This window comes from Puntigrus tetrazona, chromosome 22 (genome assembly GCF_018831695.1).
Source record: "Puntigrus tetrazona isolate hp1 chromosome 22, ASM1883169v1, whole genome shotgun sequence".
NCBI lineage: Eukaryota > Metazoa > Chordata > Actinopteri > Cypriniformes > Cyprinidae > Puntigrus > Puntigrus tetrazona.
In genome coordinates, this window is record NC_056720.1 from 4,628,267 (window position 1) to 4,682,401 (window position 54,135).

Here is a 54,135-nt window from a genome sequence, read left to right on the forward strand (position 1 = left end):
ATCCATTCAGCTCTTTAATAGACCCCCACCTACTGCATTAGTAGGCCAGTTTTAATAGGATTTAATACCTGACATGATTTGAATGTTATACAAAAAAGAAGGGCCTAGGTTTGCCTATATTCATCCAGAAAAAACAGTGTTCATCCAAAAATATCTGATTCATTCAGATGTTAAAGATGAATCATTAATGCAGAATGTAGAGATGATCACTCTAAACTCTTCAGTGCAGCTTAGTTCAGTTATTTCTCATTTTATGAGAATGTCTAATAATATATTTTCCAAAAGACTCAAAACTCAAGAAGTAGTTGTGCGATTTAAATCTGTTTTAATTGCATTTTTATACACATACAGAAAGCTTTCATATTTCATCTGCATAAATGTTTAAAGCACTTTTTAATTTTGTAATGGAAAGTTAAAGAAAGAGAATTAGAAACGGTCTATAAAAAAAACAAATATTGGAAAAAATAGGAAAGTAATCTAAAACTGGTCCAACCATCAAAAAAAGGCAAATAATAAAAGTGATAATGTAACAATGGGTTAATATACTTTACAGAGAATAACAACATATTACATTTGTAGTATAAATATATAACTTTTTAAAAAGTATATTTATGTACAATAAAAACATCCACAGGATGAAAAATTGTAGCAAAAAGCTTATTCAGCTGTCAGAAACCATGTTCATGAAATGTATGCAAAACATCCTTAGATGCATATTTTCAGTAAAAAGCCGTTTTGAAACGTCTCCAGATGTTTTTAACCCTATAAAGCCTGTATCGTGTTTAATGCATACATTTCAATGCATATTCATATATTTCTTAAGTACAGAAAATGAAGCATTTAAATCTCACAAAAACATTATTGATAGATAGAGTGAAAACTGATATTTCATTACTTCATTTTCATTAAATGCCATAAAAATCTCACATCTCAAAATCAACATCTGCAATATGCACCAAATTCAGAGTTTGGGTCTCTGACTGAAACATTTTTAATAAGCTATTTTTCACTATTTATTTATTTATTGTGAGCATTACATACATAATGTATCAAATGTGATACTTATTCTGACTTATTTCACGTGGCAGGCTTTATGGGGTTAAAGTTACAGTCTTGACTGTAGATATAATTTCATGTCGAGATTTTCTGGATCATTCCTTGTAGAATTTGAACCTTCTGCTGTTCTTCAACCTCAAAGTTTCCGCAAAGTAGTGTTGTTTAGGTTAAGTATTTACAGTATCAAATATACAAAAGTGAATGTATTAATTAAAATAATTCATGGCTCACAATACCGAGGTTTCAGTAGTGGTACAATTAATTAATTGATTGATTGATTGATGGACTGGAAACCTCTGTGTTAATACGTGTCTCATTGTAACTCATTGTTTTCAGCTGCAGCTCTCTGTAAGAAACACAGATAGAAAGTACAAGAAATGAACAAGGTTTATGTTTGAATTAAAGTAAAAAAAACCCCAACAAACTAGACTTAAAGTTGCCCCTTTGTTTCTGATTCATTAGCAGCTGTTACTAAAAGAACAAGTTAGTGTGTTAATAATTGTGATGATACATTTAAATACGAAATACAAGTTTGCAATATCAAAAATATAAGGACTCTTCTAACTTACTTAAAAGTCAATAAAACCAGAAGCACCGGAAAATAATACTTGATCTTACCTGATAAACGCTTGGGCAGCTTCTGAAACCTGATTTAACAATAAGAAAGTTGGTTACACACTGCTGACTGGGATTTTTTTCCCTTCATACAACAATTCTCTTATTTTCAACTTAAATCAACTGTATAATACTCACTTTCCATTATTGCTCGTCTCTTACAGAAAGCCACAGCAGCAATGATCAGAGAAAGAAGAACGACGACAACAACAACAGCAACAACTAAAGATGATCCTGAATCTGAAACATTAGAAAGGCAGACAGAATCTTTTAATGATATTCACACATTTCTACTTGGATCATTAGAGTTAGAATTGATAAATGGTGCCACCTGACGTTGTTTTTTAAAGATAAATGCATGTTGGCATTTAGTGAACATTGAACTGTATTAAAGCATGCAAGGAAACATGCAGAATGACAGAATGATACTCGCCGGTGACAGTAACGGTGTAGCTTCTAATGATGCTGAAGCTGCTGTTGCTGATCTGTAGTTTATATTCTCCAGAGTCTGTGGTTCTGATGTTCATGATGGTCAGAGATCCAGTCTGATTAACCTTCAGTCTGTCTCTGAATCTCTCTTTACACTCAACCTCCGTACAGATCTGACTCTGATCTCCAACGATTTCAGCGACGAGAGTCTCATTAAAATACCACTTCATCAAATCACGAGGGTTTTTTATTTCTCCAGTGTATAAAGTGACAGATTCTCCCTCCTTCACTGCCTTTCTCTGTATTTTATCTCGAACACCTGAAACACAAACCAACAGGCGAACCAACATCAAAGAAAAGAACAAAGTAAAGGGAAAAAGCTACACAATATTGCCATTGCAGATTTTTTATGTGCATTTCAAGACTGAAAATCCACTAAACAGGTGTGATTTAAACCTAGACACCCTGGCTTTACGTTTTTAAAACTCACCATGTACAGTAACGTTAAAGATCTTTTCAATTTTGCGGCTGGTGATCTTTAGCTTATAAACTCCAGAGTCGGCGTTTCTGACGTTTGTGATGGTCAGAGATCCGGCCTGATTCACATTCAGTCTGTCTATGAATCTTTCTTTGCACTCGTCGTCTGCACAGACCTTATGGCCTTCCCCATTAATTAAAGCTAAGCGATTTTCTTCAAAAAACCACGTCATCCTGTCTTGTAGGATCCTCTCAACATCGGTGTGTAACGTGACTGAATCTCCCTCCGTCGCCAACACTGACTGTACAACTGCAGAAGCACCTGAAGAAGGAAAAAACTGTTAATTACGTATCATTTCGGTAATGGTGGGATAAAAAATAAATCTCTCCATTCGACTGAGATGCATGTAAAACCACTGCAGTCTGATATCGTCACAACCTAAATAAGATTGATTATTAATTTATGCATTCAGTGATTAGTGTATTTAGGTTCAACAAGTATTACATTTTTAATAGTAGTTTGACCATAGTCTTAATACATTTTTTAGAGGAGATCTGCCTCGCTGTATATCAAAAAGTAGTATGAAAACAATATCTAACTAATATAATAATTCATACGTACTGCATATATTTATTCATCCAAGTAGTGATCTTTGAATAATTTAATTTCCTGCATGCCTTGCTTTAATGAAAACAAACTACATAAGAGGATTTCAAATAACCTACTGGCATTTTCCACCTAATAAAACATCCTGTACTACTTGGTTATCAAAAATGTGACGCACACGTTTAAAGTAACAAATAAAACAGTAAATAAAGGTCTTACCAGACACGAATAATAGCCATACACATATGCCAAAAAAGCTAGTTTTTGCATCGCTTCTCGGTTGAAAACGAACGCAGATTTGACAGAAATAAAATGTCGAAGGCAAAAGTGAAAGTAGTGCGGTTAGGCTATTTTGCTTGAAAAAGCAACACATTTCAAATTCAAGCACCGTGTCTAAACCCTCGATCGTGTTTTACCAAACGTCTGATATTTATCGAAACAGTTTGGTGGTTCTTGGTGAGGGCTAGATACAAAAGATTAACCGAGCCGCCGGAGCTGTGAGCCACGGGAGCCACCTTCCGCCGACTTCCGCATCTCGGGTCCTACTTAACGAAAGGTACTCTCTTTAGCGCCTGATTACAATTCCTACAAAAACACGTTATGATAAATGTCGTTTTAACTACGTTATACTGACCGTTATCGTCTGCATTAGTTAGCTTATGTATTTTATGCTGTTCGGCTGTTCACGTAGGCCATTCGTTTTATTTATTAATTAATAGTAAGTGCATGAGATTACGTTTAATTTATTTAATTTTGCACTCATTTGTTCTGTTATGCACTATATAGCAAGCCATGCATTTTTACATTATTGTCGTTCATGTGTGTTTAGTAATAACTGATATTTGATGGACCAGACACGACCTGGATTTTGATGCATGTCTATTTGTAGAATTACGGTACGGATTCATGAAGCGGTCCAAAAGATGGCAAATACATGCAGATTCACGAGTACTTTAAGAAAAAATAAAAATAAAAAAAAACGTGGCACGGTAAGGTTAGCTGTTTTGGTACCATTCACAACTTCTGACTGAAACTGAAACTGTCACAAATCTTGCCCAAGAACTTTAGACTTATATACCTCAGGTTACATGGAGCTACTGGGCATGCGCACATCGATATAGATTCATACTTGCCACACTGTACAACAATTACTGTTTTTGCATTATTATATTGCCTTCTGGTCACAACAAACCCTCCTCAGTATTTTGAAATGGTTGCTCACATGTTTAATTATTATATCGTACCTTTTTCAGGTACAAAAGTGGTGGTAGTGATGATCTATAAAGCTGATCTCTGTTTTCGTCTTGAAAATAAGTGACATCTCAGTCTTATTTTTGTCCATCATAGTTCTGATTTCTGCTCCTGCCTGATCTCCGTTGATCGTAGCTACAGCCCTGATGTGAAAAACAGATCAGGAACGAATTATATACACTAACATTATACCTACAGCTAATGCATATGGATTGGATACATAAAGAATTGTACATAAGATTGCAAACTTAACACATCTATGATGATTTATGCTGTTCAAAGCTTATGGCTAGACACAGGAATTGGAGGACAAGAGGAACGATCCTCTTGGGGCATTATGGGTATTCCCTAGCCTCTGTAAAGATGCATTACATTACAAATTTTTTGCATTGTGTTTTATAGCAGAGAGAGTGCTCTGGGTGCCCGAAACCACTTTGAAGTTGCTTACTTATGCATATGTGCATCCAACAGAGATAATCTTTTAAGAGACAAACAATAAGGAAGCTTCAGATGAGTGCTAAGTGAAGACACACAAATTTAATCCTATGCAATTTATTTCATTTTTACTTTTGAGGTAAAAAAAACATCACATTTTAAAAGACAAATTTCTTAATCCCATTGGATTCATTTCACGAACAGGAATGAAATAAAAAGCTTAGTAGGGAAATAGGTAGCTGCTGTATCCCTTCTGGTGACGAAAAATGTCTCAAAGAAGCGACGATCACACCGTAACTGTAGAAAGCATGACCTTTTTTGTTTTCTCTTACGTTTTCGGCACACACACACACTCGTAAAATGTTTCACAGAAGTGGTTCACAGACAATCCCCCTGAAAACTCATTGCATATTAAACATCACAGTAATATTCTAGGACGTAAACATAGCAGCAAAAAAAATATTTTACAATGACACTGGACAAAAACCTGCAACAGGCTGAGATGTGAACTTATTTCGTATTTGACAAACATGAGTCAACGGTGAAACTGCTTGGAGTGAGAAAAACTCATCTGCTTCAAATCGAATGGCAAATATGAAATATAACAACTATACAATTTATTGTTTGCTCAGTTGCTTAAATATCACATTAACCCCTTTATAATTGAATACTTTACTCGCTCTATAAGCACAAATATTCTATAACAGCTCAAAAATACCTGCTTTAAGTAATAGTTTTGTTCACCGACCGAGAGAGACTTGCTGATTAAATTACTACCAAGTTATCAATGTTATAGAGATGTACAGTAATACTGTAAAAATGTAGCATTACATTACTGCTTCTTCAAAATGTCCATCCCCATGAGGTATACAGGTTTTCAAAAGATTGCAATTTAAACATCTGACGAATCAAACGGACCACTTCTTCTACTGTAGTGTTACACTACTGCTGACAGATGAAACATGCAAGATAGCATAAATACTTCAAATTAGCGGAGGTTAGTGTTTTTTTTTTTTCACTGGTACTGGTTAGAGGTGGTCCGATTTTACAGACAGCGACAAATAAGCTGGATCACGCTTATTGAAAGTAAACATACTGCTGTTTCCCCCCCTTCACTAAAGCAGCATTAAAAACTTAAAGCTATTTAAATAAATAGACCCACATGGCAAGTGTATTTTTCAAAGAACATGAAAAAAAAAAAAATTGCACTAAGAAGCAGCCGGTATGTACCTTTTTTTTGATACGCTCGATGTGCATGCGTTTATTAATTCGTGGGTCCCTGTCACGATGTTTTAAAACGAGCACGTGATGCGTGTTTACAGCACTTTACTGTAAAAGGAAGGAATGTTATTTTCATTTCTTTTAGCGGGACAGTGTTTGTAAGCTCCGAGCTTTGTCTACAGCCGTTGCCGTAGAAACCATTTCTCGTGCTTATTTTGCTCGTTGTCAAGACAAATAAATGAACGGATCAATAATAATCTACTGTAGAAGAACCGTTGTTATTGATTGGATGTCTACTGGAAGCATGCATGGCAGTGACGTTTCTTTATGTTGTTGTAGTATCATCTATATGCTAATTCTTGTCACGCGACGCTGTATTTCTTTGCGTTAAAAGCCCCTTTTTTGTACCAAAGGTGTTTCATCAGCTGTATCGGTAAAAATATTCCAAGCGGATATTGGATGGAAACCTGATTAATGACGCAATGACGGAAGTAATGCATTTTCTTAACTTTGTCTACAACGAAAGACGTCTTCTCTGAGGTAGATTAAATGTTTGGGATTATGATCAATAATTTTTGTATTCGTTCAATCTGATTTTAGCAAATAAAAAGCAAAGAGAACGGTTGGAGTATGCAGCTATTCGTCGTGTGAAGCTGTGAATACTGACAGGATATGACGCCAAGAGCCACGTTTCCCTTCAAACGCAACTTTAGATCAATCACATTTCAAGTAAAAATTCAAAACAAAAGTAAACAAACTACCATAACATTATTATCGTTCCTCGTGTCACCAGCAGTTGATGCTTCTCCTTTTAAATCGTGGAGGATTTCTTCACAGATCTGTCTGAATAGAGGTCTTCTAGAGGATATCCTGTAAGAAAACACACACAAGTGAAACTCATAAAATACTAAAGAATTGCAGTCGTGTTTTATCCTCACATTACATCTGATAACACACTTAAAGGCTGTGATATGAATAAATATCGATCAAAAACGATCATGATTGACTTTATTTAGGATATTTGTGACACCACCTCACCTGTTTACTTCCGTCTGCATGATTAAAAGAATACAAAAACAGCACACATTTCCATTAAACCACGTTACATAAGTTATAATTACATTAAAAATATTACATAAGTCAATCCATAAACAGTTTTCACTCCTCATGTCGACTTGATGTAACACCATTTGTAATATAAAACACAGTTTATAGAAACAATTATTATTATTACATAAATATAAACATATTCATATGCTGCAATTGCTGGTAAATTTTACAAATACTTTAACTTAAACTTTTTATTACTCCAATATTATCTGTGTTATCTACCACTTATAATTACTTTACTGTGTATCGGAGTTCAATATAACATATGTCTTGTTAAATCAATTGTAATACTTACATTACCGGTCTACTGGTTTATAGATGTTTTTGTGATTGAATCTCAGAAGAACAACACAGCAGCAGCAGCAGAAGCAACAACAAGCAGAACAGAAACAACTATTCCTGCTACAGCACCTGAAGATAAACCTGAGTCTGGAACAATACAGAGATGCAGACATTATTACTGTGTTACTGATCTGCATTTTAAAATTCCTCAATGGAAAGTGGAATTCTACTCACCGATGACCAAAACGCTAAAGTTTTTCTCACTCGTGATGCTGAGACGACGACGGTGCACGCTGGATATGCTGCTAGTGATCTTCAGTAGATATTCTCCAGAGTCTGTAGTCTTGATGTTCATGATGGTCAGAGATCCAGTCTGATGATCCAGCTCCAGTCTGTCTCTGAATCTCTCTTTACACTCATCATCTGAACAGATCTGACTCTGATCTCCAGTGGTTTCAACGAGGAGAATGTCTTTAAAATACCACGTCATCAAATCATCTCCTTTTGTCCCTAGACCAGGATCTAAAGTGACAGATTCTCCCTCCTTCACTGACTTTCTCTTCATTTGACCTCGTTCAGCAGCAGAAACACCTGAAACACAAACCAACAGCCGCTGGAGGACCTTTTAGCTGAAGAAAATATATTGCACCACATTTGAGATACATATATCTCCAGTTGAAAAGTTCTCTTTTTTTAAACGTACCACACAGAAACACAGAATTTTACACCGTGATACTATATTTCCTCAGCAAAAAATGGTTTGCACCAAAAAATGGTTTGCACCGACGCAAGCTGTTAATAAAGGGGAACTAAAATTCCCCTTTAAAGACGTAAAAAACGTTTAAATGACTCACCACAAAGAGAAACATTGAATATCTTTTCAGTGTTGCTGCCGATAATCTGCAGTAGATATTCTCCAGAGTCTGTGTTTCTGGTGTTCGTGATGGTCAGGGATGCAGTCAGACGATCCAGCTTCAGCCTGTCTCTGAAAATCTCTCTACACTCCTCATCTGCGCAGATCTTACTGTGATTTCCAATGATCTGAGCGATGCGAGTGCGATTATGAAACCATCTAATTCGGTCTTGTTGGTTTATTTTCACCTCAGCGTGCAGAGTGACCGTTTCTCTTCCCATCACGCACACAGGAACTCTAACAGAAGCACCTGAAGGAGAAACAAAGAGTGAAATCATAAAACCCCTCTGGCATAGTCAGACAGAAACATCAAATATGAATATATCATTATAAATGAGCATCACCGCCTTAAAGGGGAAGTCATTTACATACATTTTCCAGCATATAAGGCCACATTCATTCTGAATATTTCATTTCTTTTACAGTAGGACTGTATCGGCAATTGGCAGCATTTTGTGGATTTTAAAAAAAGGATTCGCACAAATCACTGTTACGGGTGTTCCTGGTAACAACATTTGTTAAGTTTCATTAACTAACATGTTAGTTACATTTAAGGAGAATCAAAGCTGGCAAATAACAGTAACACTGAAGATCTTTTCACTTTGTACATATTGCAATTCACAAAACATCATTAGCATAAAAAAATGAAATCTTAGCTGAGGTTTTTATTTTCATAAATCATGATTGACTTTATTTAGGATATTTGTGAAACCACCTCACCTGTTTACTTCCGTCTGCATGATTAAAAGAATACAAAAACAGCACGCATTTGCATTAAACCACGGTAAATAAATTACAGAAACAATCATAATTACATTAAAACATTACATAAATTAATTCATAAGCAATTTTCACTCCTACATTTTTTCCCCCAGATAATTCTTATAATCATTTTGCGATTATGTAGAATATAACCGACACCACCTTACCTTTGAATCATTTATTAATAAATTAAATTCATGTTTTTTGCATCAATATGTGTAAATACCCAACACTGTATTTCTGAGGGGAAAAGAAAAATCACAGGGCTACTGAAAAAAAAAAAAAAAAAAAAAAAAAAAAAAAAATATATATATATATATATATATATATATATATATATATATATATATATATATATATATACACTTTTTTTTTTTTTTTTTTTAACAAAATGTCAATATAGTATTCTAAAAAGTATCATTTTTATTAGATTGTTGTGCTGTGAAAAAAAAAAAAATGATGAAATGACCGCTGAGGCCCAAACGTTATCAGAAAATGGACCCCGACATCGTCGCAGCGTTTCCATTAAATAAAAGATGGCGACTGATAAATAAACACAACATTTAATAAACGGATAACAACTGCTTTTCTACTTGCACGCTTCTACTCATCTATTTTTTCATTCTTGCCTAAATCCAGGCCTGGACCGGATCGATGCGGTTTTCCGGGTTGTAAACACCTGCGGTTTTTGAAACGGAGTGTAAATTTCTTACCAGAAACGAAAAATCCACAGACGGCCAGACAAACCAAGATCATCATTTTCAGTGTTTTTCTACCAAAACAAACCATGCAGGTTGTGTGGGAATCAAAGACGCGACGCAACAACAACAACAAAAAAAAAACAATAACAAAAAAAAAAAAAAGCGAAAGCGAAAGTTGGGTTAGTAGGCTAAAGGTGTTTCTATGCTAAAAGCTAATATATTAAATGAGAAACAACGCGGTTTGGTCCGAAACTGGATGAGGTGGTATGTGTCTAGCAGCAATCCGGTGACGTTTAATAACCAGCTCCTGAAAAACGGAAAATTACTGTGGGACACGTCGCTCCGCCCACCCCACTCCACCCACAATTTCATAGGTTTACATCAGACATGTCAAACTCAGGCCCGCGAGATGATTCCAAATATGTATTACATCTGGCCCGTTATACAGCACGTACCGCTAAAGGTGCCTACACATTGAACGCGTCATTCATTGTGTATGTGCGTCGTCAGCGACAGAGCGTCGCGCAAGGGTGGCGTTTGACTCCCGATCTAAAACATTTTTAATTTGAGCGTCAAAACGCTGTGACGACATCTACGCGCGGCCAATAGGAGAGCAGCCGGTGCCGGGGGCGGGAGTTCCCGATGTGGAGCAGGAAGCTAAGATTAGCTGTGTCTTAAAAACACGAACGGAAGGGAAATGGAGCAGGCTCGATGTGTGCCAATCGTCCCGCAATTGCGGCAGCATTTTTCCACGAGTGCCGGAACTCTGTTTTGATTGACGAAAATGCCGCGGCATTGGATACTCGGAGCTCGAAGTGTCGGCATTTTATGTGGCCGTTTTTAATTTTTATTATTTAAAATGGATAAATATTATTTTATTTACTGATGGCATGGTCTGTTCAAAGTTGAAAGAGATATTGTTTTTAGGTGTTGGCCTTGATGGTCTGTGATGAAAAGATTTAGGTTACAATTAAAATGAATAAAGTTAAAGATATAGAAGTTTAAAGATATAGAAGACAATCACAGGCTCCGCTCCCTCGTACTTACACTCACTAATTGAATCATATGTTCCCTCCAGGTGCCTACGCTCTGCAAACGAAAGGCGTCTTGCAGTGCCTTCACAAAAAGGTGCAAAATCACTCTTGCGCACCTTCACCTGGTCTGTTCCTCGCTGGTGGAACGATCTGCCCATTGCCACTAGGGCAGCAGAGTCACTAGCAATCTTCAAAAACCAACTCAAAACTCATCTTTTTCGTTTGCACTTGACCCAACATTGATAGCACTCTCTTCTTCTTCTCCTGCTCCTTCCTATCCTTTTCTTGTTTAATAAAAAAAAAAAACAGTCATGTTCACAGCATGTCCTTCAATTTCTGGTGTGCTCATATGCAATTATTTTAGAACATTTTTTCTGTCTCATAATTGACATTACTGTCAGGCATCTTACACCTCAAGCAAATCAACAGTTTACTACACAATAGCTCAACTGCGTATATAACCAGTGTTTCTGTTTGCTACATATGGGGATTCGTTTCTTAAAGGCTATTAAAAATGTTAATAATTTATTAATTTTATATAAATTTTAATTGATTGCTAATACGGTGAATAAACCCAAAGCATTGTTCTGATGCAGTCGTCTTGGACCTAGGTCAGTAGCTAATATTAAGACTAGCTACTTCCAGAATATATAATGTTAAAATGGATTGGCTTTTGTGATGTTTTACTCATTATCATGTAAAACTTTCCCTGTCTTTTCAATGTGTACTTGTCATAGCTCCATTTAATAAATGCAACTAATATTTATGCGATCTAATATCTTTCTCGAGTAAAAGAGAATGATACAGAGAGTCAAGACCTCGGTTAAATGTCTCATCCAAAAGACTTTGAAGGTAAGTGTCCCTGTCACTATTAGGGGCTATTAGGACCCACACAGAGAACAAAATATCATCCTTAACATCAAGCCTACTGTTTACATTTACATTTACATTTAGTCATTTTGCAGACGCTTTTATCCAAAGCGACTTACAATTGAGAGTACAACAGCGATTCATTTTTTTGAGAGACAAACAGACGGAGTAAGTGCTTGTAACACCCAGTCACAGGGAGTGTTCAAATTAGTACAAGCCAGAAGGGAAGGAATAAACAAGGGGGAGGAGAAGTGAGAGAATTTTTTTTTTTTTTTTTTTATGATGAGGTCAGGTATTGCTGAAAGATATGAGTTTTCAGCTGTTTCTTAAAGATTGCCAGAGACCCAGCATTCCGGATATGTACGGGAAGATCGTTCCACCAGCCAGGAACAGAGAACGAGAAAGTTCTGGAGAGTAATTTCGAGCCTCTTTGAGATGGTACCACGAGGCGTCGCTCGCTAGCAGATCTCAGACTTCTAGAGGGCGTGTAGATTTGTAATAGTGAGTGGAAGTAGACCAGTGCAGAGTCTGTGGTTGTTCTATATGCAAGCATCAGTGCCTTAAACTTGATGCGAGCTGCAATCGGTAGCCAATGTAAGGAGATAAAGAGAGGTGTAACATGGGTTCTCTTGGGCTCATTGAATACCAGCCGTGCCGCTGCATTCTGAATAATTTGTAGAGGTTTTATTGTGTTTGATGGAAGTCCAGCCAGAAGAGCATTGCAGTAGTCCAGTCTAGAAATGACAAGGGCCTGGACAAGTAGCTGTGCAGCTTGCTCTGTTAGAAAGTGCCTGATCTTTCTGATGTTGTGTAATGCAAACCTGCAGGATCGAGCAGTCTTTGCAATGTGATCTTTAAAGGTTAGTTGGTCATCGAGGATTACACCAAGATTTCTGACTGAGGTTGATGGGGTAATTGTAGAAGAACCTAGCTGGATGGTGAAGTCATGCTGTGTAGTTGGAGTGGCAGGGAATACAAGCAGCTCAGTCTTTGTCAGGTCGAGCTGTAGGTGGTACTGTTGCATCCATGCCGATATGTCCGCCAGGCCACACGAGATCCGAGTAGCTACCGTTGGATCATCTGGATGAAAAGAGAGGTAGAGCTGTGTGTCATCGGCGTAGCAGTGGTAGGAGAAACCGTGAGCCTGTATGATGGGGCCTAGTAATGTAGTATAAATGGAGAAGAGGAGGGGTCCAAGAACCGATCCCTGAGGAACCCCAGTGACCAGTTGATGTGCTGTGGATACTTCTCCTCCCCAGGCCACCCTAAAAAACCTACTAGTGAGATAAGATTCGTACCAGCGAAGTGGAATCCCAGAGATGCCCAGTGATGAGAGGGTAGACAGCAGGATCTGATGATTCACAGTGTCAAATGCAGCGGATAGATCCAGCAGAATGAGAACTGATGATTTGGATTCAGCTCTTGCAGTCCGCAGGGCTTCAGTGACTGAGAGCAGCACAGTCTCAGTTGAATGGCCGCACCTGAAACCTGACTGGTTATGGTCCAGTTTGTTGTTTTGCGAAAGAAACAGTGATACCTGGTTGAAAACAACTCTTTCAAGTGTTTTTGCTATGAATGGAAGAAGAGAGACTGCCCTGTAGTTATCAATAAGGGAAGTGTTTAAAGTGGGCTTCTTGAGCAGTGGGGTTACCCGAGCCTGCTTAAATGCTGTGGGGAAGGTGCCTGTGAGGAGAGATGTGTTGATGATATGCGTGAGTGCTGGCAAGACTGTGGGGGAGATTGCTTGCAGAAGATGAGAGGGTATGGGGTCTAGCGGACATGTAGTTGGATGGCTGGAGAGGAGAAGTTTGGATACTGTTGAATATGATAACTAAGTGACATTGTTCCTGTAACTTCTCGTGTTTCTGTATTCATCCTAAGAAATCGTGTATAAAACGATGACTGTTCGGAACTGAACAGCGGACAGACAAACATAAAGAAAACCTAAATAAAAGAGCTTAAACATGGCCATGACTACACTCTACTACTTAAAAGAGCTTTAGCGAGTGATACAGCTATCAAAACTAACACAAATGTATAATCAGTCTACTTCATAGAACAATTTGTTTGTATCATTAAAATTAAATAATAGTATAACAAACAAATCTTACCATAGAGGAGGAATACACACACTCCAGGAAAATCATAGTCCTTCATTTTCTACCACTTTCAAACTAGAATTAATGTCAAATGTATGTGGAAAATAGCGTTTCCCAAAATAAAAGTGAAAGTCAGACATGTGGCAGAATGAACGAAATACGTGCTTTACTTTCGCCTTCGTTTACTGGCGGTTGGCAGACCAACTTATAGGTGCACTACTGCCACCAACTGGACTGGAGTTTGGATCAAGCGCATGTGCTTACAGGGCTAAAAAACTTGACATAACATTTTTACTACAAAAAATAAATCCCGAAATAGTATGCTAAATGCTATTATTTTGTCATAGATCCTAGTAGATGTTTTCTCTAATATACCAGATGAAGAAAAGTCAGGATGATTTATCATCTTAAGTGATTGAATTAAACGGAAGTCCTCCTGAATATCTCTGCACTGCTCAAATAATGCAAATGACTGCAAATAATGTTTGCGCTTCAAAGTCGCGTATTACCATAGAATGGTCATTTTAAGGCACAGTTGGCCTTGTCACAGACATACAGTGGTGTTCAGTATAAATCTGTTATTCAAAGCTTTATTTAGACCACTGCATTAAAGAAACTTTTGAAAAGTGTTTAACCAGACAAAAATTAAAATAAAATGTATCTTTTTTTTACAAATGCATGCAAATCATTAAATCAAGACAAACAACTGAAAACAATGGACGACCTTTACGTCAAAAAATTACTCTAAAGGGTTAACTTGTGTGTCAAAAAGTGGGCAATATGTGACGACTTGGTACTGAGACTGTGTTGCTCGGCCAGCTATAAAGCAACCCTCACAATGTTAAAACCTGATCATGCCTGAAAGTAAATAAGCAAACACTCAACTGGCCCTGGCATGCACTAATACGCTCGCTTTCGAAAAGGATGTGATATGCTTTTGGTCAAGGATCACACCTCAGTCGTGGTGGAAATGACGTGTTATTTAAACCCACAACATACAATGCCTGCTGGTACCAAGGCCCAAAGCCGTGACCTTCAAGTTACAAATTTGATTCTCTAACCATTAGACCATGACTGCCTTGTCATTGACATAAGACAAATACACGTCCAAAAATCCACCTCAGATGTCTCTCGCTCTCTCATCAGCATCCTTATACTAAAGTCATCATCTCCGAGGCCTGACGCCATACCCACTGTGTCTGTCGTTAGCTCCTCCCACCACGCTGTATGGTTGCAATCAAACATCAGCGATGTACACAGCAAAATAATACAGCATACTTCCGTAGATCCTTATACAAAATAAAATTATGCTATTGCACGTTTTTTTACAAAAATAAGAAATGTATTTTTTATTTACAGAACAATAGCAGCGTCTTTGGTTTTGCACGCTTTCTCTTTGTCTCACCACGTCTTTTTTCACATTACATTTAAAGAGTCCGTTCAAAGCAGTGGGACAGGAAGTAGCCTCTTTACCTACAAAACTGAACGCACATACTCTGACCTGCGAGATGTTTGTCCACCCAGCAGATCAAACCACATTTCTCAAAAACACTAACCGCAGCTGCTTTCAGTTTGACTCAGAAGATGAATGTTAATAAACTTGCACCACGAGTTTATACATGGTTTTAACTTTATTCATCTGGGTTGTTCTTACAATAAAATGGAGAACTGAATAAATGTAGACAATTTCAAAATCACTACAGTCTTGCTCTGTTTTATCAAGAAATACAATTCTTCCACAATTCACAATATCGTATACACTTTTAGTTATTTAACCCAGTCGGGCAATTAATTATCTTATAGAAACTATCACAAGTGATGAAAATAAAAAACAATGTTACTTCTTATGAATAGCTAAAGTCTTCTAAGGGCCAGATGAAATGTATTGAAAAATATTATATATGCAAATGCAAGGTAAAAACTAGGAGGGTCAAACTCTGTCAGGGGAGGACTCAAATATAGCGTTACTATTTTTATAATCTTAGACCAGACACTGAAAAACTGAAGAATGCCTCACATGTTTGTTTCGTTCTGTTTGTGCTTGTGCCGTTTTATTTGTAAGTAATGTATTTTTTATTAAACAATCTATTTTTATAACTTAATTTCTTCCATTGTAGAGTAGTACAGCTTCTACTGTTCAAATTATATTGTTTTTATTTGCCAAATAAATCCTTGATTGTTAAGTTTGCTCACTTTAGTTTGAGGTTTGGTTTTCCTTCTCTCCACCAATTTTATAAAGAAACACTTTAAAAAAAACAAATCAATTTAAAAGTACTGGACACCGCATGGCTAAATCGCACGGCATTTCTGCGTTTGTCGGCTCATATTGAGAATAGAGGCTGTTCTCTGTAGAAATTGAAAGAAATGTGCCTTTACAACTGTGATATGAACTAAAATACAACAATTTTGGGGCAGATTTTATAACTAATCTTTTATATCGAATGTAAATGTAATGTCAGTAACAGTATTTGTTCCTGTTTGCTCATCAGGTGTGTTCGGTGAGTCGGTGTCAGTGATGGAGGGAGATTCTGTCACTTTATACACCGATTTCACTGAAATACAGGAAGATGAAGACATACTGTGGAAGTTTGGAGCTGAAACGTCCTTTGTAGCTGACAGGAATAAAACTGCTGGAATCTTCTTCATACGCAACGGCTTTGATGATAGCTTCAGAGACAGACTTAAGATGGATCAGACTGGATCTCTGACCATCAGGAACATCACGACTCAACACGCTGGAGTTTATGAAGTAGAGAGAAGTGGAGTCAAGTGGACATCAAAAGAATTTAGTGTTTCAGTCTATGGTGAGATTAAAAGATTATTTGTTACTAATTTACATTATAATAAGAGTAAACATCTTTATAAAAGCATTTAAAGCCAAATACTGAACTGAAAATAAGATTGTTGATTATATTTAATCTCTTTTTCTTCCCAGTTCATCTACCTGTTCCTGTCATCATCAGTAACTCTTCACAATGTTCTTCATCTTCATCATCTTGTTCGTTGTTGTGTTCGTTGGTGAACGTGAGTCATGTGACTCTCTCCTGGTACAAAGGAAACAGTTTATTGTCCAGCATCAGTGTGTCTGATCTCAGCATCAGTCTCTCTCTACCTCTGGAGGTGGAATATCAGGATAAAAACACCTACAGCTGTGTGATCAACAACTCCATCAGAAACCAGACCACACATCTGGACATCAGTCAGCTCTGTCAGACGTGTTCAGGTACAGCAGAGCTGATATTAGTTTTTATGTTCACTCCACTTAATCAATATTTCTCTTAATAAATCACATCACCTCCCTCATGTCCTCCAGAAGGCTCATTGTCTCTGATAGTGTTAATCTCTGCTGCCGGAGCGATGGTGATTTTTGCTGCTGTCGTCTGCATCTACAGGAAACACAGAAATACAGAAGGCAAGTGCTTCCTAAAACTTTAAACTAGTGTCACAACAACTAATAAACTAAAATATTCTATATCACGATCAGTCTGATATTTGATCATGCAACAACTAACAAGCTTTTATCCTGACTAAATTACACCATGCAAAAAATTTCAATGTTTTTGCTAAACATCTTTTTTTTTTTTTTTTTTTTATTAACTGCGGCATTAAATAGGACTATTTAATTGTTTGTATTAATGGTCGAGCTGTGACAATACTAATCTCTCACATATTTGAAATGAAACAGTTCAGATCAGTGAAGATGAGATCACTTACGCTCAGCCGAAGTTCTACAAAAAGCAACACAATTTGGTAAGATGCTGTCTATGTGTCTATAGCGAGTCGTATTTACAGTAAATGGGTTTTTGGCCGTATAGTGAGCCATCACATACATTACATGCCACAGCACTTAACCATATTATAAATCAATTAAAAAAGCACTGCATATCATATAATAGCAAAAAAGCAAAGGCAAAATAGCAAAAGCATGTGTATTGCTATTTATTTATCTGATCCATGAAGTGGATTTAAAATGTTTTTGGATAAAGTCTTGCACAGGACAATTTTTTCCCACTGAATTTCTGGCTATTATTGACTGACCCTGTAAAAATGTTTGGTCCATGATTTTAGAGGCTAAAATATAGCGTGGTGATAAACATTTTGTTTCTGTGGTCATTTAACTTCGGGTAACATGAGTTTTATTAAAATTGTGCTATTTACAAACCAACAAACAATATTTGGCAGCTATATATTTTGCCTATTTAAGACTAATTTATATATCTGCTATAAATGACATTGAATCTCTTGTAGAATTGGTTACATATCCTGTGAGTTCTTCTTATTATTATATTTTGCATTTAATTACAGAAAAGTAAAGAGGAGGACGACGTGGTTTATGCACCTATTTCCACACGATGAACCAACTGGTAGAAAACGGGATCGTGGTTAATGGTATTTTCACCCGGTTCTCCCTCGTTCTACTCCTTCGGGAAAAAAAGTGACTTTATCTAACGTGCCATCTTTCATTCCGAATGAATGCTCTCTCGTTTTGGCAAATTAGTTTCATAATGTTACTTTTGCTACGACAAATAACATGAGATGTTTTGTTGATGTTGCGCGTGATGGAGAGGTGCAGAATGATGTCGCTGCTTTGCCTACTGTTGTTGAGGTGCCTGGTACAAGTTTAGCTCAGGGATAGGTAACAATATATGATGCTGAAAAAGTAACAAAAGTAGCACCGTCAGATACGCCTACGATAGCCCAGCTGTAGCGCTTGAGCAACCTTGTTTAACCCGTGTGGAGCAGAAAGAGAAGCTTGAGTCAAATTGACACAGAGAGTGAAAGTGAGGTCTAGGAAGGTAGTGCAAATAAAGTTTGAAGAAAGAAGAATATTTCCCACATGTGGTGCAACTTATTGAAAAAGCAAAGGCTTTTTAGGAGCGATGGAGTTTTTAACAACCAGGAAGTTTATTGTTTAAAGAAAATTCTCTACACGCTGAATGTTAGTAATGACGGTGTTAGTAATGGTACTCTTTTATAACCACAATATCTTTTCTGTCTTTACAACAGTGGTGGGATGTTGCAAAAGTGCAGATTAAACAATTCTGTCAACAATATACTTGCAACATCACAAGAGACATAATCTGTTTAATGTTAACTCATTTAGAAACTTTTAATAGGAATTAAAAGAGCACACCAAAGTATGGAGTGTGGCAAAGCACCTGGAGTAGTTGATCTGCCTGTTGACTTCTACAAGTCTTTCTTGTCAGAGATGGGTCCAGATCTACTGGAGGTACTTGGGGAAAGCCTGGCTAATGGCAGCTACCCGTAAGTTGCCGCAGAGCGGTTCTTACTTTGTTGCTTAAAAAGTCCTTAAATAATATTAAGGCTCTGGCGAAGAGATTGGGAGAAGTATTGGACCAGGTGACAACATACTGTTCAGAGATTTTTTGGACATTGGAAAGAGTTTTACTTTAGATTGTGGTTTGTAGTCTTTAGATCAAGAGAAAGCGTTTGATTGAGTTGAGCACAATTACTTATGGGAGGCTTTTGGCTTTAGTCCCAATTTTATTTTTATGGTATTTGTACAGTGATGAAAAAATAAGAGGTTGTCTTGAAAAATGGAAACTTTTGCTTCCTAAAATGTCTTATAAGGGCTGTAGGCTGATTATTAATAATTTGGTAGCTTCCTCTCTTTGGCATCGCTTCATTTGTGTTGATCCGTCACTAGATTTTTTTTGGGGGGATAAGCTGCACTGGGTGCCAAAAGCTGTTCTGTATTTACCCAAAGAAGGAGGAGGACATGGACTGATACATTTACAAAGCAGAATAGCAGCTTTTCAGCTTCAGATTATACAGAGACTTTTGACTGGACCAGCGGACTCAAATTGGAAATCTACAGCTTGTGCTAATCTTCAGACATAATTTACGGTGCAAAAAATCAATAGTGCAAGTTCCTTACAATGACTGTTGGCAAGAACCTTTAATTCATGGGTCACGCTTGGATAGATCTCATGAAACTCCCTCTCCAGCACTTGAAAGTCTTCTTCTCACTTCTGCAGTAACAACACTTGGACATTTATTCTGGTTGGCTGGAGCACACTTGACGAATGTTGATTTGGTTGTTGGACATTGGCCATTTATTCAACACGTATTGTGGCTAAACCTCTGGAAAGATGGAGGTCTTCCCTCACAGCGCAAGAAGTAAAACTGCTGGAGGACTATTCAGAGGGTTTAATTATCCCAAATTGTAAAGATCCTTTTCCTAAGTTGCTGTTATCACCTAATTTGAATGATTGTAAAGCTGTAAAGCTGAAAATTTGCAGTTAATTGGGTCTGAGCCGGCCTCTGAAAAACAAAAGTTGTGTTAAATATTTTAATAAAAGGTTTTTAGATGATAAGGTGGATACACCCTGGCTTAGCGTCCTCCAGATAGAGGATGGTACAAAACCAGAATAGAGAGCTCTCTATGAGTCACCAATAGCTAAGAAAGTAGGGGATTTACAATGGAGAATTTTACACGGTGTAATTGCAGTTAATACTTTTGTTTTGATTTTAAATCCTGGTGTCGGTAATCATTGCCCATTTTGTTTGCAGAGGTAAACTATTTTCCATGTTGATGCTCTGTGTCAGAATAAACTCTTTTGTATTAAAGTTTTTATATATTGCTTTAAATATGTTTAGAGACATCGATATAAATGTCAGCTAATGAGTTTTCTGTTAGGGCAAGCCAAAACAGCAATTTACTAGAATACTAGAAAACAGAACTAAACTAAATACAAGCTATAATTTAGAGGTTGTTTTTTTCAATTTAGTGAAATCCAGGATTTTAATTGATTTTCAATATTTTAAAGTTATGAATGATCTTTATTTTGAGTTGAATTGGCACTATAAGGGGCCTTTGTGTTAGGTTATTGAAGAAGATTTGGTTTTTGCACCCCTCTTAGGTTAATTTTGTTTCATCTATTGATTTTTGTTTAACTATGCGTAAATGACTATATCATTGTTTTAGACTTTGTAATAAAGCATATATGTAACTGTCTGTCTGTCTGTCTTTCTTTCTTTACAGACATACATATTTACAAACATACAAGAGCACCATCTAGTGCCCTACCGAGCAATTCTCCTTAAACATTTACTATTATTTCTACATTATACTGTACAGTGCTTTGATGCAACCTGTGTTGTTAAAAGCGCTATATAAATAAAAATGAATGATTGATTGATTGATATTACAGCTGATTAGTTACTGAATGTGTACAAGCTGGAGTTGAGAAACTAGTTCATTTGAGTAAAAGTCAAAAGATTGAATCTTAAAATATTACACAATAACATGCAAAAACATATACACACACATACATATATACACACACACACACACACACACACACACACACACACACATATACATTTTCCTGAAAAAGAAAAACTGATCATTGAAAGGTGCTGCTGTCAGAGTCAAAAGATAATGTCGTCATTACTTCACAAATGATAAACTAAGGGACAATTGTAATTCTTAACATTATTCTAAAATATCGGCATGCAGTACCTTTATTTTGACACTCTCCATGACAAACAAAATGTTTCTGCTAGCTTGTTGTAAATGCCTTTAAAAAAAAAAATTAAATCGTTCATTTGACATATTTTGGTTGCATTTGCAGGGTATTAAATGTAACCGCTTGTGTAAACTAGGCATGTGACATCAAAGTAGTCAAATAAATTATAGTCACAGACATTTTACACAAGAAAAATCAACATTAATTGTATTGTGATGAACCGTCTTGATTTACTCCATTACATTTGAATAGTTTTTCTTCAATAATGAGATTTAAGTTTAAGAATAGCCTATGTAGAAGTATTCTTAAATTTAACAGTCTACAATGAAAGATGTCTTCCCTCAAGGTAGCTGAAATAATTTTTGTATTCGTTCAATCTGATTTTAGCAAATAAAAAAGCGTCGGAGCGGTTTGAGTATGCAGCTATTCGTCGTGTGAAGCTGTGAATACTGACAGGATATGACGCCAAGAGCCATGTTTCCCTTCAAACGCAACTTGAGAACAATTACATTTGAAGTAAACTACAACTAAATAAAACAACTAGTAAACTAACAAACTAAAATAACATTATTATCGTTCCTCGTGTCACCAGCAGTTGATGGTTCTTTTAAATCGTGGAGGATTTCTTCACAGATCTGTCTGAATAGAGTTCTTCTAGAGGATATCCTGTAAGAAAACACACACAAGTGAAAGTTTCTCAAACTCATAAAATACTAAAGAATTGCAGTCGTGTTTTGTCCTCACGTAACGTCTGATAACACACTTAAAGGCTGTGACATGAATAAATATTGATTAAAAACAATCATGATTGACTTTATTTAGGATATTTGTGACACCACCTCACCTGTTTACTTCTGTTCACGTGATTAAAAGAATACAAAAACAGCACACATTTGCTTTAAACCACATTAAATAAGTTAAAGAAATAATTAAAATTACATTAAATATATTACATAAATCAAGTCATTAACAATTTTCAGATTTTTTTACAATTCTTATTATAAGAATTTTGAGATTACTTAAAATATACTTCACACCACCTTAACTTTGAATTTCTGTTTACATGATAAAAAGAAGGTGAAACATTTTACATGTCGACTTGATGTAACACCATTTGTAATAAAACTTACAAAATATATAGAAACAATTATATTACATAAATATAAACATACTCATATGCTGAAACTGCTGGTAAATTTTACAAATAACTAACTTTTTATTTAAAATAATATTCTAATATTATCTGTGTTATCTACCACTTATAATTACTTTACTGTGTATCAGAGTTCTTTTAAATCACGCTGCACAATATAACATATGTCTTGTTAAATCTACTGTAATACTTACATTCTGGTCTACTGGTTCACTGATCCTGATTGAATCTCAGAAGAACAACAGCAGCAGCAACAACAACAAGCAGAACAGAAACAACTATTCCTGCTACAGCACCTGAAGATAAACCTGAGTCTGGAACAATAAATACAGACAGTCATTATTACTGGAGTGAAAAATAGTGACTCGTGTTTTAAAATTCCTCAAGGGACAGTGCAATTATACTCACCAGTGACGGAAACATTGAATATTTTCTCACTCGTGATGCTGAGACGATGACTGCTGAATCTGCTGATCTTCAGTAGATATTCTCCAGAGTCTGTAGTCTTGATGTTCATGATGGTCAGAGATCCAGTCTGATGATCCAGCTCCAGTCTGTCTCTGAATCTCTCTTTACACTCATCATCTGAACAGACCTGACTCTGATCTCCAGTGGCTTCAATGAGGAGAATGTCTTTAAAATACCACATCATCAAATCATCTCCTTTTCTCCCTAGACCAGGATCTAAAGTGACAGATTCTCCCTCCTTCACTGACTTTCTCTTCATTTGACCTTGTTTAACAGCAGAAACACCTGAAACACAAAACTAACAGCTGCTGGAGGATATTTTTGACAAAGAAAAACACTACACAACACTTTTTTAAAATCAACAAAAAAAACATTGTTTTAAATGCAACCGCGCAACTTAATAAGTGCATCTATATAAAAAAAAAACAAAAACAGTCTGTCATTCTGGACTTTTCAATGAAAACTATTCAATGAAAAAATCACACAAGTAATTTTTAAAAAAGTAAAACAAAAACATTTTGGGACAGCCACATCCTAATTAATATGATTTTGTATATAATTAAATGATCAGCATCTCAATAATGCTTCTGTTCTTTTGAATTATCCAGCATCACTTTAATTCTTAATTGTTTTGGTCATTTTTATTGTGGGACTAAAAAAAACATGTGGTCAAAGGAGCACATGGTGAGAGAGTATTGTCACGGGTGTGATAGGCAGGCGAGCAAACAACGCGTATAAATGAAAATAAAGTATTTAATCCACATTCGGGGATGAAAGTAAACGATATACATACATACAGGCAGGCAGGCAGGCAGGCAGGCAGGCAGATATACGGGACAATATCACACGCACATACGGACGAGATCGGACAAACGGAACTGAAAACAACGGACTTAAATACACCGGGTGATGGACTAAATTAAACAGGACACAGCTGAAGACGATTACATAATTAACACGAACTAAAAGGGCAGGGCACAGAGCACATGGCACGAGACGAAAACATAAACAAAGAGTCCAGAGAACGTGACATTACCCCCCCCTCCCGGAAGGTGCGTCCTCGCACCTAAAGGGTAACATCAAAACAAACAAAACTAGGAAGTGGGGATACCGGATCTTGGGAGGAGGTTCTGGTGGAGGACGGCCCCCAGGAGGGAGTAAACAGACAGTCCAGGGAGGAACAGACGGAGGGAGGAGCCAGGGAGAAGACAGGAGGAGTCCGGAGCAGGAGGAGATCCAGAGCCCAGCTATGGTGGTCCACGGTGGAGCCGATGGAGGGAGGAGCCATGGAGGAGGAGCAGCCATCGACTCCATGGGGCCGACCGACGGCGGCGGAGCAGGTGGTGGAGGAGACTGAGGCGGAGACGGAGAGCCGAAGAGCCAGGGTGACGTCGAGGTGCTGGAGGTCAGGCGCGCGCCCGGCCGGCCGCGACTGACACGGAGACGGGGGACAGGAAGGACGTGGCGGAGCCAGAGCGACTGAGGACTGAGGTGAAGCCGGAGGGAAGGAGGAGCCTGACAGAGCCGGTGGGATGGAGGGACGAGGTGAAGCCGGAGAAGAGGAATCCCGAGGCGACGGATGGTCGACGACAGACCAAGGCGGAGCCGGAGGGACGATGGAGTCTGGTGGAGCTGGTGGACTGACGGACCACGGTGGAGAGGAGGGAGCTAGGAGCCCAGGGGGAGCCGACGGGTCTACGAGCCGAGGTGGAGTCTGGGTCTCGGAGGCAGGACGGTGAGGCGAGGGATCCTTCACCCTCGACGGCGATGGAGACCGGCAGACCCGTGGCGAGCTCTGGATGGTGAGCTGAGGGTGAGCGCAGGGGCTGCTGGGATCCATCGGTGGCGTATGACCAGGGGAAGCGGGAAGCGCACGCAGGCGCGGGCAGTGGAGGAGCGCCGCGTGGCGCGGGCAGTGGAGGGAGCGCCGCGTGGCGGGCACGGAACGGGACGGAGCGCACGGGCGCGGGCACGGAACGGGACGGCGCGACGGCGCGCGGGCATCGGACGGAGCGCACGGGGCGCGGGCACGGAACGGGACGGCTGGGCGGAACCAGCGGGCTAACGGGACGGCTGGGCGGAACCAGCGGCTAACGGGACGGCTGGGCGGAACCAGCGGGCTAACGGGACGGAGCGCACGCGGCGCGGGCAATGGGGGGAGTTTTTGGGGATCCAGCAGCCCTAGGTGGGAAATCAGCTCACCCTCAGCCGATGTGCAGTGGGCGGAGCTCCACTCCGCGCTCTCATTGCAGTCTGCTGGCTCCACCGCGGGGAGCTCCGTTGCTGGCTCGCGCACCTGGTCTGACGTATACGGCTCGGGTCCTGTTACGCTCCACGGCTCTGTCGCTCTCTCTGGCGATGGGTCCGTGGTCGCGCCGACTCGCCCCGTGTCAGCGGTGGGCTCAGGCTGGGGCTCGACCATGCGGTGAAGGGCTGAGCTGGGCTCTGGATCCTGAGTGGGGCTGGTGTCGGTGTCCTCCAGTGCAACAGTCATCGATGATTTGCACGACACCAGCACCCACTCAACGTAAGCGGCGATGCTCTCTCGAGGACCGCTCCCGGACAGCTGCGCCTGATTGGAAATGTTCAGTGCGCGGAAGTAGATTCCGCACAGAAAGCTGTCCGGTAACGAGTCGTTGGCCAGGTGGAGGAATAGCGCGTATATTCCTCGAGAGAGCAATCCCCCTGCTCCAGCAGGAGGATGAGGAAATTCGGGTCTTGATACGGGGAATACATGATAAACAAAAATAAAAGAAATAATCGCCGCTAAAACTTGTACTTGTGTACGGTCCGATCTTCTGTCACGGGTGTGATAGGCAGGCGAGCAAACAACGCGTATAAATGAAAATAAAGTATTTAATCCACATTCGGGGATGAAAGTAAACGATATACATACATACAGGCAGGCAGGTAGGCAGGCAGGCAGGCAGATATACGGGACAATATCACACGCACATACGGACGAGATCGGACAAACGGAACTGAAAACAACGGACTTAAATACACCGGGTGATGGACTAAATTAAACAGGACACAGCTGAAGACGATTACATAATTAACACGAACTAAAAGGGCCGGGCACAGAGCACATGGCACGAGACGAAAACATAAACAAAGAGTCCAGAGAACGTGACAAGTATAAGCATCTGTTTTAGTAATTTTATTTAAAATGACATGAACAAAATGTGTGTGTGTGTGTGTGTGTGTGTGTGTGTGTCTGTGTGTGTGTGTGTGTGTGTGTGAACGAATGTGTACAATGTGAGAAGATTTCTACATTATACGTACATGTAAGTACACATACTTAATTTTCTTTGGTTGCCCTCTATTTTAATCAATAAAACATTCCAAATAATTATGTGTAATAATTTCCTTTTTATTATGTACTCACCATAGACAGTAACACTGAAGATCTTATTAATGACGCTGCCGCTGCCGCTGCTGCTGATGATGATTTGTAACTTATATTGTCCAGCATGTGTGATGTTGATGTTTGTGAAGGTCAGAGATCCAGTCTGGTTGTCTAGTGTCAGTCTGTCTCTGAATCTCTCAGGACACTCACCTGTACAGACAGAACTCTTACCTCCAATTATCTGAGCGATGCGAGTGTTAACATAAAACCATCTAATTCTGTCACTTTGGTTTATTTTAACATCAGTGTGTAGAGTTACTGAGTCTCCCTCCATCACAGACACGTCTCCATCTGCATCAGATGTTCCTGAAAAAGAAAAACTGATCATACTACATGACATTTGGGATAGTGGAACTAAAAAGTACAAGAAATTGCTGTGAAAATGTTTCCATGAAGATTGACTCTTAGACCCTTAATGAATATTTGCCCATTGAATCTTTATAGTTAGAGACCCTGCACTTACATCGGTTTTTTCCTCCTCATTAGAACAGAACTGAATAAATGTGTGTGTGTGTGTGTGTGTGTTTAATTGGTTATACTGTATTAATGATGTTGTAACGTGGACAAATTTCGGGAGGAGCACGCACTGATAATTAACGCGGCTGGCTTCTCGTTTCCTAATCACGCAATTATCCAACCAGAGCAAGAGAAGCCTACTATAAATTCGCACAAGCCTCTTACCTCGATATCTCGTTCCGAGCATGGTATTCAGCATGTCCAAACAAGACCAATCGCCAGAAACCTACGAAATCAAGGACGCCGAGCCCTCCACGACTCCGCTGAGCAAGCACGCTAACGCCCCGCCCGGAACTTCAAACGAGTACGTGGCTTCGCCCAGAGGCTGAAAACTAACACGAGCGACTATCCATTCGCCAACGCGATTAAGATCACGTTCGCCTCCACCTCCCAGATGTCCTCAAGCTTCCCCAGCTTCTCCCTACCGTGCAGCTTTTTCTTCCGCTCCATCCGCAACAAAATGGACAATTTCGGCTTTGCGCCAAGCACTCGTAAACGCGAACATTCCATTCTCCCGCCGCACTAACAAAGCCGAGCCTCTCTCGCTGTACTCGACTTATCAAACAGGCGCAGCTTCGCCAAACATTTCACCTCCAGCCAAAAGAAAGGAAACAACTAGAAGAAGCCGTAATTCTCCCAGGGGAAGACCGAGAAGTCAGCATCTGCACCGTATTAAGCCTCCGCCCACAGGAGGCGGCAGAAGGCCCCCAGCTAGTGCTAGCAAAGCCCAGGACCCAAACACCAGCAGCTCTTCCTCCAGTTTCCAGCAAGCAACCCACGCAGCAGGCACCACGGCTCCAGCCCCCACAAGCCATCAGCCTAGCCCGTACCCACTCTGTTCATTGGATCAGTTGAACCCACACCAACAGTACTCTGCCCAAGTTTCTCCCGACCATGCCTGGCAACCAGCCCCCAATCCACTGTCCATTATTTACCAGCCTCAAGTTTCTCCTATTGCTCCAGGACTTAACTCGTCCATTTCTGTTCCCACAGCCCAGCCAGCCATAGGTGCCAGCACAGACACACAGATGCCTCCACTGATGATCCCAGCCGTAGCACCTCCTATTCCTCCTCCCCTCCCCTATTTTTCTGCTACCAGTCTGAACCCAGGTTCAAGACCCCCCCCCATCATCTTTACATACCTATTCTTCTTTCCCTCCCTATCTTTTCCACTCTTTTCCCCTAGATCCCCCTGCCATAGCCGCCGTGTGCTCCAACCCACCCCCACAAGTAGCTCCCATGAGTTACCCCCGCCATCTCTCCCCTTTCCCACCACCCTTTCTCAGTATCCACTGCTAACCCCCTTCCTATGCCCTCAAATGCCGCTGCGCTGGACCCCACCCCTGTCTCCAATTCCATCAGAGCACAGATCCTTGCAGAAATCCAGGATGCTGGCGCCAGAAGCGGAACCCTATGCAACCCTGGTTCTTCCCTTTTCACAACTAATATTCCAGCGAACCATCCTTTAAGGTCCCTCCTCGAAGCCTCCCTCGACTCAATCCTACAAGCAGTTTCTCACAGAACCCTGAAATCTTACCTGACCGCTTGGAAATGCTTTAAATCTTTCCAGGCAAGGTATAACCTCCAATTCCCTGATTTTTCCTTGCTATCCATCACTTCTTTCATCTCCTTTCTTAACACCTCAAAAAATCTGCAAGTCGGTTCTATTAAGGGCTACTTAAGTGGTATCCAATTTTTCCATAAACTCATCCATGGCATCGCCTCACTTCAAATAACCAATGCTCAGACTTCACTTTTAATCAAGGGCATCCAAAGAAGGCATCCTTCCCGATCCGACTCAAGGATGCCCATCACCCTTGAAATTCTCTCAAAATGCATATCCACCCTCCGCAGAGGCTACTCTTCTATCCATACTGCCCGCACTCTTGATGCAATGTTCATTCTGGCCTTTTTCGGTTTCCTCAGATGTTCAGAATTTACAGTCAACTCCAGATTCGACCCAAATATTCACCCCACTATTTCTGACCTATCTATCGTAGACCACGAAACCGTATCCTTTTTTCATCAAAGTAAAACGGACCAGACCAAAAATGGGCATTTCATATTGTGGCGGGAGGAGCCAACGACAGACACAGTGGGCGTGGCGTCAGGCCTCGGAGAGGCTTTTTTTATTTAACAATAAATACAAAATAAAGTGTCCAGGGGAAAAAGTGTCCAAATAAAAGGGGGGATCTGGTGTCCTCGTCGTGCCGCGGGGAAAGTGAAGGTTGAGGCCGTGTTCCAGGGGGAAGGGTCCAGGTAAGGGGCGGAGTCCGGCGGTCACACGCGCGCCCCTTCTTCTGGTCCGGGCGCGAGGGGCGGCGGCTTCTTCCGCAGCGCCTCCGTCGCCGCCGTTGTTCGGGCGGCAGAGTGGGATGAGCTCTGTGTTCACGGACGGCGGGTGAGGTCCATCGCGCACCCTTCCTGACCCACGAGGACACCAGCGTGCATGCACGGGAAGAGACCGGTCTCCCGAGGAGAGACGCGGTCAGGTATTTAACGGCGACGGCGATGGTGACAAGGCTAATCCCCTTCAGGTGCGCCTCACACACGCCGCCAGACCTGACCGATACCCACGCCTCCTCTCGAACACACCCACTCCCGCCGGGAGCCTGGTGAAGGGCGGCGAACAAAGGACGGGTGATGGTGACGATAAAGAGGAGGGGCAGCCGACTCGTCACAATATATATTTTTAACTTCCAAACTCCTACTTTTCCCCTTCAAACACTTCTAGCTTTCCTCCAATACAGGAAATCCTAAACTAAAACTCCACTCGACCCTCTGTTCACAGATGATTCCAACCACCCCGTATCTCGATTCTGGTTCCAAAAGCACCTCAAATCAGTCCTATTTTACTTCGGAATCCCATCAAAAAATTTCTCCACACAGACCGTAAAAGCCGGAGCTCTGCACCCACCGCCATGGGCAGCTCCCGCCAGAGACGGTCATTCACACAAGCTGCTATTACAGTGGACCGCTCTAAGCCGGAGCTCTGCACCCACCGCCGTGGACCACTCCCGCTAGAGACGCACACTCGCACCCACTGCTTCTAGCAGCAGACCGCAAAAGCCGGAGCTTTGCACCCACCACCGTGGACAGCTCCCGCCAGCGACGGTCGTTCACACATGCTGCTATTACAGTGGACTGCTCTGAGTCGGAGCTCTGCACTCACCGCCGTGGACCGCTCCCGCTAGAGACGCACACACTCGCACCCACTGCTTCTAGCAGCAGACCGCAAAAGCCAGAGCTCTGCACCCACCGCCGTGGACAGCTCCCGCCAGCGACGGTCATTCACACATGCTGCCATTACAGTGGACCACTCTAAGCCGGAGCACTGCACCCACCGCCGTGGATCGCTCCCGCAAGAGACGCTCACTTGCACCCACTGCTTCTAGCAGCAGACCGCAAAAGCCAGAGCTCTGCACCCACCGCCGTGGACAGCTCCCGCCAGCGAGGGTCATTCACACATGCTGCCATTACAGTGGACCATTCGAAGCCGGAGCTCTGCTCTTCTCAGGGATCGGGTCGGAAACCGAGCCCTGTCCGCTTTCACGGACAAGAGGAAAAAACTCTGGACTCGGTAGTCCACCAAGTTCCGAGCCCTCTCCCTGACAGCACGCCAAACACGCTTACTTTTACTGTTACTATGATTAATTATATGTAAGTGCGAACTCGTGAAATGGTTTTGTGAACAGCATGCGTGAGTTGTGTTCATCATTTGATGCATGTGAAGGTGATAGAGATATATACTTACCAGTGACTGTAACGCTGAAGATCTTGTCTGTGCTGCTAAAGAGGACTAGTCTATAAAGTCCAGAGTCAGTGGTTCTGGTGTTTGTGATGGTCAGAGATCCAGTCTGGTTGTCTACTTTCAGTCTGCCTCTGAATCTCTCAAGACACTCAGCATCTGTACAGACAGAACTCTGCCCTCCAGTTATTTGAGCGATGAGCGTGTGATTAAAATACCATTTTATTCTTTGTTGAGGTATTAATGTCACATCAGTTTTTAAAGTGACTGGATCTCCCTCCACAGACACTACTTCTGCACAGACACTGGAAACAGCTGTTGAAGAAATAAACATGAATTATAAATCTGGGACAAAAATATACATCAGTAACGTGTTGTGATATTTATTAACAGACTCAGAATCTGGATTCAAGATAATGAATGTAAGCAAACATAAAAACATTAATATAATTGATTTACATATTCTCTCAGACAAATATGAGACATTGTACATTTTATAAAAATAACAAAAAATAATTTCCTATATTTTTCAACCCCTGATGACTAAGGACACTTTCCACAAATTTCATCCATATCATAACTCAATAATACTATTTGTTTAAGACTAAAATTGTGTTGTTTTTTTAATTACCTGTTATTTCAAAATACAGGATCACTAATTCTCATACAGCATGTATGTAAACGTATTCTGGTCTTTTTTTCCTTCAAAAACATTTTACTAAATTCAAACCACATCAATCTTAATAACTATTATTGGTTTTGTATCTAATCATATGCGATACATTATTGTCCAAGTCTGAAAGTAAAAAATCCCTTATACTCAGGAGTGCAGAATTATTAGGCAGGTTTTCTATTACAGATGAAATGAGACAAAAAAAGAGCTTTAACTCAAAATTAAAGATTTCAACTTGCCTAAAAATTTGACACACAGTTCCATACAGAGACTTTTAACACATAAATAGCTTACTTTTACCTTTAAGGTAAATAACTAGAAGGTTACTAAAATAACAGTAAACCAGTGAAGTAGTACATTTAGTACATTTCCTGAATAAAATGTGAGTCGCAAAACTCGCACTCGGTTGATACTTACTATTGAGTTTTATAGAGTTCTCATCATGAATGAACATGTAGCTAGTCACTGTTAGCATTTAGTACTGCTAGCATGACTAACATGTATTAGCAAACCGGACTTCAGACAAGTCAGAAGAACCAATTCCCATGTCTATATGATATGGTGAAGCAGAGATATAGGTCTTGCTAATCGGTTGCTAGGGTCCTTTGTATGGTTGCTAGTTTGGCAGCTGTCAGTCATAATATTATAAAGACTGCTTGAATGAAAGATATGCCTGTTTGAGTTCGGGTTGCTAGGGTGTTTGATAACGGTTGCTAAGGGGTGGACAGGAGATTGGCTGTTTGCTGCCCCGAGTCAAACGAGCCCACCCCCATGTCTCTGTGACGTCCTGTTTTGAAGATAGGTAAGTTTGGATTTTGGTTGCTAAGGTCATTGATAATGGTTGCCAGGGCGTGACTATCAACAGGTGAAGTAGTTCATGATTGGCTGTTGGCTGCCCCGAGTCAAACGAGCCCACCCCCATGTCTCTATGACGCTCTGATCCAAAGATACCCATCTGAACCATTATAATGGCTGTCTATGGGATCTCTTTCTAGGGCGTGGCTTGACAACTTCACAGCGATCCCGAGACTTTGATTGGTTAGCTGAGTAAAATGAAAAAATCGGCCGATCGCTCAAAAAGTCATAGCACATCTTTCCTCAATATCCCGCACGATCTGACGCCTGTTTCTTGGATGCATGCACTTTATTTTGCTTCAAAATCTAAACCTAGGGAGAGGTTTGGAAGAACCAGAACATTTCCGGAAGATTCGGGCGTACTGTTGAGTATAATAACTATATAATAACTAAGTGACATTGTTCCTGTAACTTCTCGTGTTTCTGTATTCATCCTAAAAATCGTGTATAAAACGATGACTGTTCGGAACTGAACAGCGGACAGACAAACATAAAGAAAACTTAAATAAAAGAGCTTAAATATGGCCATGACTACACTCTACTACTTAAAAGAGCTTTAGCGAGTGATACAGCTATCAAAACTAACACAAATGTATAATTAGTCTACTTCATAGAGCATTTTGTTTGTATCGTTAAATTTAAATAATAGTATAACAAACAAATCTTACCATAGAGGAGGAATAGACACACTGCGGGAAAATCATAGTCCTTCATTTTCTTTACATTCCCACTGGAATTAATACAGAATTCATGTGGAAAAATAGCGCAGTCCGAAATAAAAGTGAAAGTCAGACTTGTGCCAAAAATAACACTTCATAAAATTTATGTTAATACTAATAACAACAATTATCATGTTTTTATCACAATTATTTTAAGAAACGCCAATCCAATTTTCTTATGAAATCGAAACGACAACCTCCACGGATTTTAACAGCAGCGAACAACTACTTCTGACGCCGCCTCCTTCTTCTTCTTCTTCTTCTTCTTCTTCTTCTTCTTCTTCTTCTTTGGTGTTTACTGGCGGTTGGCAGACCAACTTTGTATTACAGCGCCGACTGGACTGGAGCTTGGATCAAGAGAACACGCTTTCAGAGATAAAGATCCCAGCAACTGTTTTCCTTAATATACCATATAAAGTCTTGATGATTGTTGTATTTTCTGCAGTAAAGTAGTACATGTTCAATAGTTTCTTGCTGACTGATACTTACATTCTACAGCTGAGTCCTTCTTAATCTTACACAATACTTAGACACACTTTTGGAAAAAGCCAATGTTTATCAAGACAGTTCACTGATTTCTGAGATTTTACCGTTGTCAATGTTTTAAATAAATAAGTACATAAAGAGAAATAATATCTTCAGATAAGAATCTATTTTGGCCTGTGACTCCAAAATCCAAAAAGTGTGTGTGTGGGTCATCAACATTTGGGGGCGGATTCACACATGGGTTGTGTTTAAGCAGACGGTCTTAATAGGTTAATATTTGCTGTTGCTCTGTAGTAGTTACATTTAGTGGTTTGCAGATATCGCCCTGTAAGGAGCTGAATCCAAAACCTGTAAATTCAATAAGACTAATCTGAGAAGGGATATCCAAAGGAACAAAAGAGTAAATAACACACTCCCCCCTGTTGCCTTTATGACACCCTTCTCACCTCTGTGTAACCCGGACTAACTTTTGTTCCAGGTTTACAATTATTTTTGTATATATTTATAAATAGTTTTGTTTATTATTGGAAGTTCATGCACATATAATTGTTAATTTAAATTAAGTAATTAAAAAAAAGAAAAGTACGTAGACGTGACGTAGTTGACCAATGAGCCGCTTTATGCGTTTTTTTTCTCTGACGAGGAAGTAGAATGAGGAAACCGCGGAGAAAGGTTGCGTAGTTGAAGTAGAGCTCCTGATTAAGGAAAATATACTTTACAAAAGTAAAGTAAAGATTTTGTTTTTGTAGCGATTCAAGAGGGGAGATTTTGATTGCTAACATCCAGTTATTATTTTCGTTTCAAAGGATTTTGTTTTTTGAGTTTCGCGAGGGAATACTGGATATGGTGAGTTATTCAGTTTAATGTTGTTAAACTGGGGTTATGTACATATATTTTTTTACAGTTAAGTGTTTAAATCTTTATTGAAATGTATGTATATGTGTATTTTGCACTGTTATTTGTTAAATTGATGATCGCTAATCGCGACGTGGTTGCAGTTCACGTGGCCGCAGTATCTGATACACGTGAGCCTGTAGGAAATGTAATATATTAAGCAATTTATGCAAATATTATTGTTATATTCTGTGAAACAAAATGTTTATCATAATGCAAGATAATTTTGAGATGACACCTATTTGAAATTGTTTTATTGAAACGCTGGCTTATTTTAATAGGTCAGGTTTTTTCTGTGGATTTGCGTTGGATGTTTTCTTTGATGGCGAGCCGACCGAATCGAATCTGAAAGGAGACCAAAGTTACCAGAACTGGAAATTTACCTTTTCTCTTCAAAAGGAAAGGATTTCAGAAGACATTGTGGACAGTGAATTACTGCTACGTCGTTGGATTTGAGATAAGTGATTGACAAACGGAACTAATCTCAAAAGATTTGAACAGGTTTGAACCTACTCCGAAAGAGGATTCTTTAAGGGATATATTTTGTACGGTGAATGTCGATTATATATCCGAAAATTACAGTTAATTCATTGTGTGAGTAACAGAAAATATACCACCAAAGATTCATTTGAGTACTCAAGGAACCAGTGTTATTTTCATTTCAATTTTATATTGGAATCTGTTTTATTTACGTTGTGATTTGTTTATTTTTTTCTTTTATTTTGTTTTATTATTTTATTTATTATGTTTTATATACTTAGGGGGTAATTTGATTAAAAGTATACTTGCTATAAAACCTGATTGTGAGTTTCCAGTGATTTCCTATCTCCAGAGGGCCGCTCCTATATTTCTGAGTCGCAGTTAGATTAAACAGTGGAACAAGATATTAAGAGCAATACATTTAATTGAATATAACGTGTACCCTGTGCTACATGGAAAGTGGCGAGCCAGCCAGGAGATGGTTTTTGCATTACTGGAAACTCTCTAATCAACCCAAGTAAACTGTTGACAAAATGGAAGAAATTGTTGCCAAAGGCATTAAAGTACCTAATGCTGTGATAGTCAGTGGGGTAACCGGAACTGTAGATGACGAAAAACTAATTGAGGAATTGCAGAAGCATGGATCCATATCTAATATGGTGACAATCCAAGATCCTCTATCTGAGTTTCATAAGAACCTAATTGTTGAGTTTAGAAGTGGAAGTGCAGTGCAGTCCTTGGAACCTATGTTGCCTTTTATTTACAAGTTGACTGATGATGCTGAAATCACTTACAGTGAAGTGAAGTCCTTGTCTGATGTTTATACTAAACATTTAGGAGGGGATGCTACTAGGTCTTACCTGGAAGGATTGAGGAAAATAGCAAAGCAAAGTGGTGTTCAGTTTGAGACGATGCTTAGTGACATGTTAACACAGATGAGCTCAGCTGTTGTTCCTTCATGTACTGAGATAGGTACTACAGTTCAGGCTCCTGAAACCTACATTAATCAGGATCAACCTGAAATTAAGATGGTGGCAAGTGAGCCACATTCAGCAGAGAGACTACAGACTCCATCTGCTTCTTTGCGTGTAAATGACAATGTTCTTACCTCTCCTACACTGCACTGAATCCACCTGATATACAAAGATTAGTTGTTGAACATGTGGTGAGAACCGGAGAAGTAAATACACAAGCACTTGCATCAACAAGGCTCAGAGTTTTCTCTGGGAGGATTCCCAGGCCTCCAAATGAGGTTGAGTATGACACCTGGCGTGCAAGTGTTGACTTCATCTTAAAAGATCCTACAATATCTGGTTTTCATGGGTCACGGAAGATTCTAGACAGTCTTTTTCCCCCAGCCTCTGATATAGTCAAACACTTAGGTCCTGAAGCAACCCCTTCTGAATACCTGCAGTTGCTTGATTCAGCATTTGGCACTGTAGAGGATGGCGATGAACTTTTAGCTAAGTTCATGAATACTTTGCAGAACGCAGATGAAAAGCCATCAGTTTATCTGTCCAGACTTCAAGTTGCTTTGACCATTGCGGTAAGGAGGGGAGGCATTTTGCCTAGTGAAGCAGACCGGCAATTATTAAGGCAATTCTGTCGGGGCTGCTGGGACAATAATTTGATTGCAGATTTGGGTTTGGAACAGAAACGCGGTAGTCCACCTTCATTTGCGCAGTTATTATTAATGTTGCGTACCGAGGAAGATAAATACACTGCCAAAGAAAAGCGCATGAGACAGCATTTAGCTGGAACAAAGCAACGTGTTCAAGTGCATACTCAGAGAACCTGGATGGTAGATGAAGTGAGGCCATCAGAAAATTCTGACATGTTGTCAGTTGCATCTGAAACTAAAGAGCTGAGGAAACAAATAGCCACCCTTCAGATTCAGTTGATGAAACTCACTCCCAGGGCTGAAGTTTCAAAAAAGTTTGCTTCACAGCCTAAAGCCGGAAAAGGCTTTACAGTAGGAAAGAAATCCCAGAACCCAAATGTTGGAGCCATCACCACTGCACCTACAAGCAAACAAGTGGAAAAGCCCAGACCATGGTACTGTTTTAAATGTGGAGAAGATGGCCACATTGTAGCCTCTTGTACTGCTGAGCCAAACCCCAAACTTGTAGCTGAAAAACGCAAGCTGTTAAGAGAGAGACAATCCAAATGGGAATCTCAGAATGCTGTTGTGGAGGAGCATTTAAACTAGAACCAGTTCCAATTGAGGGGCGAATTGGAACTGAAAGACATGCTAGTCCCATCAGGACTTACGTTTCCACTTTTAGCCAGTGCCCTAAGGATTCAGGCATGAACGTTAAAGTACCAAAAGGTTTAATTGGCACTAAATGCATTGCATTAGTTAATATTTTGGGGCACGAATGTCAGTGCTTAATTGATACTGGTTCGCAAGTTACCACAATCCCTAGTTCCTTTCATCAGCAGTATCTTTCAGAATACCCCATTCATCCTCTCTCTGACTTACTAGAGGTAGAAGGGGCAAACGGTCTTTCTGTGCCATATCTTGGGTATGTGCACCTGAACATAACTTTTCCAGCAGAATTTGTTGGTGTCGAGACTGAAGTTCCAACTATTGCTTTAGTGGTGCCAGACATCAAATCTCGCAGTCAACCATTGATTTTAATTGGAACCAATACCTTGGATATTTTGTACGAGGAACATTTGAAAGTGAGATCCATACCCTTCTTGCCAGAGTTGTATGGCTATAGAGCTATCCTTTACAATCTTGAACTACGACACAAGCGAAGTGAAACTGGTATTCTTGGTCATATTACACTGAAGAGTCAAATACCTGAAGCTTTGGCTGCTGGTCAAACAATTGTCTTGGATGGTACTTGTCATTTACCTGGAATTCCAGTTGACAAATGGGTTGTTTTGGAACACCCTACTCTTTCTTCTTTACCAGGCGGAGTTGTAGTAAAATGTTGTTTGCTTACCCTTCCCTCTGAAAAATCAGGATGTCTTCCTGTGGTTATCACTAATGAGGCTGAACACGATGTGACTATTCCAAGACGATGTGTCATTGCTGATATATATGCAGTGGAATCTGTGCGTTCACCTCATGGAAGTCTATCAGCGTTTGATTCCCAGAATGTTAAGCCAGAAGGGTCCCAAGAGCCGAACATTGCCGTTAACTTTGGTGATTCACCATTGTCTCAAGAGTGGAAGAGTCGGATTAATAATCAGCTTAACAAAATGCCCGAAGTCTTTGCTCACCATGACCTGGATTTTGGAAGGACCCAGAAAGTAAAGCATAGTATCAAGCTAAAGGATGAAACACCTTTTAAGCAAAGGCCAGACCCATTCATCCTCAAGATCTTGGTGCTGTGCGTAAGCATCTGCAGGAACTCTTGTCGAGCGGTGTTATCCGTGAGTCAGAGTCTTCCTTCTCTTCGCCCATAGTGGTGGTACGAAAAAAGAATGGAGATGTCCGCCTTTGCATAGATTACAGGAAGTTGAATCTGCAGACAATAAAGGATGCGTACGCTCTACCTAACCTTGAAGAGACATTTGCAGCCCTAAGTGGTTCAAAATGGTTTACCGTGCTTGACTTAAAGTCGGGGTATTACCAAATTGAAGTAGAGGAAGCAGATAAACCGAAACCGCATTTGTGTGTCCCCTGGGGTTCTGGGAATTTAATCGCATGCCCCAAGGAGTGACCAATGCGCCAAGTACCTTCCAGCGGTTAATGGAGAAGTGTATGGGAGACATTAACTTAAAGGAAGTACTTGTGTTTTTAGACGATTTGATTGTGTTTTCACAAACTCTGGAAGAGCATGAAAGACGGTTGATGCGAGTCCTTAATCGGTTAAAGGAATATGGGCTGAAACTTTCAATGGAGAAATGTCGGTTTTTTCAAACTTCTGTGAAATATCTGGGACATATTGTTTCCGAACATGGAGTTGAAACTGATCCTGAGAAGATTGAAGCCATAAAAACCTGGCCATGTCCTAAAAATTTAAAGGAACTAAGATCATTCTTAGGATTTTCTGGTTATTACCGAAGGTTCATTAAGGACTATTCCCAGATTGTGAAGCCACTAAATGAACTGACATCTGGATACCCTCCACTGAGGAAAAATATCAGAAAGCCTAGCAAAGACCGTCAGTATCACAATCCTAAAGAGCCATTTGGTGGTCGTTGGACACCCTCTTGTCAAGCAGCATTTGAAACCTTGATAACCAAGCTCTCTACCGCTCCTGTTTTGGGTTTTGCTGATCCAAAACTCCCATACATTCTTCATACGGATGCCAGCACCTCAGGCTTGGGGGCAGCGCTGTATCAGAAGCAGGATGGACAACAGAGAGTTATTGCTTTTGCTAGCCGGGGGCTCTCCCATAGTGAATCCCGTTACCCAGCGCACAAGCTTGAATTTTTAGCACTTAAGTGGGCGGTAACAGAAAAATTCCATGATTATCTTTACGGCAGTTCATTTACAGTTGTTACTGACAGCAATCCGCTGACTTACTTGTTGACGACTGCTAAGTTGGATGCTGTCAGCTATCGATGGCTTGCTGCCTTGTCCACATTCTCGTTCACCCTCCAGTACCGAGCTGGTAAGCAGAATGTTGATGCGGACAGTTTGTCCAGGCGACCGCACGCGGAGCTGTCTGATGATCACTTGTCAATAAAGGAAATTGAGAGGATTGAGAAGTTTGTTCAATTTCACACAGCTGATGTCAATGCCTCTGGTATCGCAGAGACTGAAGTGATTAAAGCTATTTGTGAACGACATTTGGTACAGCAGAACAATGATCCCGCTTCCTCCTTGGTCATGTCTCTTGCAATTCATCCAGATGCAGTACCAGACTGTTTTATACAAGGAGATGTTCTAGATGGGTCATCAGCTATACCTCACTTGACAAACGAAGAGCTAGTTGAAAAACAAAGATCTGACCCTGTTATCAGAGAAGTGCTAATCTACCTGGAATCTGGTGAGAAACCTTCGTCCGGTGTTAGGAAGGAAATTCCTGATTTCGCTTTACTTACTTAAGTAGAGTGGGATCGCCTAGAGGTGAAAGAAGGAGTTTTGTACAGAAGGCGGCAGGATGGAGATTCTGTCTCTTACCAGTTAGTGCTGCCTGAGGAACTTAGGTCCTTTGCTGTTAACCAACTACATGACCAGATGGGCCATATGGGCATGGAAAGAACCCTGGATTTAGTCCGTTTCTCGGTTTTATTGGCCGAGGATGAGTTCTGAGGTAGAACACAAAATAAGAACCTGTTGTCGATGTCTCCGGAGAAAAGCCTTACCTCAGAAAGCTGCACCTTTGGTAAATATCCAAGCCTCAAGGCCGCTTGAACTTGTCTGCATGGATTTTCTTTCCCTGGAGCCAGATAAAAGCAACACAAGGGATATTCTAGTCATTACTGATTTTTTCACAAAGTATGCTGTTGCTATACCGACGCCCAATCAAAAAGCCAAAACGGGTTGCTAAACTCCTATGGGAACACTTTATCATACATTATGGTTTCCCAGAACGCTTACATTCTGACCAAGGACCCGATTTTGAGTCACGTATGATTAAAGAGCTTTGTGCAATAGCTGGAATCCAGAAAGTTCGTACCACACCTTATCATCCTAGAGGCAATCCAGTAGAGCGATTTAACCGCACACTACTAGGTATGCTGGGAACTCTGGAGGAAAAGAAAGAAGAGTCGTTGGAAAGAATTTGTTAAACCTTTAGTCCATGCGCACAACTGTACTAAGCATGAGAGTACAGGATTTTCACCATATGAATTGATGTTTGGGAGACAACCTCGCTTGCCGCTTGATTTGGTGTTCGGATTGCTGAAAGAGAGTAATCAGAAGGTATCACATTCACAGTATGTGCAACAGTTAAAGTCTCACTTAAGAGAGAGCTATGAAGTTGCTGTGCGTAATATGCAGAAACTCGCTGAAAGGAATAAAGTTCGGTTTGACAAAAATGTGAAAGAATCTACCCTAGATGTGGGTGACCGTGTTTTGGTGAGGAATGTTAGAATACGTGGGAAACATAAACTCGCTGATAAGTGGGAGTCTGAGGTCTATGTTGTGGTGAAGAGAGCAGACAAATTACCTGTCTATACTGTTCGACCAGAAACAAAGGATGCTCCGCTTCGTACTCTTCATAGAGACCTGTTACTTCCTTGTGGATTTTTGCCCATTTCTGAGCCTGTAACTTTAGCTGAGCCAAAGTCAGTTTCAAAGGCAAAGACTAGGTCAACTCCTGAGGTACAAGAGCCAGAAGAGTTGAATGTTAATTCAGGGTTTGATGATGAATCCACTGATACTTTGTATAGGACTTGTCCAGTTAAGGGAATCAGATTTGTAACTTATCATGATTTGCCCAGACAAGAAAATGTCTTCCCTGTTTCAACTTCTGAAAGTTCCTTACCTGTGCATAGTACAGAAGAAGAGCCTTCACCTGAGAGTACAGCAGAACATATACCAGTTGAAGTTTCTGTTGGAAATTTACCTGATGTTGCAGAATCTGCTGAGTTAATATGTCCCCCTGAAACCCCAGAGGTTGCTAATGAGGACGATAGTGCTGAAAGACAGTGTGATCCAGTTAATCATACTTTGGTTGAAGACGATACTGTAGTTTCAGAAACTCAGTGCAGACGTTCTAGTAGAGAAAGAATGAAGCCGAAGATACTTACATATCCAAGTTTTGGAAATCCCTTAATTCAAGTGGTTCAGTCCTTGTTTCAAGGATTAAATACTGCTTTTGTTGTGGCTTTGAGTGGTATGGAAGAACCAAATGAGCTAATAGAGAAGTCTCAAATAAAGATTGTGTAGGGTTTGAGTTACCTTAATTTAGGATACGAGGACGTATACCTAATTAGGAGGGGAGAATGTAACCCGGACTAACTTTTGTTCCAGGTTTACAATTATTTTTGCACATATTTATAAATAGTTTTGTTTATTATTGGAAGTTCATGCATATATAATTGTTAATTTAAATTAAGTAATTAAAAAAAAGAAAAGTACGTAGACGTGACGTAGTTGACCAATGAGCCGCTTTATGCGTTTTTTTTCTCTGACGAGGAAGTAGAATGAGGAAACCGCGGAGAAAGGTTGCGTAGTTGAAGTAGAGCTCCTGATTAAGGAAAATATACTTTACAAAAGTAAAGTAAAGATTTTGTTTTTGTAGCGATTCAAGAGGGGAGATTTTGATTGCTAACATCCAGTTATTATTTTCGTTTCAAAGGATTTTGTTTTTTGAGTTTCGTGAGGGAATACTGGATATGGTGAGTTATTCAGTTTAATGTTGTTAAACTGGGGTTATGCACATATTTTTTTTTTACAGTTAAGTGTTTAAATCTTTATTGAAATGTATGTATATGTGTATTTTGCACTGTTATTTGTTAAATTGATGATCGCTAATCGCACGTGGTTGCAGTTCACGTGGCCGCAGTATCTGATACACGTGAGCCTGTAGGAAATGTAATATATTAAGCAATTTATGCAAATATTATTGTTATATTCTGTGAAACAAAATGTTTATCATAATGCAAGATCATTTTGAGATGACACCTATTTGAAATTGTTTTATTGAAACGCTGGCTTATTTTAATAGGTCAGGTTTTTTCCGTGGATTTGCGTTGGATGTTTTCTTTGATGGCGAGCCGACCGAATCGAATCTGAAAGGAGACCAAAGTTACCAGAACTGGAAATTTACCTTTTCTCTTCAAAAGGAAAGGATTTCAGAAGACATTGTGGACAGTGAATTACTGCTACGTCGTTGGATTTGAGATAAGTGATTGACAAACGGAACTAATCTCAAAAGATTTGAACAGGTTTGAACCTACTCCGAAAGAGGATTCTTTAAGGGATATATTTTGTACGGTGAATGTCGATTATATATCCGAAAATTACAGTTAATTCATTGTGTGAGTAACAGAAAATATACCACCAAAGATTCATTTGAGTACTCAAGGAACCAGTGTTATTTTCATTTCAATTTTATATTGGAATCTGTTTTATTTACGTTGTGATTTGTTTATTTTTTTCTTTTATTTTGTTTTATTATTTTATTTATTATGTTTTATATACTTAGGGGGTAATTTGATTAAAAGTATACTTGCTATAAAACCTGATTGTGAGTTTCCAGTGATTTCCTATCTCCAGAGGGCCGCTCCTATATTTCTGAGTCGCAGTTAGATTAAACAGTGGAACAAGATATTAAGAGCAATACATTTAATTGAATATAACGTGTACCCTGTGCTACATCTGCTCTTCCTGAGTTCATTAGGAGTAAGGTATTATATGTCATGTGTCTTATGAACCTATTGTTCTTCACTCTCATGTTTGGTCTCATTTGAAAGATTGGTAAATTGGTCTCAATTTCACAGTAATCACTTATATTATGGAGAAGATTAAGAACTTGGTAGAATTGTGTTCTGCTGAGAAGGAGGTGTGTCCTCCTTTTGGGTCTCTGAACGTGTTCCAGCCAGGTGTGACCCTGGAGCACGGGAACCTAAACACCAAAAGGTTTCTACAACTACATTTGGGATCTCTTTGTCTGGTCTGAGTATTTAAGGAAAGTGACAAAACACAACAAGGTGATTCTGTAGCCAGATCGGCCCGTAGTGTGGTGTGTCTCTCCTTACACCATACTATGTACTTTCTAAAGACCAGGTACACTGACCTTTTAAGTTTGTTTTATTTTGTGTTATTTTTGTACTGCTGATCAGTTGTGCAAATGTCTATAAATTGTACCAATTTGGAAACTACTCTTGCCTGGCAAAATAAATGTTAATCTTGGTTAATTTATAATATTGTCTGAAATAACTTTTCTAGTAGGTTAGTGACTTCTGAGGTTTTCCTCATTGTTGGCGTGCTAGGGTGAGTCAGTCAACGATCGATGTATGGAGCCGGGGGGAACGTTTTTGAGATCTTGACTTCTGGCCAGCAAACTGGCTTAGCATGCTATTACTTAGGGAACGCATAAAAAATTACTCTTTTTGAGTCTATCGAGGAGATGGCTGCATTAAAGTAAGCGATCTACGGGGGAGCCTCTGACTAAGACCTGCACTAGCCCAGATGTGTCGTGAGTCTGTTCTGGCCAAACAGGTCTCTAAGCGACCCAGACTCCTAACGAACGATAAGTCGAAACTAGGAAGTATTATAGTTAATTAATGATCCAAATTTAATCACCACTAGAGGGATCAGCAGGTACATTTAAATAAATCTAACTAAAGAGACAAGCTTCAAGCAGGAAGCTTCAGAGGAGTGCTAAGTGAGGATACACAAGTTTAATCCCATGCAGAAGTCTTTGTAGTTGAAAAACCTAATGCACATAAAATTTCCTGCCTGGTGTCGTGTCACAATTTATTTTATTTTTACTTTTGCGGGGATAAAAAAAAACAAAAAAACAACAACAACAAAAACATCACATTTTAAAAAGGTATCATGTTTTAAGAATTTAACATTTCTTACCAAAACATCATAAATGCTGATCCCTTCAACACAGCTTAGGAATGTCAGTCTAACACAGCTAATATGCAAATAGGTAGCTCCCGTATCCCTTTTAGTGACAAAAAAAAGGTCTCAAAAATGCAAACAAGCAAAAAATATGACCTTTTTGGCGCACACACTCGCAATGTTTGAAATGCTGTTGCTCTGTATTACTTTCTTTAAGTAGTTAGCAGATAATATAAAAAAATTCATTTATTTTTATCCACATCAAAGAAATACTGTACAATAAAATCATCAAAAAAAAAAAAAAAAAAGATTGTAATGTAGTGTTACACCACTGTTAATACTGGACAAAGGTTTCCCACTTTAGTAACGTGTTATATATGCTATATAGTTATTTATAGTTATTTACGATTTCAAAACTGAGAAAAAGGCTTCGTTAAACAAGCATGAGCAAGTAATGCATGTTTAAAAACCAAACCAAGGCACATAGTGTTTTAATAGCACTGTACTGCTGAAGAAAGACTATCCTTTAAAAGGTGTTTCCAAAAATTTTTTTTTTTTTTTGACATGTGAAATATCCGTATAGGATTTATCCGCTTAACATGTATGCACATATCCATTGTACATACTCTTGTAAATTTGTCTACACATATCCTGCATATCCTGTTTGTACATAACCATCTGTAAATTGTTTACACATGCTAACTGTATTTTATAATTTTATAATTTCTCCTTCATTAACACATTCATCTGTAATTTAATTTATGCATATTTATCACATATTTATCTCCTGTACATATGTGCACTTGTAATTGATATTTGTACCTATATCCTGCACTTGCTGCTTATTGCACTCCTGGTTAGACCTAAACTGCATTTCGTTGCCTTGTACTTGTACGTGTGTAATGACAATAAAGTTGAATCTAATCTAATCTAAAGTCAAACGAAGCAAAATGTGTCGACAGATTAGAAATGCGGGGTATTAAATGTAACCGCTTGTGGAAACTAGGCATGTGACATCAAAATAGTCAAATAAATTCTACAATTATAATAAATTATAAATTATATATGAGATTTAAGTTTAAGAATAGCCTATGCTAGAAGTATTTTTAAATTTAACAGTCTACAATGAAAGAGGTCTTCCCTCAAGGTAGATGAAATGTTTTGCTGCCATACTGGATGTTGGGATTATGATCAATCATTTTTGTATTTTAAATTTTGATTTTGTAAGCAGGAGCAGTTTAAGTATGTAGCTATTAGTCGTGTGAAGCTGTGAATACTGACAGGATATGACGCCAAGAGCCACGTTTTCCTTCATACACAACTTGAGAACAATTACATTTCAAGTAAACTACAACTAAATAAAACAACTAGTAAACTAACAAACTAAAATAACATTATTATTGTTCCTCGTGTCACCAGCAGTTGATGGTTCTTTTAAATCGTTGAGGATTTCTTCACAGATCTGTCTGAATAGAGTTCTTCTAGAGGATATCCTGTAAGAAAACACACACACAAGTGAAACTCATAAAATACTAAAGAATTGCAGTCGTGTTTTATCCTCACGTTACGTCTGATAACATACTTAAAGGCTGTGATATGAATAAATATCGATCAAAAACGATCATGATTGACTTTATTTAGGATATTTGTGACACCACCTCACCTGTTTACTTCTGTTTGCATGATTAAAAGAATACAAAAACAGCACACATTTGCTTTAAACCACATTAAATAAGTTCAAGAAATAATTAAAATTACATTAAATATATTACGTAAATCAAGTCATAAACAATTTTCAGATTTTTTTACAATTCTTCTTATAAGAATTTTGAGATTACTTAAAATATACTTCACACCACCTTATTATTACTCCAATGGTATTACTCTAATATTATCTGTGTTATCTACCACTTATAATTACTTTACTGTGTATCAGAGTTCTTTTAAATCACGCTGCACAATATAACATATGTCTTGTTAAATCAACTGTAATACTTACATTCTGGTCTACTGGTTCACAGATCCTGATTGAATCTCAGACTAACAACAGCAGCAACAACAACAAGCAGAACAGAAACAACTATTCCTGCTACAGCACCTGAAGATAAACCTGAGTCTGGAACAATAAATACAGACAGTCATTATTACTGGAGTGAAAAATAGTGACTTTTTTTTTTTAATTCCTCAAGGGACAGTGCAATTATACTCACCAGTGACGGAAACATTGAATATTTTCTCACTGGTGATGCTGAGACGACGACTGCTGAATCTGCTGATCTTCAGTAGATATTCTCCAGAGTCTGTAGTCTTGATGTTCATGATGGTCAGAGATCCAGTCTGATGATCCAGCTCCAGTCTGTCTCTGAATCTCTCTTTACACTCATCATCTGAACAGATCTGACTCTGATCTCCAGTGGTTTCAATGAGGAGAATGTCTTTAAAATACCACGTCATCAAATCATCTCCTTTTCTCCCTAGACCAGGATCTAAAGTGACAGATTCTCCCTCCTTCACTGACTTTCTCTTCATTTGACCTTGTTTAACAGCAGAAACACCTGAAACACAAACCAACAGCCGCTGGAGGATATTTTTGACAAAGGAAAACACTACACAACCGTCCGTCATTCTGGACTTTTCAATGAAAACAATTTAATTAAAAAAAGTCCTATCACACAAGTGATTTTTTAAAAAGTAAAACAAAAACATTTTGGGACAGCCACATCCTAATTAATATGATTTTGTATATAATTAAATGATCAGTATCTCAATAATGCTTCTGTTCTTTTTAATTATCCAGCATTACTTTAATTCTTAATTGTTTTGGTCATTTTTATTGTGGGACTAAAAAAAACACGTGGTCAAAGGAGCACATGATGAGAGAGTATAAGCATCTGTTTTAGTAATTTTATTTCAAATGACATGAACAAAATGTGTGTGTGTGTGTGTGTGTGTGTGTGTGTGTGTGTGTGTGTGTGTGTGTGAACGAATGTGTAGAATGTGAGAAGATTTCTACATTATACGCTCATGTAAATGCACATACTTAATTTTCTTTGGTTGCCCTCTATTTTAATCAATAAAACGTTCCAAATAATTATGTGTAATGATTTCCTTGTTATTATGTACTCACCATAGACAGTAACACTGAAGATCTTATTAATGACGCTGCCGCTGCTGCTGCTGCTGATGATGATTTGTAACTTATATTGTCCAGCATGTGTGATGTTGATGTTTGTGAAGGTCAGAGATCCAGTCTGGTTGTCTAGTGTCAGTCTGTCTCTGAATCTCTCAGGACACTCACCTGTACAGACAGAACTCTTACCTCCAGCTATCTGAGCGATGCGAGTGTTATCATAAAACCATCTAATTCTGTAACTTTGGTTTATTTTAACACCAGTGTGTAGAGTTACTGAATCTCCCTCCATCACAGACACGTCTCCATCTGCATCAGATGTTCCTGAAAAAAAAAAACTGATCATGCTACATGACATTTGGGATAGTGGAACTAAAAAGTACAAGAAATTGCTGTGAAAATGTTTTCATGAAGATTGATTCTTAGACCCTTAATGAATATTTACCCATTGAATCTTTATAGTTAGAGACCCTGCACTTACATCGTTTTTTTCCTCCTCATTAGAACAGAACTGAATAAATATGTGTGTGTGTGTGTGTGTTTAATTGGTTATACTGTATTAATGGTTTTGTGAACAGCATGCGTGAGTTGTGTTCATCATTTGATGCATGTGAAGGTGATAGAGATATATACTTACCAGTGACTGTAACGCTGAAGATCTTGTCTGTGCTGCTAAAGAGGACTAGTCTATAAAGTCCAGAGTCAGTGGTTCTGGTGTTTGTGATGGTCAGAGATCCAGTCTGGTTGTCTAGTGTCAGTCTGCCTCTGAATCTCTCAAGACACTCAGCATCTGTACAGACAGAACTCTGCCCTCCAGTTATTTGAGCGATGAGAGTATCATTGAAATACCATTTTATTCCTTGTTGAGGTATTAATGTCACATCAGTGCTTAAAGTGACTGGATCTCCCTCCACAGACACTACTTCTGCACAGACACTGGAAACAGCTGTTGAAGAAATAAACATGAATTATAAATCTGGGACAAAAATATACATCAGTAACGTGTTGTGATATTTATTAACAGACTCAGAATCTGGATTCAAGATAATGAATGTAAGCAAACCTAAAAACATTAATATAATTGATTTACTTATTCTCTCAGACAAATATGAGACATTGTACATTTTATAAAAATAACAAAAAATAATTTCCTATACTTTTCAACCCCTGATGACTAAGGACACTTTCCACAAATTTCATCCATATCATAACTCAATAATACTATTTGTTTAAGACTAAAATTGTGTTGTTTTTTTAATTACCTGTTATTTCAAAATACAGGATCACTAATTCTCATACAGCATGTATGTAAACGTATTCTGGTCTTTTTTTCCTTCAAAAACATTTTACAAACATTTCAAACCACATCAATCTTAATAACTATTATTGGTTTTGTATCTAATCATATGTAAGCGATACATTATTGTCCAAGTCTGAAAGTAAAAAATCCCTTATACTCAGGTGTGCAGAATTATTAGCCAGGTTTTCTATTACAGATGAAATGAGACAAAAAAAGAGATTTACAGAGACTTTTACACACATAAATAGCTTAATTTTACCTTTAAGGTAAATAACTAGAAGGTTACTAAAATAACAGTAAACCAGTGAAGTAGTACATTTAGTACATTTCCTGAATAAAATGTGAGTGGTGCTTGCCGTGGCAAAACTCGCACTCGGTTGCTACTTACTATTGAGTTTTATAGAGTTCTCATCAAGAATGAGCATGTAGCTAGTCACTGTTAGCATTTAGTACTGCTAGCATAACTAACATGTATTAGCAAACCGGACTTCAGACAAGTCAGAAGAACCAATTCCCATGTCTATATGATATTGTGATGCAGAGATATAGGTCTTGCTAATCGGTTGCTAGGGTCCTTTGTATGGTTGCTAGTTTGGCAGCTGTCAGTCATGATATTATAAAGACTGCTTGTCAGTATGAATAATATAAACCAACCCCTATGTCTCTATGACTTTCCAAATTAAAGATATGCCTGTTTGAGTTCGGGTTGCTAGGGTGTTTGATAACGGTTGCTAAGGGGTGGACAGGAGATTGGCTGTTTGCTGCCCCGAGTCAAACGAGCCCACCCCCATGTCTCTGTGACGTCCTGTTTTGAAGATAGGTAAGTTTGGATTTTGGTTGCTAAGGTCATTGATAATGGTTGCCAGGGCGTGACTATCAACAGGTGAAGTAGTTCATGATTGGCTGTTGGCTGCCCCGAGTCAAACGAGCCCACCCCCATGTCTCTATGACGCTCTGATCCAAAGATACCCATCTGAACCATTATAATGGCTGTCTATGGGATCTCTTTCTAGGGCGTGGCTTGACAACTTCACAGCGATCCCGAGACTTTGATTGGTTAGCTGAGTAAAATGAAAAAATCGGCCGATCGCTCAAAAAGTCATAGCATATCTTTCCTCAATACCCCGCACGATCTGACGCCTGTTTCTTGGATGGATGTACTTTATTTTGCTTCAAAATCTAAACCTAGGGAGAGGTTTGGAAGAACCAGAACATTTCCGGAAGATTCGGGCGTACTGTTGAATATAATAACTATATAATAACTAAGTGACATTGTTCCTGTAACTTCTCGTGTTTCTGTATTCATCCTAAGAAATCGTGTATAAAACGATGACTGTTCGGAACTGAACAGCGGACAGACAAACATAAAGAAAACCTAAATAAAAGAGCTTAAATATGGCCATGACTACACTCTACTACTTAAAAGAGCTTTAGCGAGAGATACAGCTATAAAACTAACACAAATGTATAATCAGTCTACTTCATAGAACAATTTGTTTGTATCGTTAAAATTAAATAATAGTATAACAAACAAATCTTACCATAGAGGAGGAATAGACACACTGCGGGAAAAACACAGGTCTTCATTCTCTTTACATTCCCACTGGAATTAATACAGAATTCATGTGGAAAAATAGCGCAGTCCGAAATAAAAGTGAAAGTCAGACTTGTGCCAAAAATAACGCTTCATAATATTTATGTTAATACTAATAACAACAATTATCATTTTTTTATCACAATTATTTTAAGAAACACCCATCCACTTTTCAGATGAAATCGAAACGACAACCACCACGGATTTTAACAGCAGCGAGCAACTACTTCTGACACCGCCTCCCTTCTTCTTCTTCTTCTTCTTCTTCTTCTTCTATGGTGTTTACTGGCGGTTGGCAGACCAACTTTGTATTACAGCCCCGACTGGACTGGAGCTTGGATCAAGAGAACATGCTTTCAGAGATAAAGATCCCAGCAACTGTTTTCCTTAATATACCATATAAAGTCTTGATGATTGTTGTATTTCCTGCAGTAAAGTAGTACATGTTCAATAGTTTCTTGCTGACTGATACTTACATTCTACAGCTGAGTCCTTCTTAATCTTACACAATACTTAGACATGCTTTTGGAAAACAGCCAATGTTTATCAAGACAGTTCACTGATTTCAGAGATTTTACCGCTGTCAATGTTTTAAATAAGTACATAAAGAGAAATAATATCTTCAGATAAGAATCTATTTTGGCCTGTTACTCCGATTTGACAGTTTTTAATTCATTCATTTTATCTCAGTGTAAAGCTATTCTGAGTAGACAAGTCAAACTTTGAGGTTCATGACAGAAAGACAGGAAGAAGATGCCCCTTGCTTGCAAAACTCACATTAAAGAGCTGACTACTTTCCTGCAAAAGCTATCAGTCCACCCAGCAGATCAAACACCTTTTCTGAAAACATCCCACCACAGTAAAGGTTTCGGTTTGACTCAGATGTTGATCTGCTTGTTTCACATCTCAGGCTGTCTTAACACATTTGTGCTGCACCCACAACCCATATCCATATATATAAATACACACACACTCACTTAAACACAGACACATACATCCAAAAAGCGTGTGTATGTGTGCCCTAGGAGGGTTATCAACATTTAAGGTCTTAATAGGTCAGACAAGTCATTAAACCGTTGCTGAAAATGTTTCACGCGTTTGCTTTGTTCTTTTTATCGTGTCTAATTGGTAAGTTATGAATATATCTCTAATTGCTTTCCATTTCAGATTAGAAAAGCTACTGTAGGATTTAAATTTGCTGTTTTTTCTATATAATTTATTACTGTGAGCTCTACTTTGTATTTAGTCTTTTACAAAATCTATATATAAAAACAAGTTTTTGTTTTTTTTGCTGGTTTTTTAAAGAAAAAAAAATTCCTTGTGAAATGCAAACAGATTTCACACTTTGTAAACTATAATCCGTAACAAAACCTATTAATGTTCTTCAGGAGTGTTCGGTCAGTCGGTGTCGGTGACGGAGGGAGATTCTGTCACTCTGAACACTGGTGTTACCGAAATACAGGAACATGATGATATACTGTGGAAATTTGGAGCTGAAACGTCTCTCATAGCTGAAATCAATAAAGCTACTGGAATCTTCTCCACATATGATGGCTCTGATGGGAGATTCAGAGACAGACTGAAGATGGATCAAACTGGATCTCTCACCATCATGAACATCACGACTCAACACGCTGGAGTTTATAAAGTAGAGATAAGTAAAGTCAAGTGGTCATCAAAAACATTTAGTGTTTCTGTCTACAGTAAGTATACTGATAATTTGTAACGTTCTTATTCTTATTTTGCAGCATTTATGGCGTACTGCCCAACACAACTTTACAGTGACGCATTACAAATCTAAACTAATATTTCCTTAGCTATAGTGGTCTATAGTGTATAAAAACACAAAAAAAGTTGCTAACATTTTTTTTGTTTGTTTTTCCTCCCATATTGTTGATATAATGTTTATAAATTGACCCCGTTGACTTACATTGTGTGTCACTAACAGATTTTTTTTAGCTGAATTGTCTAACTTGTACTAAACTACTAACATTAATCCAAACACTTACATACAGAAATACATTAATTTTACTGACCATCAACACGCTACACCAAATATAAGTGTGATCCATCTTTATTCTGTAATATTTTCCAGTTCGTCTGCCTGTTCCTAACATTACCAGCAACTTTTCATCATGTTCATCATCATCTTGTTCATTGTTGTGTTCGGCGGTGAACGTGGGTCATGTGACTCTCTCCTGGTACAAAGGAAACCGTTTGTTGTCCAGCATCAGTGTGTCTGATCTCAGCATCAGTCTCTCTCTACCTCTGGAGGTGGAACATCAGGAGAAAAACACCTACAGCTGTGTGATCAACAACCCCATCAGAAACCAGACCACACATCTGAACATCAGTCGACTCTGTCACACATGCAATGGTAGGACTACATCTGTGGTGATAATTACATTTATTTATTTAGCTTAGCTGTCTTTCATAGTTGATTAGACCAGCACATTCACTTACATTAAAGTGAGTAGATGTTCTTTCAATCTCCTTCAGATCCTCCAGTCTTTATGTCTGTGAGACTATTGTTCTTGTCCACTGCTGGATCTTTGATGATTTTAGTTTCAGCCGTGATGTGCTGCATCTACAAGAAACATAGAAAAAAGGGTGAGGAGAGCTAGCAATTCATCTGTAAATCTTTTAATGCGAATAAAAATGTGTTTTTAACACACCTGTGATTATTGTTAACGCAGTTCAGACACAGAAGGAAGACGGAGCCGATTCAACATTGTGCAGACCAAAACAACAAAAAAAGGTAAGATCATTTATTTGCTGAGCATCAGAGGGTCAGTGGACAGATCTTTTTGCTCAACTGTCATCAGTATAAACTGATGTATATGGAGCAGATGTTTTGTGTGTGTAGTTGAATCTTAGCGTAAACAGTTTCCCGTTTATATTAACTGCTATTGTGTCACATCAGCAAGAGTCCTGATTGAGTGTATGTTTTGTTGCAGAATTCAAAGACAGTAGCTGTGTATGAAAATGTCCACAAAAAACAAGGAACAAACGTCCACTGAAACTGATGCTAGAGCTCTTACAGGACACTGTGTTACGATTTTGGGATTTGATTTTGATTTATTCTTACTTATTCCCTGCTTGGTTGTTCTCTTTTTTTTACCTTTTGGTGTTATTGTGAATTTTGTTTTACTGTATTAATTCATCACTAGCACAACATCCAGAAGCTGAAATGTTCTATTTTTATTTAATCATGTAAAAAAATATCTAACTATCATTATACATTAAACATTAATCCAACCTTCATTGTTGTCTTTTACTGCTCTTTTATGGACATTTACTGCTTGTTTTATTCTTTAAGAATAGTAAGAAGCTTCTTTAAGAAGCTAATACACATATGTTATGCCCTCCGGGCAGTCTGGGGGTGGAGGTCCTGAGTAGCACAATGAAACCAGCTGAATGATAAGCACTACTAGCAGCAGGACAGGAAGAAGCCCCTTCACCACCAATAAAACCCACCACAGCCACTTTCGGTTTAAATCAAAAGCGGTAAAGAGGTGAAACCTCCGTGTTATTTTGCATATTGAGCTACTTTCAAATCTCATGCATCTTTAATCATATTAATTTTAAGGGTATCAAATGCAAGTATTCTATATATGTGTGTGTGTTTCTGTCTATGGTTGGTATAGAGATTGGTTGGTATAGCGCAGCTCTCCGAGGATGGTCCTCAAGAGAGCATAGCTGCTTACATTGAGTGAGTGCTGGTGTCATTCCATTCTTCAGTGACTGTTCAACTTGTGGTTGACAACACAAGCCCCACTCTGGATCCAGAGCCCAAAGGACTATGTTCTCTACCTCTTTGGTCGACGCAGCCATCCAGAAATGTGGCTGTAAAGTCTCCGGTTCGTCAAGCTGAAGAAGGAGTCCTATCGGGCCTGGTTGGCTTATGGGACTCCTGAGGCAGCTGACA

The 54,135-nt window shown here is 39.1% G+C and overlaps 4 protein-coding genes and 1 long non-coding RNA gene across 10 annotated transcripts; 3 read left to right on the top strand and 2 right to left on the bottom strand.

The window, feature by feature from the left end:
• Window positions 1-305: 305 nt before the first annotated feature.
• Window positions 306-6,961, bottom strand: LOC122327436. Of its 2 annotated transcripts, none has more exons than XM_043222802.1 (6): window positions 6,853-6,961; window positions 2,591-2,899; window positions 2,105-2,419; window positions 1,810-1,911; window positions 1,675-1,703; window positions 306-1,402 (listed from the first exon to the last, which is right to left on the bottom strand). In XM_043222802.1, exons 2-6 carry the CDS (start codon window positions 2,808-2,810, stop codon window positions 1,370-1,372), a joined length of 699 nt encoding a protein of 232 aa, XP_043078737.1. In that variant the 5' UTR covers window positions 2,811-2,899; window positions 6,853-6,961; the 3' UTR covers window positions 306-1,369. The 2 variants fall into 2 exon arrangements, with proteins under 2 accessions (XP_043078737.1, XP_043078736.1); XM_043222801.1 differs by lacking the exon at window positions 6,853-6,961 and adding an exon at window positions 3,404-3,732.
• Window positions 6,962-21,306: 14,345 nt separating this feature from the next.
• LOC122327393 (carcinoembryonic antigen-related cell adhesion molecule 1-like) lies at window positions 21,307-50,451 on the bottom strand. Of its 4 annotated transcripts, none has more exons than XM_043222731.1 (6): window positions 50,155-50,451; window positions 47,951-48,259; window positions 47,311-47,637; window positions 46,394-46,738; window positions 46,183-46,299; window positions 21,307-22,021 (listed from the first exon to the last, which is right to left on the bottom strand). In XM_043222731.1, exons 1-5 carry the CDS (start codon window positions 50,198-50,200, stop codon window positions 46,199-46,201), a joined length of 1,128 nt encoding a protein of 375 aa, XP_043078666.1. In that variant the 5' UTR covers window positions 50,201-50,451; the 3' UTR covers window positions 21,307-22,021; window positions 46,183-46,198. The 4 variants fall into 4 exon arrangements, with proteins under 4 accessions (XP_043078666.1, XP_043078664.1, XP_043078665.1 ...); XM_043222729.1 differs by lacking the exons at window positions 46,183-46,299; window positions 46,394-46,738; window positions 47,311-47,637; window positions 47,951-48,259; window positions 50,155-50,451 and adding exons at window positions 22,703-22,822; window positions 22,917-23,261; window positions 26,365-26,691; window positions 30,656-30,964; window positions 32,846-33,145; XM_043222730.1 differs by lacking the exon at window positions 21,307-22,021 and adding an exon at window positions 44,079-45,676.
• LOC122327603 lies at window positions 33,475-35,077 on the top strand. The gene is made up of 2 exons (XR_006247683.1): window positions 33,475-34,228; window positions 34,558-35,077. It is a non-coding gene; the product is annotated as an uncharacterized LOC122327603 (long non-coding RNA).
• On the top strand, window positions 40,479-42,856 carry LOC122327417. Its single transcript, XM_043222772.1, has 2 exons — window positions 40,479-42,007; window positions 42,337-42,856. Exon 1 carries the CDS (start codon window positions 40,518-40,520, stop codon window positions 41,553-41,555), a length of 1,038 nt encoding a protein of 345 aa, XP_043078707.1. The 5' UTR covers window positions 40,479-40,517; the 3' UTR covers window positions 41,556-42,007; window positions 42,337-42,856.
• Window positions 50,452-50,536: 85 nt separating the features above from the next.
• On the top strand, window positions 50,537-53,486 carry LOC122327464 (SLAM family member 5-like). 2 transcript variants are annotated; one of them, XM_043222856.1, is made up of 6 exons: window positions 50,542-51,335; window positions 51,596-51,910; window positions 52,303-52,584; window positions 52,707-52,817; window positions 52,904-52,965; window positions 53,165-53,486. In XM_043222856.1, the coding sequence occupies exons 1-6, from the start codon at window positions 51,293-51,295 to the stop codon at window positions 53,225-53,227; spliced, it is 876 nt and encodes a 291-aa protein (XP_043078791.1). In that variant the 5' UTR covers window positions 50,542-51,292; the 3' UTR covers window positions 53,228-53,486. The 2 variants fall into 2 exon arrangements, with proteins under 2 accessions (XP_043078792.1, XP_043078791.1); XM_043222857.1 differs by lacking the exons at window positions 52,904-52,965; window positions 53,165-53,486 and having other exon boundaries at window positions 50,537-51,335; window positions 52,685-52,809.
• Window positions 53,487-54,135: the final 649 nt, after the last annotated feature.

Coding starts and splice junctions, on each gene's coding strand:
- LOC122327436 (XM_043222801.1), bottom strand. CDS start 3,557: ATGTGTTGCTTTTTCAAGCAAAATAGCCTAACCGCACTACTTTCACTT. Junction 2,900..3,403: donor ATGGCTATTATTCGTGTCTG/GTAAGACCTTTA, acceptor TTCCTTCTTCAG/GTGCTTCTGCAGTTGTACAG. Junction 1,912..2,104: donor CTACACCGTTACTGTCACCG/GCGAGTATCATT, acceptor CTAATGTTTCAG/ATTCAGGATCATCTTTAGTT.
- LOC122327393 (XM_043222729.1), bottom strand. CDS start 32,891: ATGAAGGACTATGATTTTCCCGCAGTGTGTCTATTCCTCCTCTATG. Junction 26,692..30,655: donor CTTCAGCGTTACAGTCACTG/GTAAGTATATAT, acceptor TTTCTTTTTCAG/GAACATCTGATGCAGATGGA. Junction 22,823..22,916: donor ATTCAATGTTTCCGTCACTG/GTGAGTATAATT, acceptor TTATTGTTCCAG/ACTCAGGTTTATCTTCAGGT.
- LOC122327417 (XM_043222772.1), top strand. CDS start 40,518: ATGTTTGGGAGACAACCTCGCTTGCCGCTTGATTTGGTGTTCGGATTG.
- LOC122327464 (XM_043222856.1), top strand. CDS start 51,293: ATGTTTCACGCGTTTGCTTTGTTCTTTTTATCGTGTCTAATTG. Junction 51,911..52,302: donor ATTTAGTGTTTCTGTCTACA/GTAAGTATACTG, acceptor AATATTTTCCAG/TTCGTCTGCCTGTTCCTAAC. Junction 52,966..53,164: donor GACCAAAACAACAAAAAAAG/GTAAGATCATTT, acceptor GTTTTGTTGCAG/AATTCAAAGACAGTAGCTGT.